This window comes from Manis pentadactyla, chromosome 17, assembly GCF_030020395.1.
Source record: "Manis pentadactyla isolate mManPen7 chromosome 17, mManPen7.hap1, whole genome shotgun sequence".
Classification (NCBI taxonomy): Eukaryota; Metazoa; Chordata; class Mammalia; order Pholidota; family Manidae; genus Manis; species Manis pentadactyla.
This window is the reverse complement of record NC_080035.1, coordinates 12,041,175-12,113,263: the sequence shown is the minus strand read 5'-3', so window position 1 is coordinate 12,113,263 and position 72,089 is coordinate 12,041,175. Positions and strand designations below refer to the sequence as shown.

Here is a 72,089-nt window from a genome sequence, read left to right as displayed (position 1 = left end):
TCAGCAGGGTTGCAGGTATAACTAAAGCAAAGGGAGCCCATATTCTGATGCTTTGGCACATGATTCAAGCAAGGGTAGGCCTACTAATGTGTCATGTTTAGGAACTGCAAACTCCTGGAGTTTTGTGATACGTGCCAGAATAGATGGACATTGTAGGAGTTTAATATGGTCTTATTACATACCAGTGCATTTGTGAATGCCCCAGTCTCATAGGACTTTGCCTTTTCAACCATATTTATTTGTCATTAATTATTTGAGGTCTGAGTCCTTTAAGGTCATTTCCAGAATTGTACCAACAGGTAATTTGAAGACCAGTGCGAGCTGCAGCAATAGCACAAGAAGACATTGTTTTGCTTTATTTCAGTTTCACCAAATTCCTCCTTGAGACTGGTTCTGGGTAGGCAGGCAGCTATCCTTCATAACAGTGGGGTTCTCCTACGTGGACGCCATAGCTGTCAGGAGGTTCAGGTGAGCAGGGCCATCCTGGGAGAGTGGCTTCATCTGTGGGGTGGCTGTGGGTAGAGCCCTGGACCCCGTGGCTCCCACCCCTCTGGGATCTGCCTACACCATGGACCTGGTGGAGTCGGGGGTGCAGGGGCAATGGGGGTACCAGGGGAAGAAGAAACACTTCTGGAGCTTCGGGCAGACACTGGCAGACCAGCCCCTTACAGTGGCCGCAACTGTTACCATGGAAACCTGTGAGGGTACTGAAGCCTGCTAGATGCAAACCTGGCAATGTTCTTGCATTTTGACCTCCCATGAACACTTGACGTAACTGACTGAACTCATTCTTGAGACTTTTCTTTGCTCAGCTTCTGTGATGTGAACCTTCTTGTTTCTGCTCCTTTTACCCTGAGTGACCTTTGTCAGTCTCCTTGAAGACTTTTTCTTCACTCCCTTCATTCACTCAATAATTATGGTCATAAAAGCTTTGGCCTTACAACCCCTATCTTCTTTCTTCTCTCTTTTCTGAGACATTCCTCCATATTCTTGGTTGGAGCTCCAAGTTGTCTAGAGAAGGTACAGCAGGGATTCGGCAAAGGCAGGAGGAACGCTGGTGTTTGCTGATTTGCTGAGGGCTCACCGTGCACCTTGCAGGCCCTGGTGCCTCAGGCCACCCCCCTCATGGCCCAGCGCCAGAGGGGTGTCATGATCCTTTGTCCTTTTGTACATTCGTTCCTTTTATCTGAAATTATTTTTTTTTCCTCCTTCCTCTCATCTTCCAAATTTCCACTCCTTTCCAAACCCAGCTCAATTACCTTTTTTTGCAGCATCTCTCTTAATTTCCCAAGCCCCGCTAACCTCTTTGTCTGAATTCTATGACACTAACACCATCCTTCTATTAGGTCATGTACCACATCATATTATACAGCACAGTTTACAAATGGGCAAGTTGTGCTTGGGGTGCTAGAGGACAAGATGGGGTCTTATCTTTCTCAGAATTCTAATACATGATACCTAATGCACAGCAGGTGCTGAAGAAGTGTTCATTTGTGATATGACAGCTAGCCTGAGTTAGCTGTGTGCATTCTCTCAGGCATCCTCACAACGACTCTATGAGTAGGTCCCTATCCCCACATCACAGATGAGTGAGAGTTAGAGATGTTCAGTAAACTGCTAAGAACCACACAGGCAGAATCAGGACATGACCCAGTGCAGACTGAAGCCAGAGTCCCCCTCTGTTGCTCCGGCACCTCTGGCTGTGGTGTTCCTGCAGCTGCCGCCTGAGAATGAGCAGAGGAGGGCAGTTAGCAAGGGCCCTGGCACATGCCCAGGCTGAATATAGCATAAATGAATTGATAAATAAATGGACAAAGGAGAAAATGAGTAAATCCACATCTGTGTCTTTTATAGAGTCCAGCACAATACCTGCCCATGCAACCTGCCCCTCTGCTCTGCCCTTCCATTCCTGTAAATGCTCCTCCAGCTCCTGCCTCGCTGTGCCCTGCTGACTGCCTACACCGCCTTCTGGGGAGTCCCTCGGTCCCCGGCCCCCTCCCTCGGCTCCCCACTTCCAGCCATTCTAAACACAACTTCCGAAAATTAATTCTCAAGCCCTGTTGTTGAATTCACACTCAAGCCCTGAGTTCAGCCTCCAACTCATTGTTCAGGAAGATCTAAGTACTGGAGGCCAAGAAGGTGTTGCCCTTTCTTAGAGAATCATGTCCCTACCCGTATCTGCTATTTTAAGCTAAGCGATCTTGTTTACTGTCCCCTGTCCACAGTTGACCTGTTCTGCCTCCATAGCTTTTCCCAGCCATTCTTCGGTGTTTTGAACACCTGTTATCTATCAGGAACCGAGCTGGGTTCTGGGAATACAGAGACTGAAGTTTCAATCTCTGAAGCTCGTAGATGAGTGGGGAGATGGCTGAGAGAGCAATTCCAAGGCCCTCTAATCGCGCCGGGTAGTTGGGAGGAAAGCCCAGGTTGCTATGGAAGCACAGAGGATGCCTTCCTCTCCGGCCTCTAGCAATGTCTCGCTTCTCCCTGGCTGCGCTCACTTCTCCCAGCGCCATTCTAGGCCGCCCCTTCATTTGCTCCCCTCCGGCCCTCCTTCTCATGTATGTGATCAAATTGTTCCACATTTTTCTGCATTTTTTGATCTATTCATCTGCAAAAAAATATTTCTTTGAACGTTGCCTCTTCAATTGGTGAACTGTAATGGGGCAAGAGAGGATAAAAGGAGGCACCCTTAAAGGGAGGGTGGTGTGCATCCCTCAGGAGAGTGACTCCCAAGAAGAAAGCCTTGCTAGTGAATGTCGGGCTGGCTTTCGTTGGTCGGACCCTAACTCTTCCTTTGCGGGTAGAGAGGTGTGCCCTGAGGATAAAGAGCCTTATGTAACTCAGACCTGCTCTACCAAACTTCTGTAGTCTGACAAGTGTGGTGAGCCCCTAAAGAGCAGCTCACAGGAGACAGGACGCTTCTCCACACAGCTGGGCTGACTGTGGGGCATGCAAGACGTGGCCTCAGGCTCTCTGAGATGCTAGAAGGGGCCAGGCCTGTGAAAGAAGGACCGAGGTCCCATGGAGGATGCAGCTGAGCAAACAAAATTTGACCCTAAGGGTTGACAGTTTCATTTGTGTCCAAGGCTAACAAAGCCTGGGGGACGTTCACACATAGCCCGGTCATAGCTCTGTAATGATTTACTAACCAACTAAGGGAAAACAGGCTCCATGAGAGGCAATCCAGGAAAAACACAGCAGCCAGCAGGGCTCACCCTGGCCTTGCCTGTGAAGCTTCCCTATATCCCTCCAGAAAAACCCTGCCATTCCAGCACCTGGAACTAAGACACTTGGTTGGCATGGAAACACGTCAACAACATCTATGGTTCAGCCTTCTTGCTCTCTGACTCCAAGCCCCGTGCACTCCAGCCTTCCACATTTCTCCATTTCAGTCACTTGTCCTTTGAGCCAGCGGGTCAGTGGGCCAAGGACATCCCTGCTTTCCTCACAGCCCCGAGGAGTGGGTGCCAGGGGCTGGGCTGCAGACGTTCTCCTTGCCTCGTGCTGTCATTCTCACGGTCCACCAACATTGGGCAGAGTCTCATACTGGCTGAAACATCCTTGCCACAAGGGATTTCACTTTACGTCAGCAGTTTCACAGACTGAGGGGGTGGTGGAGAGAAGGGAAACATGAAAAGAAGAGGCCACAAATCACTAAACTCAACACAGCTTTGGGGCAGAGATGTAGAGATTTGGTGAAGATCCAGAAGTTGAAACACTGGGCTGTGCTTACTAAGTTTGCCTATGCATTGAGCTGAGCAAACAGATGCCCCATCTCCTAGACAACCAAAATACAAGCACGTTTCACCTGCATTATCTACTCTCTTTGCTGAAGCCAATACATAATTAGCGAAGGAAAAAACATAAGTGCCAGGCAAAAAAAGTCCACATCTCTGAAACAGCATTTATCCCTCATTCTTCTCTGGCCAGGAGTTTACCTGTGCAGCTTTGCTAACATCTCATTCATGGAATTTATCAGTCATGCCTTTTCCTTGCTGGTGGAAAGATAATATAGCTTTGCCTACCGGTCAGTCAATACTATTCAGGAAACTGATAAGAAAATTTGCTTGGCAGATTTTTCTAAAGAGTTCTATTTATAGAGACACACTTACATGGCTGTAGACACTAACCATAAATAGCCTTCTTCATGTGACAGGGTTGGTCATGCTGTCACCATCTTGGACAAGAAGGAGAGGCCTTTTCTCCATTCCTAATGGGCCCCACACTCATGTGTGCTCTCTTGACATACAAAACAAGCCGCATCAGTTAAGGGTGTTTGAAACAACCTAAACCTAGGGGTTTGCCTAGTAAGTGGGACCATGTCAAGGACATGGGAGGCAGCAGCCTCTAACTACTTAGGGATCCCAAGGCACAATTTCCTGAGATAAGCAGCAACCAAGATAAAGAAGCCACTCCTGGGAAAACGGAATCTCAGCCTTCCAGCCCGTAGTACCCCTCTCCCGTGACTGTCCTCACTGCCACAGCCCCAGGGCCAGTAGGGCGGACGGCCAGTGTAGGAGGACAATGCCCTGACTTCTTCTCGCCTGGACACAAAGGGCCTGTGCGGTTGTGTTTAGAGTGGGGTCATTTCCTGAGCACAGCGCGCACTCACACGCCTGGGCCTGGGGGACGCAGCTGGAGCCTTTTAGGGTGGGAGAGGAAAGGCTGGAAACCAACAGGGGAGAGAATGAGAACAAACGTGATGAGAGGACTCAGGTGAAAGGCTTTGCCCCTTCTCTCTCTATGCCAGCTCCTTTCAAGATAAGCTTGGAAACTGTGTTAGCAGGGGGGCTTGTGAACACATAGGGCACACAGGGTATGTGTGCCACCTCATGTAGATCTGTATGGGTGTGCTGGTGCCTCTGGGCATGCGTGTGCGAACACGTGTGGTGCTCAGACAGTACTGGCACTACACACATTAGCCTAACCACAGAACAATTGCCAAACCCGACTCTAATGGTAAAAGCCATTATTCCAAGAGGTGACAAGCACCCTCTTCTCCTTCCAGTTCACCTTCTGGGAACCACTTAGCATCATTGGGGGAAAAGAGAAGCATAAAGTAATGATATTGAATGGAACAAAGGAGAATGTCTGCCCATTGTCATAGCCACCATCCTGACAGAGAGGTCACTTAGTGTGGAGAAAACAGTGCCCAGTAGGAGCAAGCTGGGACTGGACCCCAGGCAGCCTCCCCAGAAAATGTCCTGCTGGCTTGTGCCAAGAAACAGGAATGGGAGGTGGAAGGGCTGGCTGTGTGGACTGCCTCCAGCCCTGCCAGTCATGGCTTTTGCAGTGTAGGTGGATTCACTGGCAGGGATACATTTCTTGGAACCAGCAGTAGATGTATGGTCTTTGAATGCACAGTAATAGCTGGTCTGCACAGAGGTTTTGTGCAGTTACCAGAATCCTGTACTACAGATTTGCATAACAAACATTTTATACCTACTTAATGAGAATAGCTGATGTTTATTATAAGTCAAGTACTCTTCTCAGCTCTTTATTAATTTAATCTGCACAAGAGCTTTGTGAAGTAGGTACTTTTGTTACCATTTCCACTTTACAGAAGAGGAAATTAAGGCACAGTGAGCTTAAGTAACTTCCCCAAAGTCACTTGCTCTATGCCAGAGCCAGGATTTGAACAGGAAGTTGTATTCCAAATCTAACCCTTTTAGTCATTAATATATCTGCTTCCTTTATTTTCTTTTGTGCAAAATACTATACTGTACTAAGCATTTGAAAGGGCTAACACAAATGCATGATCCCTACTTACAGGAGTTTATGGTCTGGGGGAGAGATGGGTAACACTGCCTTCTGACTTAAGCAAACTTGGCCATTCAGAAAACATCAGGTTCTTTTGGTAACTATTGGTAGCCTCTTGAGGTTAAAGGTACACGGGGATCTATAAGTCCCCTCTCCTACAATCTTAAAAATTGTTGGACTAAACCCCTCTAGGTATACAGACATAAATTGGTAAGGAAGCACAAAAACAGCCGTTCAGCTCATTCAGCAATTTGGGGACAACACTCTCTGGCCCAGCAGCCCAGACAGCATCGTGCATGAAAGGCTGACACTGGACAGACATTAGGAGAGCACCAGGCAGTTCTGGGCTGGGTTAGGCAACAGGGTCCTCAGTAAAGGAAAGGACAGGGGCCAAAGAGGCTGGTGGCAGGCATAGATCTGCCACCTTCTTATGTCTTTCTTATTCAGGAAAGTAGTGGAACCTGCACAATATTCCCAATAGTCTCAACATTATTCATCTTCCCAGAGAAAGAACTTCACTGAAGACATGGGGAGCACTAGATACCTGTCTGCAGATGCTGACTCACAGTCAGACTGCTGAGCCCATCTGGAGTGGTGCTTCCTGAGCCAGTGCCCATGCCGCCTCTTTCACGGATTCCATCAGATGGCCTCATATATGCAAAACCAGCTTCCACCAACTCATTTTGGTCTAGTGTATCTTTCCAAAATGGCACTTTGTTTTCCACAAATAAAATAACTGAGAGAACATCCCATAATACAATAAATATTGTAAGAACCAAGATGTAAGGCAAATCTTTCTATCTACATCAGAGGGTAATTTGGACAGAAATAAGCCTTATTTTCATGTATTATATAAAAGCACCTAGCTTGTTTATGACCTATAGCAGATGCTCAGTAATTTTGCTTCCTTCCTTACCTCACTGTCTCACTTAACTCTCATTACAAAACACAATGAAAGGAGGCTCAAGATGGTGGCATGAGTAGGGCTGCAGAAATCTCCTCCCAAAACCATACATATTTTTGAAAATATAGCAAATACAACTATTCCTAAAAGAGTGACCAGAAGATACAGTACACCAGCCAGGCTACATCTACATCTGCAAGAACTCAGCATCTCACGAAAAGGGTAAAATACAAAGCCATGACCCGGTGGGAACCAAGCACTCCCCCCGACCCCAGCTGACCAGTAAGAGGAAAAGAATCAGAGTGGGCAGGGAGTGGAAGCACAGGACTGCTAAATAACCAGCCCTAGCAATCTGCACCGGGAGCACAGACACACACTGCATGGTGTGCTGAATATTATAGAAATGGAAAAGAAAAATACGAGATGGAGACTGCGAGCAGGTCCCCAGAGCTGGATCCCATGGGACAAAAGAAAAGAGGGCACTTTATGAAAGTCTTAAAGGGACAGGGACTTAACAGCTGGATGGAATTGTCCTAGCACACTCAGCACCACAGGCTGGGAATCCTAAGGAACTTTAGGTGCCCCAACACCCTGGGAGGCAACCCAGCCCCAAAGCCCTTCACTGGCAATAAGCAGCCCGCCATTCATTCCTCCCTTCCCCACAGGTGCTACAAGCAAATCAGCTGGCTTGCCACAGTGGTGGAGCAGCCTGAGAGTGGCCTCGCCCACAGCAATTGCCCAGAGTCTCCTCCCAGGGCGCAGCTAACCGGGACAGACCCAGAGGCTGCCACTGGCACATAGCTACCCGGCACAGACAGAGGAAGCCAGAGCAAGGTCCAGAAGGCATGAAGGGGCATTGTTCTCCAAAGAGAACACGCCCTACATGTCTGCCACTCCCTGCAGGGCTCTGGGCTATCCCAAGGGCTGCCCTACCTACAGCAGCTCAGGAGATTATCCCAGACCCAGGCAGTGGAGAAGGGCAAGGTGACCAGCAAGCAAGAAGGGACTTGGTTCTCCCAGCTGACACATGTGCCACCTGCCTATGACCACCTCTATCATCATGAAAAGGCAGAAGAATCTGGTCCAGTCAAGAATCACTCAGACAACCTCAGAGAGAGGGCTGGGGGAGATAGATATAACCAATCTTCCTGAAAAAGAATTCAAAGTAAAGGTCATAACCATGCTGATGGACCTGCAGAGAAATATGCAAGAGCTAAAGGGTCAAGTTAGGAGGGAGAATACAGAAATAAAACAATCTCTGGAAGGGCTAAAGAGCAGACTGGATGAGGTGCAAGAGGCTGTTGATGGAATAGAAATCAGAACAGGAACACAGAGAAAATGAGGCAGAGAGAGATAAAAGGATCTCCAGGAATGAAAGAATATTAAGAGAACTGTGTGATCAATCCAAATGCAACAATATTCTCATTATAGGGATACCAGAAGAAGAAGAGAGAGAGAAAGGGATAGAAAGTGTCTTTGAAGAAATAGTTACTGAAAACTTCCCCAAGCTGGGGGAGGAAATAGTCTCTCAAACCATAGAAGTCCACAGATCTCCCAACACAAGGGACCCAAGGAGGACAACACCAAGACATATAATAATTAAAATGGCAAAGATCAAAGACAAGGAGAAAACATTAAACGCAGCCAGAGAGAGAAAAAAGATCACCTACAAAGGCAAACCCATCAGGCTATCATCAGACTTCTCAACAGAAACCTTACAGGCCAGAAGAGAATGACATAATATATTTAATGCAATGAAACAGAAGGGCCTTGAACCAAGAAAAGTGTATCCAGCACAATTATCATTTAAATTTGAAGGAGGGATTAAACAATTCCCAGACAAGCAAAAGTTGAGGTCATTTGCCTCACAAAAACCACCTCTACAGGATATTTTAAAGGGACTGCTCTAGATGGAAGCACTCCTAAGGCTAAATAGATGTCACCACAGAAAATAAAATCACACCAAAGAGAGCAGACCAAACAAATACTAATGGCAAAAAATAAAATCAACTATTCAACTCAAAGGAAACACAAAAGAGTACAGAATAAAACACCTAACATATAAAGAATGGAGGAGGAAGAATAAGAAGGGAGAGAAATAAAGAATCATCAGACTGTGCTTATAATAGCTTAATAAGAGAGTTAAGTTAGATGGTTAGATAGTAAAGAAGCTACCCTTGAACCTTTGGTATCCAGAAATACAAAGCCTGCAATGGCAATAAGTACATGTCTTTCAATAATCACCGTAAATGTAAATGGACTGAATGTGCCAATCAAAAGACACAGAGTAACAGAATGGATAAAAAAGCAAGACCCATCTATACGCTGCTTACAAGAGACTCACCTCAAACCCAAAGACATGCACAGACTAAAAGTGAAGGGATGGAAAAACATATTTCATGCAAACAATAGGGAGGAAAAAGTTGGAGTTGCAGTACTTCTATCAGACAAAAGAGACTTCAAAACAAAAAAATAACAAGAGATAAAGAAGGACAGCACATAATGATAAAGGGGTCAGTCCAACAAGAGAATATAACCATTATAAATATATATGCACCCAACACAGGAGCACTGACATATGTGAAACAAATACTAACAGAAATAAAGGATGAAATAGAATGCAATGCATTCATTCTGGGAGACTTTAACACACCACTCACTCCAAAAGACAGATCCACCAAACAGAAAATAAGTAAGTACACAGAGGCTCTGAACAACACACTAGAACAGATGGACCTAACAGACATCTACAGAACTCTACACCCAAAAGTAACAGGATACACATTTTCTCAAGGGCACGTGGAACATTTTCCAGAATAGACCACATACTAGGCCACAAAAAGAGCCTCAATAAATTCAAAAAGATTGAAATTCTACCAACCAATTTCTCAGATCACAAAGGTATTAAACAAGAAATAAATTGTATAAAGAAAACAAAAAGACTCACAAACACATAGAGGCTTAACAACATGCTCCTAAATAATCAATGGATCATCGACCAAATTAAAACAGAGTTCAAGCAATACATGGAGACAAATGAAAACAACACCAAAACCCCCCACTTCTGTGGGACACAGCAAAGGCAGTTCTAAGAGGACAGTATATAGCAATCCAGGCCTATTTAAAGGAGGAAGAATAATCCCAAATGAATAGTCTAAGTCACAATTATTGAAACTGGAAAAAGAAGAACAAATGAGGCCTAAAGTCTGCAGAAGGAAGGACATAATAAAGATCAGAGAAGAAATAAATAAAATTGAGAAGAATAAAACAGTAGAAAAAAATCAATGAAACCAGGAGCTGGTTCATTGAGAAAATAAACAAAAATAGATAAACCTCTAGCCAGACTTATTAAGAGAAAAAGAGAGTCTACACACATAAACAGAATCAGAAACGAGAAAGGAAAAATCATGACGGACTCCACAGAAATACAAAGAATTATTAGAGAATACTGTGAGAATCTATATGTTAACAAGCTGGAAAACCTAGAAGAAATGGACAACTTCCTAGAAAAATACAACCTTCCAAGACTGACCAAGGAAGAAACAGAAATTCTAAACAGACCAATTACCAGCAAAGAAATTGAATCAGTAATCAAAAAGCTACCCAAGAACAAAACCCCCGGACAAGATGGTTTCACTGCTGAATTTTATCAGACATGTAGAGAAAACATAATACCCATTCTCCTTAAAGTTTTTCAAAAAATAGAAGAGGAGGCAATACTTCCAAACTCATTCTATGAAGCCAGCATCACTCTCTAATACCAAAACCAGGCAAAGACCCCACAAAGAAAGAAAATTACAAACCAATATCCCTGATGAACATAGATGCAAAGATACTCAACAAAATATTAGCAAACCGAATTCAAAAATAGATCAAGAGGATCATACACCATGACCAAGTGGGATTCATCCCAGGGATGCAAGGATGGTACAACATTCGAAAATCCATCAACATCATCCACCACATCAACAAAAAGAAGGACAAAAACCACATGATCATCTCCATAGATGCTGAAAAAGTATTCAACAAAACTCAACATCCATTCATGATAAAAACTCCCAACAAAATGGGTATAGAGGGCAAGTACCTCCACATAATAAAAGCCATCTATGATAAACCCACAGCCAACATTATATTGAACAGCGAGAAGCTGAAAGCTTTTCACCTAAGATCGGGAACAAGACAGGGATGTCTGCTCTCCTCATTGTTATTCAACATAGTACTGGAGGTCCTAGCCACGGCAATTAGACAAAACAAAGAAATACAAGGCTTCCAGATTGGTAAAGAAGGAGTCAAACTGTCACTATTTGCAGATGACATGATATTGTACATAAAAAACCCTAAAGAATCCACTCCAAACCTACTAGAACTAATATCTGAATTCAGCAAAGTTGAAGGATACAAAATTAATACACAGAAATCTGTGCTTTCCTACACACTAACGATGAACTAGCAGAGAGAAAAATCAGGAAAACAATTCCATTCACAACTGCATCAAAAAGAATAAAATACCTAGGAATAAACCTACCAAGGAAGTGAAAGATGTATACCTTGAAAATTACAAGACACTCTTACGGGAAATTAAAGAGGATGCTAACAAATGGAAACTCATCCCATGCTCTTGGCTAGAAAGAATTAACATTGTCAAAATGGCCATACTGCCTAAAGCAATCTACAGAATCAATACAATCCCTATCAAAATACAAACAGTGAACTGGAACAAATAGTTCTAAACTTCATATGGAACCACAAAAGACCCTGAATAGCCAAAGCAATCCTGAGAAGGAAGAATAAAGCAGGAGGTATCTCACTTCCCAACTTCAAGCTCTACTACAAAGCCACAGCAATCAAGACAATTTGGTACTGGCACAAGAAAAGACCTGCAGACCAGTGGAACAGAATAGACAATCCAGATATTAACCCAAACATATATGGTCAATTAATATACGATAAAGGAGCCATGGACGTACAATGGAGAAATGACAGCATCTTCAACATCTGGTGTTGTCAAAACTGGACAGCTACATATAAGAGAATGAAACTGGATCATTATCTAACTCCATACACAAAAGTAAATTTGAAATGGATCAAAGACCTGAATGTAAGTTATGAAACCATAAAACTCTTAGAAAAAAAACCTAAGCCAAAATCTCTTGGACATAAACATGAGCAACATCTTTATGAACATATCTCCCTGGGCAAGGGAAACAAAAGCAAAAATGAACAAGTGGGACTATATCAAGCTGAAAAGCTTCTGTACTGCAAAGGACACCATCAATAGAACAAAAAGATATCCTACAGTATGGGAGAATATATTCATAAATGAAAGAGCCGATAAAGGGTTGACATCCAAAATATATAAAGAGCTCACATACCTCAACAAACAAAAAGCAAGTAATCCAATTAAAAAATGGGCTTAGGATCTAAACAGACACTTCTCCAAAGAAGAAATTCAGGTAGCCAACAGACACATGAAAAGATGCTCCACATTGCTAATCATCAGAGAAATACAAATTAAAACCACAGCGAGATATCACCTCACATAAGTAAGGATGGCTACCATCCAAAAGACAAACAGCAACAAATGTTGGCGAGGCTGTGGAGAAAGGGGAACCCTCCTACACTGCTGGTGGGAATGTAAATTAGTTCAACCATTGTAGAAAGCAGCTCGGAGGTTCCTCAAAAAACTCAAAATAGAAATACCATTTGAACCAAGAATTCCACTCCTAGGAATTTACCCTAAGAATGCAGTGGCCCAGTTTGAAAAAGACAGATGCACCCCTATGTTTATCACAGCACTATTTACAATAGCCAAGAAATGGAAGCAACCTGAGTGTCCATCAGTAGATGAATAGACAAAGAAGATGTGGTACATATACACAATGGAATATTATTCAGCCATAAGAAGAAAACAAATCCTACCATTTGCAACAACATGGATGGAGCTAGAGGGTATTATGCTCAGTGAAATAAGCCAGGCGGAGAAAGACAAGTACCAAACGATTTCACTCATATGTGGAGTATAAGAACAAAGAAAAAAACTGAGGGAACAAAGCAGCAGCAGAGTCACAGAACCCAAGAATGGACTAACAGGTACCAAAGGGAAAGGGACTGGGGAGGATGGGTGGGAAGGGAGGGATAAGGGGAAGAAAAGGGGCACTACTACCAGCAGACATAATGTACGGGGGGGGGGCACAGGGAGGGCTGTACAACACAGAGAAAACAAGTAGTGATTCTATAGCATCTTACTACGCTGATGAACAGTGACTGTAGTGGGGTATGTAGGGGGGACTTGATGATGGGGGGAGTCTAGTAAACGTAATGTTCCTCATTTAAACACTAAGAAGAAGTTATTATAATTTTTACTTTATAGATGTGTAAGCAAAAGTTTAGAGTCTAAGTAACCTGTCCAGTTCACATGACTACAGGTGACTGCCCTCGGTGCAAACTGGAATGCCCCTGCCTTTGTGCTACCAACACTGCCTCTCTCATACACATAACTGAGTTTTGCAGAATATTGCCTTTACATAATACTTTCACAGACCTCATTGCCTTGGGTCCTCAAAACACTGTTGTGCCACGAGGATTGTTATTTTCTTCATTTCTGAATGGAAGAAACAGCTAGAGGAATGACAGCAATTTGCCCAGGTTTTCTAGGGTGGTGAATGGGCCCACCAGAATTTGAGCCTAGGTTTTATGATGTCCAAACCTTTGCTCTAGACAGTACACAGTGGGACATCTCAGCACAGACCCCAAGGTGGCCCAAAGGGCTGAAATGTGAACTGTGTGCCAGAGCCCCATTCATGAACAACGAGGATCCGGTTAGCTCTTTGGTGTTGCCAAGCTGCCCTTAAATCCCATCCCGTCTCAGCAGCATGGAGCGGGTAATGCGAGGGGTAATGAACAATTTCTTGACTTGTCTCATATGTTCTAATTTTGAATGCAGCCACTGCTTTCAACACTGCATTCACAATAACAAGGTGACCATATTTTTCAGCCTGACTAGGCCCTGCCTTAACCATATTCTGTGGTGCTAGAAGTAATTGCCAAATCCTGTGGAGGTCACTTCCTTAAGTGACATGCCACATTTTTCTTGCATCACTTAAGCTCCTTGAGGCTAACTTTACCTTCTAGGTACAGTTTTCTCAGGATCCTTTTCAAATAGATTTGCTGTATTTTAATATATAGTATATATGACTTCTGAAAATAATTTAGAAAACACAGGATAATATACATAAGAAAATAAGCATTAACAAGTAATTCATTTTCCAAAATGTGCTAATATTAATATCTTGTTATATTTATACATACAGATGGTACATAACATTCCATCAGATGTGCATGTAGATATGTACCATTATTTATGTATTAATGAACATTTGCTATTTGGATTGTTTTCAGTGTATATGCAACATTTCCTTGTATACCTGTCCAATTTTCTAGAAATGGAATTGCTGTTCATGAGAATATACTTTTTTAAAGGTTGTTAATACATACTGGTAAGTTTCCTTCCAGAAAACTTGAATCATTTTATACTCTCACCAGCAGAGAACATCAGATGTACCTTTCTCCCTCCCTTGCCAACAGTGAGAATGAGCAAACCTATTCTTTAATAAGTTGATAGGAGAAAACAATAACTTGTCTTTCATTTTTCTCTCACTACTTGTGAAGGTGAACATGTTTTTATCAGTTTATTAGTAAGACAGTCGTATAGTTTATTGTCCAATCTGGAATGTTTTAAGAGTGAAAATGGCTGCTAACCCATAAAGAAAGCAAGTGAAACTCATGGCCACACTACTTTCTGGCCATTGGTATTTTTTTAATTTGGAAATTACTTGTTTGTAGTTTTTATTTTTCTGTTGAGTTGTCTGTTATTAATGATTACATTAAGATTATGTTACAATAATAATAACCTTTTGTATTTTATGTTAAAATAACATTTTTCCAGTAGGCTGTGTATTTTTATGTTCAAATATATAGTAATTAAATATGGAAATACAAAAATAGGATTTTTTTTAGTTTGTTTCAGGGATTTTAATTAAATTGGGGGTGCAATTATAGACTCACCTGTAATTCTAAGAAATAATAGAGATCTCCTTTACCTTTACCCTTTACTCAGTTTCCTCCAGTGGTCACGTTTTATAAAATTATAAGACAATATCACAGCCAGACTATTAGCATGGATATAGTCAAGATACAGACATTCCATCATCACAAGGATCCCTGTGTTGTCCTTTTATAGCCACACCCACCCCTCTGCCCCATCCCTTAACCCCTGGCAACCACACCTGTATACTCCACTCCTATAAATTTGTCATCTCAAGGATATTATATAAAGTGAATCATAGAGTATATAACCTCTTGGGATTGGCTTATGTCATTCAGCATCATTCTCTGGGAATTCATCCAAGTTGCTGTATGTACCAGTAACGTGTTCTGGCTTATTGCTGAGTGCTGTCCCATGACACAGATGCATTACCGTTTAACCGTTCATGTACTGAGGGGCATCTAGGTTGTTCCCAGTTTTTGATTAATACAAATAAAGCTGCTATAAACATTCATGTACAGGTTTTTTTTGCATAAAGATAACTCTTCATTTGTCTCAGATAAATGCCTAGGGGTGCAATTGCTGCATCATATGGTAGTTGTGTGGTTAGTCGTTTTACAAATTGCCAAACTCTTTCCCAAATGGCTGTACCATTTTACATTCCCCCCAGCAACGCATGAGTCTTCCAGTTTTTCTGCATCCTCACCATCATTTGGTGGTGTTACTATTTTTTATTTTAGCCATTCTGATAGGTGGTTAGTAATATTTCATTGTGCTTATAATTTTCATTTTTCTTAAGGCTAATGATGTTGAACATTTTTATGTTCCTATTGCTATTTGTATATTCTCTTTGGTGGAATACATTTTAATATCTTTGGCCCATTTTCTAACTGGATTGTTTGCTTTTTTCACTATTCAGTTTAAAGCATTCTTTGTATATACTAAATACTAGTAGTTTGTCAGATATGTGGTTTATAAATATTGTCTCCCAATGTATAGCTTGCCTTTTCTTTCCCCTAACAGGGTTTTTCGCAGAGCAAATTGTAGAAATTTCTAATCTATCAATTTTTCCTTTTATAGATTGTACTTTTGGTGTCAAGTCTAATAACTTTCTGCTCTGAATACTGAAGATGTTCTCCTAGAGTTGTATGTTTTATGTTTAAGTTCATGATTCATTTTGACTTGTGGGACCCAAGTTGAGTTTCATGTATTTGCCTATGGATGTCCGATTGGTCTGGAACCATTTCTTCCTTTTTCTTTTTTCCTTTTTTTTTTTTTACCTTTTGCCAAAAAATAGTAGGGCATATTTGCTTGAGTTCATTTCTAGGTTCTCATATTTGTGTAAGTCCATTTCTAGGTTCTCTGATGTGTTGCTTTGATCCATGAGTCTATCCCTCCAACAATATCACAGCATCTTGGTGTACATAATATGCCTTGAAATTTGATTGGTCCTCCAAAAGGTATGTCCATGTCATGATCTCTAGAGTGAGTCAGTGGGACCCTGTTTGGAAAAAGGGCCTTTGCAGATGTAATAAAGTTAAGGATCCGAGGATGAGTCATCCTGGATTATGTAGGTGGGACCTAAATTCAATGGCAAGTGTACTCATAAGAGACTCACAGAGGAGATTGGTAGAAAAAAAGAGTACAGTCTAACCTCAGAGGCAGAGATTGAAGTGGCCACAAGTCAAAAAATGCCAGTTGCCATGGGGGACACTGGAAAAGGCAAAGAACAGATTACCCCCTAATGCCTCCAGAGGGAGAGTGGCCCCCAGCACCTGCGTTCCAGGCTTCTGTCCTTCAGAAATGTGAGAGAACACGTTTCTGTCTCTTTAAGCCACCCAGTTGGTGGTAATATGTTGCAGCAGCCACAGGAAACCAATAGAAAGAAAACTGCATATCAAAATATGAGACTCTGTGTTTTATTTAAATCTTCTATTTTTCAGTGGCTTTTTCTGAAACAGCTCTGGAAGGAGACAGGTGGGGGACAACTTTTTACTGCCAGGTGGAAGTAGAAATCGGGTTCTCCCCTTGGCTCCTGTTGCTGCTGGGAGAGAATGGAGGTTCCTGCCTCCCAGGTAATGCCCCCTGACTTCCGGGTGGGAATGGGGGGACATGTACGCAGGCCCGTGAAGGTGCAAGGCCTGGCCCCCGACTCGAGCCTCTCTGAACCGAGCCCCGGCAGGGCCCACCTGGACGCAGCCTCACAAGGGCACAAGTATAGGCATCCGCTTGCTCTTCTTTTCTGGGGTGTTCGGCTGAAATAGCAGTTATTGTCTAAAAGTTTTCTGTCTTTCTAGACTGCTGCTCTCCTGTTTGGCTAGAGAAAGCAGGCTGTTCTTAGCACTTTCTTTTTTCTACTCCTGTTGGCCTTTCGGGGTTGCTGGCTTCTTCCGCTTCAAGTCTGGACTATATGAGGTGACAAGAAAATCAGGAACTCACGTCCATGTCACTTCTCGGGTCCTGAGCTGCCTAGCTGGTCTGCCTGCTTCTCTCCATCCTTCAGAACCATCTAATGTTTGTTTTAGATATCATGTCCAGGGAGTTTAGTGGTCTTTAGTGAGGAAATAGGGAAAAATACATCTACTCCGTCTTCCTGGAAGCAAAAGTTTGTTTTATTTTTTAAAAATAACTGACAGGACCTGAACAAAACATGCAAGCATCTCACCCCTCCTGCCTTACCCCCACACTGCTCTCCGTTCTCTGTAGTAGTGACGTGACTCAAAACAGAAGGCTCCGGTGTGAGTGGGGAGACGGTACCGGATATTCACAGGAGGTGAGTGGCAGGTGGCCTGGGTGGAGATGGGCAGGCAGGAGGTCCGCAGGGTATTCAGGGAGCAGTTCATCTCTGGTAAGGTGTTTAAATCTTAGTAATGGCACTTTTTAGTCTCAGGGTCTTAAGAAACACCTTCTTGATGAGTCCCTCAGCCTGCAGGGACTTTTTGAAGCTCGATTTCCACATCTGAAAAATGGGGACAACAATAATAATAAATGATGTGTCCTTCGTGGGGTTCTCGTGAAGAAGGAGATGAGGTATGAGAAAGCACCTAATATGTGCACTATCACATAGTTGGCGCTCAGTAAGTATTCAGTCTGGATCTGTTAGGCAGCATGTATGAAAGAATAAACAAGTACAAGTACACTGAATGTAAATTATTTATATACAGGCTGAGAAATAGGTGTGGAATTATTTGGATGCAAGGTAATTTATAGAGCAGCAGATAAAGCTATCCAGGGAAATTCTTGGAAACATCCATGTGGCTGCCCCTAAAAGGTTCTCTTACAGTTTTCTGAAGAAGCAAATGGGTAATGATTTGCCAGCCAGAAAACTTACTTGCCTTTAATGTATAATTTATATTGGCAAATGCAATCTGAATTCAAGTCATTGATTTAGAAATGTACTTGCACCACACACACTGGAGCCAGTGCCTATCTTTCACAGAGTGTGCATGTGTGACTACGGGCACCCAGCTGTTCCATGCTACTGTAATTTTGGGAGGGTCAGGATCACTTCTTTGGTGACTCACTGTTTCCCTGCAGCACTGGAGAACTGCACTGGCCAGAGCTGAGCTTAATCTGTGCTTTTCACTGACGGAGAAAGCATGGGAATCCTCATGTATTACTGTCTGTAGTATCTGCAACTCGATTTGCAATCACTTAGAATCATTATTAACCGCTAGCTAACTGCAACCATTATTTTTCTTAATGGCATAAACGCCTCTTAGCTTTCTGTTTCACTCACTGAGAAACCACTGAGGCTTACTTTCATCCTCCCAGTTCTCTGAAAGAATCCAGAAAAACAGAAGAAAAGAAAGCCGTGTGTGTGGGTATCAGCCCAGGGCCTCAAAATATCAGCTGGCTTGTGTCAAACCTGAGAACTCAGTTTCTGCTGTGAATGACAAATCACCCTGGTATTATGCCCCTTGGACTGACGCATATTCAGTTTCAATCTGGTGGTGGGGAAAGGGGAACATCCTAGTCTGAAATCCTACCCATGAAAACACTGAAGAGAATTTCCTCCAAAACAAAATAAAACACGTATTGTTCAGGCAAGTGTTACGTCCAGATGACATGTCTATCTGGGGCCACACTGCTTAATGCCTTCATTGCCTAGACTGGAGGACAAGATCAGCTCTCCCATCCCACAGGTGCAGAAGAAAGCTCCCCTTGGCAGGCTGAGATGCCATTTTCGGCTTTGGAAGAGAAACAAATCATGTTATTGTCAAGGCTGTTTTTGAGAACATCCTGCTCTCATCCCTACAGGCATGGCTATAGTCAAAAGAATCAAACAAAGCTGTTTGCCATGAATTTCATCACTGATTTGCCCAGCTGGGACCTACCCCACCCTTACTCCAATTCTACTCCCAATGCAAATGCCCCCAAATTTGTCACAGAAACAAGTTGATATTCCTGCTACTTTCATATCTGCAAATAATTCAGATATTTCCTTTTCTTTCATTTTCTTTTTTTTAAGAAAAAATATTCTGATTACTGGAAGATCCTGGGTAGACAGCTCCAGCATGGAAAGCCTCTGAGGAAAAGGGGGAAGTGGAATGATCCATTTGCAGGACTGGAGGGTACACATGGCCACTGAGCAAATACCTAATTGTCTTCCAGGGCACAGAGGCCCAGAGACAGGGGCTTGGCTCTGACACCTGTCACCATTGCTGAGTGGACCCAAGGGAGTTTGTCTACTTAATAAAGGCATTAGGGTCCCACCTCTTAATCTCTTGCCTTAGGTCCCTTAGGCATTACTCTCTCAACTGCTTCCCTCGGAGACAAAACAGGGATGTAGTGGTCATCCTGAGCAACTGGGAGAATATAAAGAATAATATATTTCCCCAATGTTATTTAAGAGTCCATTGGACAAGGGAAATACACAGGCAGCTTTCGTTTTGAGCGTGTATGTGTGTGAGAGAGAGAAAGAGAGAGAGTTGGGGGGAAGACTTTTTTTTCTTTTCTGGAATTTGTTATTAAAATTGTCTTTGAAAAGTACTATTGGTAGAACATTCTTTCCAGAAACTTCCAAAATAAAACACAAGAGTCCATACAGGAAAAGAAAGACTGTTTAAAAAGCCATACCTTTGGAGACAGAAGTAATGAGATTTGAACTGGAGTCTCTGATTTGAGGCACTTCATGTATCTGTGCCTCTCTTTCCACCTCACCTCTGGGAAATGGGGACACTGTAATAAAGCCTACCCGACAGTGTGGTTGTGAGGGTAAAATAAACAATATATAAAGTACCCAGTGCAGAACCTGACACATAATAGATGCTGAACAGTAGCTGCTAACATTTATTAGTTCCTACATACCAGTTACTGTCATCTCTGCTTAACCTAAAAGATGTCATTTAATCTTCACCACTACCCTGAGAGGTAGATTCTAAAATTGTCGCCATTATTTAGAAAAGCAAGGCTCTGCCATTCAAGTGACAGAGGCAGCACTGAAGCGCAGGGCGAGCTCTTACCCGCCGTGCCCTATACGGAGGCTGCAAGCTGAGCCCCACAAGCCAGATCTGGCCTACGGGTGTGTGTTTGGTTTGGCTTAAGTACTTATAAAAAATACTTAGCTTAGTTGTCAACACTTAAAAATTGGGAAAGATTTCACAATTCTGGAGTCCTGCCTTCTCTTTAAGAATTGGCAGCTCTGGCCACTCGTTCCCTGGGTTCCTACGTATCCGTGTACAGCAGAGGCGGCCCAGTGGCTGTCACTGGCGAAAGGTTCCCACCACTCCTCATTCCGGACCCCTGAAGCATTGCGTCCTCTCTCCCACATCCTTTCCCATCCATCTCCCTCACTGAAGTCCTGAAGTTATTAGGCAACGGCCTGATACCTGTGTGCGGTTCCTTTGTGGAATAAAATGCCTGTATTCACATTCTCGGTTGAATTCTAATCATTCCTGCCTGATAACAGCTCCCAGTACAGAGTCAAGGACGCACTGATTCCTCAATTCCTCACAGGCTCCCTGATGCCTCTCCACTCCGAAGTCCAGAAGACTTGGAAGCATCCCTGACTGTGAACACGCATCATCTCTTAGATTTGACTTTCTCCTCCCTTCTCTCTCCCATGAAATCACTAGCCCGGGATCTTATCTCCACCCTCTTGGACTCTTGCAATAGCCTCTTACCTCCTCCCCTGGACATATCCCTATCTACTCAACCCATTTCACACAGTGATTTTGTGTCCATTTGTAGCAAATCTTTCTTTCATGGTCAAGGTTGTATGTGAGACCTGTGCTCAGAAGGGCTCATGCTTGGTCTAATGCTCTGCTAATGTCACCTTGAAATGATTTTTGAACCAGAAGCCCATATTTTTATTTTAGATTGGGGCCCACCAATTATATAACTGGCCCTATTCATGTTTTATTTCAAGAAGCTTTAGTGACTCCTAACCTTAGCAGTATTTCCCAGCCTTCTTTGATCATGGCTCTCAAAGGACATAATATATGTATGCTGTAGGTGACTTCTTTGAAACCCCAACCCACCCATCCATTCTGGGGAGAACAGAAGTCATGTCAAATACAGACCCTTTTGCAGCACACAAAGATGCTGAGTATACCTGCTAGGGAAGTTCTGGCCTGCAGGAAAAGATCCTATTATTTTACATTAGTGCTCACCCAGCGTTATGTTAGGAACCCCATCCTGTAGCCAGGTTGAGCTCTTGAGTCCAAATACTACTCACTTTCTCATCTCTAGACCATCTTTAATGCAGTTCCTGTTGCTGTGAATAAGTTCTCCCTTCTCAACGTTACCCCCAGATCCTGCCCACTTTATTAGACCAGCTCAAGCCCATCTCCTCCACAAAGTTTATCCTGTGTATACCAGCCAACAGTGCCTCTTTGTACATCAGATGATTACTGATGGCTAAATCCATACCAGGTACTGAGCCAGTGTTGGAGATTCACACTCCTGCCTTCATGAAGCTTGCTTCAAGCTAAGAAGGCAGACAGGTAAAGAGGCTGCTTGGAAGCACTGTGATAAAAGTATCATGGAAGAAGGGAGGATGCATCGTTTCCTGTGGCTGCTGTAACAAATTACTGCAAACGTGATGGCTTTTAACAGCAGAAATTTATTGTCTTACAGTTTAGGACAATAGAAGTCTGAAATCGAGGTATCAACAGGCCCACCCTTCCTCTGGAGGCTCCAGGGGAGAATCCTTCCTGGCTCCTTCTGACTCTGATGGCTCCAACCTCCCTTGTCTTGGGGCTGCTGTTCTCCATTCTTCACACATCCTTTACCTCTTTTCTCTGTGTCTCTTACAAAGACACTTGTCATTTCATTTAGGACCCACCTGGATAACCCATGATGAACTCTTCTCAAAATCTAATTATATCTATAAAGACCCTTTTTCCAACATTCACAGGTTCTGGAATTAGGATGTGGACATATGTTTTGGGGGGAGGGAGGTGGCATCGTTCAACCCACCTCAGAGGGTATAGGACAGGAGCTGCTAACACTGCACTAAGGAATTGGAGAAAGTCTCCTTGAAAAAAATAACATTTAAACTGAATAACTGAGAAATAGAAGGGGGAAAAGGGAGATGGTGGTGGTGAACTTGTTTCTGGATATAGTACATGCAAAGATCCCAATACAGAGTTAAGCATGCTGGGTTCCTGAAAGAAATGAAGCTAAGTATGTTTGCAGAATAACGTATCAGGGAAAAGGGGTAAGAGAAACAACTGGAGAAGTTAACAGAGCCAAATAAAGATGGGCCTTGTAACTGTGGAAAATCATCTGGACCAATGTCATGGAGAGGCACTGAAGAGTTTTTAAGCAATGGAAGGACAGTATCAGATTTTGAAAGACTGCAGTGACTGTCATATGGAGCACGGCTTGGAGGGCCAGCTTGGACCAAGGAGACTGGTTAGGAAATAACTACATAATTCAGGCAATGCATGATTAACTAGGAGAGTGCAGAAGGGAAGAGAGAGAAGTCAATAAATTCAAGAGATTATTTGGGAGGCAGAATGAACAGAACTTGGTGACTGATGGGACATCAGTGTGGAAGTCAAGGCTGGTGCTCAAACTTCTGCTCTGGACACTGTTGCCATTGCTGAAGTACAGAGCTAAGGAGGAGGTGCGGCGTGGGTGGGCACCATAAGGATGAGCTTGAAGTGTCTGTGGAACAGCTCACTGGAGATTATTAGCAGGCATTTCGATTTAGTCAGAAGCACGGGGAGAGGTCTGGGGCTGGAAATGCAGACGTGGAAAGTGTCAGCATGCAGAGGGTTCACCATATCAGGGAGAGAAGGGTCATGCCCAGGGAAACATATAGAGAATGGGGCCCAGGACGGACCCCTCGAGAGCACCAGCACTTACCCATGTGCTGAGGACAAGGGCTGCTGCCCACGGCGGGCAACTCAGAGGGTGGCAACTGCCAACACTCGGCTGCGTGTGCTTTGACCATACAATCTGAAATGCTTTGTCAATGGTCCTATTCTGTGTCCCTCGTGTTATATTTTACTGAACAATCCAAGCACAACAGCGGTCTCTTTATGCTGTCTTGGTCACTAACTGTTTCACATACACAGGAACCAAGGCAAGGGTCCAGAACAGGAGGCCCACGTAGGAATGAGCACTGGCGGCTGGCTGCGTTCTGTCTTTCTGAGCCTGAGTCAGAAAACAGGAGGAGGGAACACGTCCCATCTCTTCTGATCCTTCACCAAAATCCACCATCCAACATCACCATCAATGGAAATTAAAAACTGCATTTTTCTTAGATTATAGTTAAGTTTTTCTGAATTAAGAAGAATCGTTTTTCAGCAGCTCAAAATATTTCCTTTTCTCCTCCCCTCTGCCAGGGTCCTTTCCAGCTAGTTGAATCCTACGTAACAGAACTGCCCAGTAGAACTTTCTGCAATGATCGAAACATTCCCTATCTGTGTTGTATGATATGGTGGCCACTTGCTGAAGGTGCCTATTGAGCACTGGAATGTAGCTAATGCAACTCAGAAACCGAACTAACTTCATTTAATTTTAATCCATTTTAATTTAAATACCCACATGTGGCTACTGGCTACCATATTGGAGGAAATAGCCATATAACCCTAAGTAAGCTCAAAATTCACTTTCTCAAGAAACATTCTCTGAATCTTCCTCCCCAAGCCAGCCCTATCTCCCCACTATAATCTGTCTAGAAACATGTACTTTCATAAAGTTAACGAGGATTATAATTTTGAATAATTATGTGTGTGTTTACTATTTTAATAACCTGTCTATCCTGATAAACAAGCTTTAGGAGGGCAGAGAGTATGTCTAGCTCCTTTACTGCTGTTTCTAGCACCTAGCAAAATGTATGGTACTTACTACGTGCTTGATAAATAGTTGTTGAAAGAATGAAATAAATAATGGAATAATTCACTAAACCATATTATGGAATTAGGTACCACGTATCTGTTTATTAAATAGTTGGCTACAGATTGTAACCATATATGGATAATTCTGGGAAGCTAATAGCTCTAATCAGCAGTAACTGGGGCCACCAAGGGAGGGACACATTTGACACACTCAGTTTCGTGTATGTGAAACTTGAGGTGTGGGATCTTGTGCTTTATAGTCCTTTGATTTCATTGCCCACTGAAATTCTAAAGCTTCCTCCAATTCAGATGACATACCACACATCCTCTGTGTTACACTTTACAGTTAATAAGAAATCATTCCTACTTCTCATTAACATTTCTTATTCTCCCCTGAATGTTGCAGCACTGCTCAGCCTCTCGAAGTCGCTCTAATCCCGAGTCTGCCCCAGTGTACTGGTATCCGCTCCCAACTTTGCATTCCCTCAGTGTTTATTTGACATGTTCTCAAACTCCTAATCCATCTAATTTTTACACAGTGACTGTGTCAAGGACTGTGGCACACCACTGAAGACCCCCCTTCTGATGCCAAATGCATGAGTCAGCACTCTCTGGATATAGCCTTTCAATAGTTAAGGGGTCCCTGACTGGGATGGAACTTGAGCCAGGTCAGAAGCTCTGGCCTCAGTGGAGCCTTTCAGGGCCCCAAGCAAGCTCCTGAATCATCTCTAGCTCTGCCTCTCTCTTAGCAGTGTTGCTTCCACCTTCTCCTAACAAATAAGCGGAATTTGGATGGTTCTGTGGGCCCAGATGTATCCAGGTTTTACACACTGGGCAGGCTCAGGGCCAGGGCCCTTTGCCAGCGTTTCACTGCAAATCCACGAAGGGCAGTGTTCTAAAGGCACGCAATGTCAGGGCCAGGGTAAACAGTCAGAGCCAGCAGTCAGCCCGGCCGGGCAGAGAGCCGGTGTGGAGAAGCCCGATGAAGCTGAGACAGGGGAAGCCAAAGAGAAGGGAAGGTAAAGGGATGGGGGGGGTGGAGGGGAAGCTCCAGAAATTCCTGATTCCTGCCGCCACTCTGGCGGACTTCTGGAACCTTTGAAGGGGACTCTTCAGAATATGCTGTCAGAAGAGTGTAGGGGAGGCGGCCCCAGTGGGTGGATTCGATTCAGAACAAGCAAACAAGTGCTGACCTGTACTTCAGCACCATCTTACTAAACACATAAAGTTGAAGGGAATGGGTGTTAGCACACATCACAGGGGCCCAAGCGACGGACAGACTCTCCCCTGCACAGGCCAAGGCCTTGCCAGGCAGCTCTCTGGGGCGGCCACGGCCGGCTCCCCAGCACAGCCAGGCGAAGCAGCACCACTTGGCGGCTGCTGCCCTCCCGGCCACCTCCTGGATCCTCTCCTGGCTTCCAGAAACGCCCAGCACTGTGTCCACTGCCAGGAGCCAGACCTCTGCCCCTCCACTGAACAGAAAACTCACTCAGACAGGACGTGCCTCGTCTTCCCTGCCTGTGACATCACTGCTACCCTCATGCAGTTTCTTCCTAATCCTAAAGGCTACTACCAGATGGGAAATGGGGAACTTTATGCGGGAAATCCATAAGCAGTCTGATTTACTGGGAAGTAGACTCACCAACAGGAGCATGTGGGCATCGCTTAAGGGTCTTGGTAGCAGAGCAACTGCCACCATGGATGTAGCCAGTGGATTGCAACTGGCTGGAGCCAAGAGGCAAGGGAGCATTTGAAGTCACTGCAAAAAAACCCTGCTGTAAGAATGCCCATGGCCTGCACTGTCCTGTGGTTATACATGATTCAGGGAGCCATTCAGACAGTAATTGGAGCCAAGCCAAGTCACAGCCTGTGCTGGCCCCTCAAAGCCCTCTGACTAGGTTTACCCTGCCCAGTTTCACCTCAAAGAAAAACATTGATTTAACAGATATCAAACCTCAAGCCCCTGAGATTTCAGCAATCTGGTTCTGAGGCCTCCGGGAAGCTTCTGCAGTGCCAAGCTCCCAGAAGGCCCCGGATGCTGGGTTTTAGTAATAGGCTCTTTTACCAGTGAACAATCGCATGCCAGGTGCTGTCACGTAAACTGGTTCACTTAATCCTGTCTCCAGAATCTCTCCCCCTCCTCTCGCCCTCACAGGTGCCCGTTCTCATTCAAGTCCTCAGGATTTCTGCCTTAACTTCTGGAAGAGTCTCTGACCTAATTGCCCTGCCTCGTCTGCACAGAAGCCTGAATGACCTTGCAAATGTGTAAGTCTGCTCAAGTCTCTCCCCTTCTTAAAGACTTTCTGTGTTGCCGTGTCCTTGGGGTTATGTCCGCTCTCAGGCTCAGCACGCGACGTCCCTCCAGTGCGACCCCAGCCAGCCTCCTGCCCGGGGCCTCCCCACCTACACCCACGCAGAGCGGGCACACTGCCTCACACCCCCTCGTGCCTTCCCACAGGAGCTCCCCCTCCCTGTGGCTGCCAGGCAGCCCTGATTCATCCTTTGGACCTCCAGCGCCCCCCTTCCCGCCCCTAAGTCTTCCTGATGCAGGTGGTCTCCCCCGCCCACGGTGGTGGAGTGACTGCACGGCCTGTGCCGCCTCCTCCTCTGACACTCTCCACGCTCCTCTGTAAGCATGTGTTCCTTCATTTTTAATGGATGGCTATCTCCCCCAAGGGGGTGAGAAATAGTTCTGGGAGGCAGTGGTTGGAAAGAATCTTACTCTTTCTATATAAAGCACAGATATGCAGAAAATTCATATACATGTATATCGGTGGTACTAAAATTCCATGGAGTGGGGAGGGAAATTAGGAAAAAATGTCTTAGAAATCTCCTCTGAGGCCAATAATGAAAAATAGGTTGAGAAATACTGCCGTGATACGTTCATATACCTTTCTCACGAGCTGGACTGTGAACCTTTTATGAGTCCCCAGAAGTGATGGACAGGCCGGCACATGGAGTGTTTTGAATGGATGTTGAATACTGAACCCTGAAGGCATGTGTGCATGCACGACTCCTCCCCCAAATCCTGCGGGGTCCCGTGGGGGAAGATAAGGAAACCGGTGCAAGGGCCCTGCACCCCCACCACTCCCAGAGCTCCGGGGTAGTAACTGCTGAAGTAGAAACGTTCTAAATTCAGGATCGCTAGAGCCCGAATCCGGTGTTCCTTTACCTTTAGTTTAATTGATAGAATTTACACAAAAACAGGAGAATGTGTTTTCCAATCTGCCTCCAACATTCAAGAACGTTCTTGTGAGTGCCCAGCGGCCTCGGAAAGTCAAGCCTGGGGTCGTGTGGACATGAGCAAAGATGCCTCAGCGCCCAGCTGGGTTCGGTGGGAACGGCGGACTTGTGCCCAACAAGCCAGGAGGAGGGTCCAAGGCACGGCCGGGGGGCTGAAGCTACCCACTGAGCGTGTGACCCCGAGCCTTCCCTTTAATCCAATGAAATGACGTTTTTAAAAATATCAAGGCTTGAACATCTCCTATGTACTGATCTGAGCAGCACAAGGCTACTTCGCCCTCGGGAGATGGGGGTGGTGGAATAAGAAGAGAATACACACAATTACAATGCAATATTCAACAAGACCACGGTCCTGAGAGAAATAGGCAATCATAAGCCGGGAAATGAGCCACAATGGGGAGATAGGTAGGACAGGAGCATTATTAATAAAGTGTTCCTTGTTGAAAGCAAAACAAAGTGATATTGTAAGATGGTTTTATGAGTAAATTTGTTGGAGCAGGAGGAGCTAAATAGCTCGACCCAGCGTTTTATATTTTTCAAGGCCAAGATGAGGTTTGAAATCAGATTTATGGGCCTGTGTGTACAACCATCCTTTCCTCATTGTCCTGAACTTATGAACAATGGGCAAAAATCTTTGCTGAATGACAATTCATCCTCCAAGGACAAAACCTTTTGCTTTTAAACATAAATCCTTCTTACATGCGGAAAATATCACTAATCATAAGTGTACAGTTCAATGAATTTGAACAAAATGAACAAACTTTTAGAACAACCATCCAGGTCAAGAAAAGAACATTATTACATCCTGAAAGCCCTCTTGGTTACCACATTTAAGTTTTGGCTCTTTCTGAGCTTTAAAGAAATGGAATTGTACAATAATACTCTTTGTGTCTGACTTCTTTTGCTCAATAATATATCTGTGAAATATATCAGATGTCCTTTTTAGTAAACTACCTCTTCAAATATTCTGCACATTTTTCTGTTGAGATGTCTCTTTTTCTTATTAATTTGTAGATCTTTATATAGTTTAGATACAAGTCCTTTGTCAGATTGGTAATTTGCTTATTTTTTTTCCAGTCCATGGCTTCATTTTTCGCTTTCAATGGTATTTCTGAACAAACAGGAGTTCTCATTTTTGATGTCCTCAAATTTATCAATTTTATGTTTAATACATCATAAAATTAATAAATGCTATTATGAAATCTTTGCCTTTCCCATGCTCATGAAAATATTCTGCATTATAATATTGAGTCTTCCAATCCATGAGCATGAGCTATACTTCATTTATTTAGATCTTCCTTATCTCAGCAATGGTCTGTGTATGTAGTCTAAAGACTTTGCTCATCTTTGCTTAGATTTACATTCAAGTCTGAGCAAATTCCAGGTACGTATCTTTCAAATGGCAAGTGATATAAAAGAGAAAGTCTGAAATATGTGCCCTGAATTCAAAATGTTTTGGTGCAATTGTGAGACACAATTTCAGGAGAAAAAAAAAAGGAATATTAGTGAAGTAGTAATTGTGTGACATAGGCAATGAAAAATGAGCGAGACAAGCAAGCAAAGTGGGCTGAAATTGTTGGCAGGGATGCCTTAGACAGGATATAAGAAGATGTCAGATGGGCTTGAGGGATGAATGGCACTTGTAGAGTTCACTAGGAGGCAGCATTCCAAGAGGGAAACTGGGAAGAGCCAAGGTCCTGAGGTTAGAATGAGCACAGGATGTTAAGGGGCTAAAAGGACCCTGCTTGATGAAGGTGTCTGCGCTCTGATTCATGAGCAGTGGGAGATAAAATGAAGTCCTGAACTGAGAGGCCCTATGAACGAAAGAAGGAAGATCTCCAAGTCCATTTTGGTGATGAAGTTTGGCATCCTGGCCCCTGGAAGGTAACTCAGCAAGTATTTACCCTTGCCTGACACTAATTGGCAACCAGGTGGCTATCTTTAATTAAGAACTTCCTGATAGGCACTTCTACACTGTCACACTTGAACCTATCCAAGAAGGCCTCTAATCAAGAAATGAACTACCTCTTACAGAATGTATAATCCAGAGACACTTCCATAGTAACCCAGAGCTCACAACCCAGCTCAAGGGCTTACATCCAGCACCTACCACCAAGTGCTTCTGAGAGGGCTACAGCTATGAAACCAGGGAGTGATAACTACTCAGTGCGCAACTCTGTGGCAACAGCTAGGCTTCCTCAAAGAAATCGGGCTGAAAATGAGTGCTCAAGTCTGAGATCACTGGTTAAGGTTTTGATGCCCTATTTCCATCCTAACTGAGGCAAAGTTAAAGCCAGCAGGCCTAGGGAAGTTCCAGAACACATGGAGCCGGGTCCTCAGGCCTCTTGGGAGCTACTGGAATGAGTGAGGCATGGAGTAGCCAGCACTGAGTTCAAATGATAAGATTCCTAACAGAACATGAGTATGCGTTTTGCCAAGATTTATTCTAATTTTGGAACTCAGTTGGAAACTTCTGAACGTCATGTTCCATTTGGCTCTGGCAAAATACAGCTCTGCATCGCTTTGTGTTTATTTTATCCTTCAAGATCAGAGCATAATTTATTTGTAACTAGATTTTTGTGCTTAGCACAAACCTCCATTTAGATAGAAAAACAAGCTGATGCATTTTTTTCTTATACATCCCCAGAGGGAAAAAAGCTGTACACAATGGAGAAAGGTTCTGCTAGAAAAACATGCATACCCAATATAGAAAATTTACACAAAAAGAAGCACCAGAGAAATATTTTTAGCCTGAAATATGATGTGTTCTCAAAGTTGGCATAAAACAGGAGAGAGTAAGTCCAGAAAATCCTCAGGACTCTCATATGTTTAGGCAGGACAGCATCTTCTCTAGTATCTCCTCCTTGTGAATTTTCTTACCATATTTAAACAAATACTTTGAGAAGAAATATTATAACATCCTTTGGAACTATGTCCTCCAACACACCAACACTATGTCCTCAAACATGAGGATGTCTCCTTATCAGTATGCACACCCCATCTTGATCTCATTTTTCTCTTACTCTCAAATGAACTTCTTGGTTTTTGTTTGTATAAAACCAAACTCTCCTATTGCTGAAGTGCAGTGATGCCTACAATAAAACAAAAACTGAGAAGAGTTAAGGATAAGGTTATATTAATCAGGATTTTTTCAGAAGCTCAACATAAAATAAGACCAAAAAAAAGGTGATTTTTTTTTTTTTGGTCTGGGGTAACTGATGAGTCACCTTCCATATCCAGCTGGAAAGATCTCAGAGAATGACTCTGATTGGCCCAGCTAAATCATGTGCCCAAGTCTGGACCTGTCCCTGAGGGTGGACCTGGGTCACTTGCCCAACTGTCATATGGAGAGTGGATTTATTTCCATAAGGAAAAGGATTATAGATGGTCACTTAAGGAAACATTATAGACTGGCAAATTTGAAAGAAGCACAAGGAAGTGCTTTCACTGTGTCTCAGATCTAGTACATAAGGATGTTGGAGAAAGCGTATTAAAGAAAGACAATGGTGTCAACAAAAGAGGATGCTGTCACTATCAGTGGTGCCTTACTATCCATGACCTGCTCTAGAATGCATAACTACTTTCACTGTGCACATCTTACAGGCATCAAGAAGTCAGCACAGCACAGTAAGAGCATAAACTTTGGATTCTAACTGACTCAAATTCATATCCTTGCAGTGCCAGTTGTTAGCTTTGGTATTTGGGCAAATTATTAACCCTCTTTAGGCAACATTAGCATAATTAAAAAATTGATCTCTTGGGTTATTGCAAAGATTAAATGAAATAATGCATGTAAAATGCCTCGTACAATGTCCAGCACTTAGATAAAATGTTTGCTCCAGCTATTATAATTTTCATTACGTGAATCTTATTATTATTATTAACAAAGTGCCCAGGAATTTGAAGGCTAGAGAATTCTAGGATAGGTGAGAGTGATGATGTTCTATTCTATCAACTTTCTGGAATAAGAAACATCTCACTATACAGCCTCTCCATTGATATTCAACCCCATCCTTTGCCTTAGCTCTGTTTAAAATCTCCCTCTTCCACCTTTCATAATTTCTCTTTTTATCCACTGAGGCATGAAACATTATGTACCTGAATTAAAAAAATCATGATAGCGGAGCCCTTGATACTTGTTTTAACCTTTCCAAAAGAGACTTCATTGGTAATTGAAGTCCAGGAAATTGAAGCCTTAGGAAGTATCTCTTCTGTAAGCAACAAAGGATAACTCCTCAGAGAGATATCAAAACAGTTGACCAATTTCTGGAACCAATCAGCAAAGTAATGTCTAATCCCACTGACTGTTGCAAAGGAAGAAACTGTGAGATCTTCTAGGAAAAATTGGATTCTTTAAGACTGCACTTCTACCTTCTCAGTAACTATATTATATCTCACTTTACATAAACTTTCCATGGACGGCTCCAGAAAGGAGATGCCTTCACAGAGACTGGTTCCTTCATTTCCACTGCAGCTATCGGGTATCCTTGCACCCTGTAAATTCAGGACTTAGACTTTTTTTTAATCAAGAAAAGGAGTTTGAGACAAGAAAATAAACTTCCATTTGAGTTTGACTTCCATGCTCTACTGAATGTCTATGTAGCAATTAGGATTTAAAGTCTTATTTTTTAAGAGGAAAATGTTTCGTTTTTTCTTTTTACTTATGAAAGATAGAATAACATCTTAGAGAACCAGTCCTTGGAAAGTGCCACAAATTATGTCATTCTCTCTCCCACCACAATTACCTGTGGAAGCAACATACTTTCCTCTCACCATTTTTAGAGATTATATGGTCTGTCAGAAGCAACTGTGGAGGCCAGACCTGAGTTTTCTTTGGATATGAAATGAAGCATTAGGTTTCCTTTCGATTAGAAAAGCAACATTTCTATGCAAAAGAACAGGTTTTTATGCATAGTGCTCAAGGTAATTGCCATGAGAAAGAGCTCTGTTAAAACTTCCGGCTTTCAACACAAAAAAATATCATCATTTTCTCATTTTTTTACAGACTTTTTATAGACATAATGATGACACAGCGTCCTATCTATGTCAGAGTTATTTGCTCATAGTAATAATATTATTCTGTGAAACTCTAATTGGTGCCCTTGGTCACAAAGTATTTCCTCATGTGAGTTGCAGTATTTGGTTTCATTTTTTTTTAATTGAAGTCTAGTTAACACCTTAGGTAGTAACAACATTTTTTATCTTGTGATAAGAACTCTTAAGGTCGACACTTGTAGCAACTTTCAAATATGCAATAGGTATTACTAACCATAGTCACCATCATTACATCATCCCATGACCTATTTATTTTGTAACAGGAAGTCTGTACCTTTTCACCTCTTTGTCTCCCACCCTCTGCCTCTGGCAACCACCAACCTGTTCTCTGTATCTTTGTGTTTGCTTTTGGGGGTTTTTCCAGTATTGTTGTTATTTTTGCTTTTGGTTTTTAGATCCACATGTGAGATCATCTGATATTTGTCTTTCTCTGATTTAATTTCACTTAGCATAATGCCCTTGAGATCCATCCATGTTGTTGATGACAAGATTTTGTTCTTTTTTGTGGCTGAATAATATTCCATTTTATATATTAACCTCATTTTCTTTAGCCATTCATCCATCAATGGACACATAGGTTCTATTCCATATTTTGGCTGTTGTAAATCATGCTGCATACAACATGGGTGTACATATGTTTTTTCAAGTTAATACTGTTGTTTTCTTCTGATAAATATCCAAAAGTGGAACTGCTTGATCTGTGGTAGTTCTATTTTTAATTTTTTAAGGAAGCTCCCTACTCTTTTCCATGGTGGCTGCACCAATTTACATTCCCAACAAATGTGCACTGTGTACAAGGGTTCCCTTTTCTCTGTATCCCCACCAACACTTCTTATTTCTTGTCTTTCTGATAACAGCCATTCTAACAGGTATGAGGTGGTATCTCATTGTGATTTTGATTTGCATTCCCCTGATGACTAGTGATGCTGAGCATCTTTTCATGTGCTTATTGGTCATCTGTTTGTCTTCTTTGGAAAACTGTCTGTTCAGACCTTCTGCCCATTTTTTAACCAGATCGTTTGTTTTCTGTTATTAAGTTGTATGAGTTCTTTATATATTTTGGGTATTAACTCCTTGTCAGACATATGATTTACTAATATTTTCTCCTATTTAGTAGGTTGCCTTTTCATTTTGTAGATAGTTTCCTTTGCTGTGAGGCTTTCTAGTTTGATGTAGCCCTTCTTGTTGATTTTTGCTTTTGTTGCTTTTGCTTTGTATCAGATTGACGGTGCCTGCCGTCGAAGTCGAATAGTCTGAAGGGGAGGCGTGGAGCTGAATATATGTACAACTCACTCTGAGAGGATGCCCCATGTTTGGGCATCTGATGTAGTGTGCCAATCATCTTCTTTGGGTGAAATGAGAGAACAAAAAACACAGACAACACAGATAGACAGACAATTGCTGCAGCCCCGATGAGGTGCAGCACCTTTACTTTTATACTGCCTTTCTCGGACCTCAGCCAAGTGCTATACTCATCTTTCCCTTCTCTGGGGGGCAGGCCAGAGCACCTTGTTGATTTTCTTAGAAGCTGCCGGTAAGCAGGGGTGGTGTTTTCACACATCCTCAAGGTCTCCCTATTTTCAGAGTGAGGAGTCTTGGCTCGTCTTCGAGGACAAGATAGGTTTTTGTGGGCAGATAACTTCCAAGGACTGCACCAGTTCTCAAGCTTGTGCTTTCCCGTGCTGCATTCAGACATGGGGGAAGGTGCTTTCCCATTCTGCCTACAAACATGTGAGAAGACAAAGGCTGTCCCCAACATCAGATTAAAAAAATTAGCCCCAAGACTGATGTGGAAGAGCTTATCCCCATGTTTTCTTCTAATTAGCCTCTTTTCTACTTCTCTTATCCTACGACTGCCTGTTCACTCACAATAACCAAAGTACTCTTTTTAAACTGTAAAAAATATTATTTCTGCATATTTGGAGCCAGCTCACTATAGAGGGTACCTTGGCACATGCCCCAGAGAGGACCACGTGAGACCCAGGCTCCTCACCATCGTCTGCAAAGCCCATCACCATCTGGCCTGTGTCCCTCTGACCTCATCTCCTGCAGTTCCCCACCCCTTCAGTTCACTGCAGACACACTGGGGTGCTCTCCATAATGTGCCAGCTCCTCATTGTCTCAGGGCTTCCATGTTTGGGGTTACTCTGTCTTTGGAATACACTTGCCCAGATGCCTGTACACCTTGCACACCTTCCTCCTCACCATGCCAGTCCCAGGTGTCATCTCCTCAAAGGTGAACATACTCCAGAAATCTCTGTTACTGCCTGCCTTTACCTCTCCCACACCCTGGGCTCACTTTCTCCAGGGTAGCATTCATTTGTTTACACGCTGTCTGGGCCCCACTGGAACAGAAGCTCCATGAGGGCAAGGGCTTCATCACTGCCAGTCTTACCCACTGCTGTATCCTCAGTTCTAGGAAAGTACTTGGCATGTAGGACCTATCAATACATAGTCAGTACACAGCCATCAAACCAATGAGCCAACAGGAGAGTATTGGAGCCCTAAAAGATTAGGAAATGGAGCATATGAGGTCTTGCTTCAGCCCAGCAATGGATCTCATTACTTCACAAATGAGTCTCAAAGATCACACTCCCCCCCACCTCTGTAAACATATTTGCTTACCAAAAAGAGCTAACCGCCGATGCCTCTTAGAAACACAAACAGGAATATCCTCAGATTTAGCAAAGGACTTTCTCCAGTGCCAGTAGATTGCTGCCTTTGGTGGATCACTTCAGAAACCTTTATGTCCCTACCCCACAGATGACCTCTGACCTGCTCTTCTCCTGGGCTACACACAGAATTGCCATTGCTGGGGAATAGTTGGAGGCCTAAGGAGGAAAACTCTTTTTTTGTTTTTTTATTCTTCCTTCTCTACACTTTACCTAACCTCTACTATTTTTTTCTCTAGCATATATTCAGACTGTCCTCCCACCTTCTCTAGCAACCAAAAATAGTTCATGCCTTTGAAAAATGCCATGGTCTGAAAACCAGATCCTCCGCCTGAAGCATCCCCAGAAAGTGCCCATAGCCGGCCACCTGGCTGCTTCCCTGGGCCCGCGTCGGGCTGAGACACAGCTCCATGTGCACACAGGGTGACAGCAGCCTCACCTTTGATGTCCTCTTTCTCCACTCTTCATTGCCATTTACAGATTAATTTCCCCATTCCTTCAATTAACAGCCATTTATTGAGCACCGAACTGGGCTTTAAAATGAATAAAAGCAGAAACACATTTAGTGTGAAGTTAATGAAGTTTAAGCTACAGGGCCCACGGTCACGTGAGTTTTGCAAAATTTGCAAGAGTTAAATGTTTTAACTGAACTCACCAGTTAAGGGTAGTTCAGACTATGTATCTGCTCTGACTTCCCCTTTACCACACTCCCCCTTGTGTAGGGTGGCCTTGTGGAGGCCAGAGCATTTTTTGAAACCACTGAGACAAAGGTGAGTTGGAGATACTTTGGTTTGGATTTAACAAGATATATTTATATGGTTCACAGTCACCTCTATATATAATAGTTAAGTGATGGCTATTCATCTCTGTGTCCAGTTGCTTTTAGAAATACTTCCTAGAACCCACTGTGCCAGTTCATCCAGCATAGTTATACGAAGGCATTCAGCCAGAGGTCCTGCCATGATGTAAATGTGCTGGGCTGCATCTGGCCCTATATGTATATGGGAAATGGAGGGTCACCAGGGTTTGAGATTGAGGCAGAAGCTGGCCTGTGGGAATTCTTCCAGTCATTGTAAGCAGACATTTCAATTCTCATGAACATCTAGTCAAAAAGGATGTCCTCTCTGCTCTGCAGGGGCACGAACCTACAGTAACAGTATCATAAAGAGCAAGTACGTCCCTATGTGAGTCAATTATTTATGCATCCCAACTGTTTAATTAAAAAATTTTTTAACTGTTTTGATTAACCATGTAAGAAGAAACACTGCATTATTCCTCTTGTTTTTTCTATAAAATTATTGTTATATGAAGAGGTGATCAAGGAGAATATAGCCAAAAAATGTGGGGGGAGCACAGTATTATAGAGGTATGACAGGCAGTTAGGTAATAAAAACAATATGGATTTTTGTGCTATTTGTCAGGATTTAAAATTTTTTAATTTATTTTGATTTCTGTCTTTATGCCAAATAAATATTTAATTTTCTTAAACAAGGCCCCCTACAGTTATTAAGCTTCAGGCCCCCAAACTGGTTGTCTTCTGGATACAGGTACAGATGGTGTGTTTCTGGTTATTAAGGAGCTTCTGATAGACATTAAATGAGTTCCACATCGAAGAAGGGTAGGAAAAGGGTAAAGAAATGATCGCAATATATACTCCCTCCAGGTACCAATCCATCATTACCCTCATCTCTCCTAAAAATAACCTCCAACAAAGTGGATTCTTAACAATTATGCTTTTGAGGGAAATGAAGAGGCTAAATTGGGATGGTGAGTTATAGGCTGAAGTCAGCACCTCTTCTGCTTCCCCTTTGCCATCAAGATAAAAAGGAAAGCCAGCCAGTGCTCCGGGGCGTGTGACTCTGGACTGAGGGGTCTTTTCAGGAAGAGAGCTGACAGGTCCTGAAAGGGAACTGGCTGATCTTTCTGATTAAGTCTCCCAAAAGGATGAAGGCAGCAGTTTGGGGGCAGGAAGATCCAGCGCACAGTCACAGCGCGGCCTGGAACACAGCGTGTTCTCTCTAGAAACACTCACCCTTTCTTCCTTACCTGCTCAGACCACAGTGATTACTCAGCAGATGTCCTGTCATTCAGTGAACTTTTGCCTTGGGTGAGAGACCACTTACCCCAGAAGTTGAACTACAAATTAAGGACCATGCTGTTCAATCCTACAGAATTGTCTGCAAAACACCCATCAAAGACAGCCAGCCACTCACCAGTGTGCCCTCGACTGTGGCTGCCAAGCCATAAAACAAAGCAAAGCCCATCATGGTTTTCCCACAAAAATTAACCAGAAATGTAAAGGGCTTAGAACCCGAACAGTATATGAAGCAGCCAACAATTAATCTTTTACTACAGAGTGGGTGACCTCTTCCCTGCAGGTAACAGGTATAATTAAACAGCTTCTTGCAGAGCAGGTGTTGAAACTGAAATTCTCTAAGGCTGACTCACGGCTTTAGCACCTGGTTCCCGGCTCCTCCTGCCCTGGTGGGGGGAGCAGGTTGCCGCTCGTAACAAACTGGGAAATCCCCGCCTCAGGCCTGCCTTGGAATAAACCCTTTGTCATTAAAGTTTGTTTTTGTGCTGGGCGAGGGGAAGCCTGCAAGCAGGTACTGGAACAGGGTGGAAGGAAAGCCTAGGGATCAAATAACACCCTAGACCCACGGCCAAGGCCAAGGGGAGGGACAGAGGCCTAATCACAGAAAGTGGCTGCTGCCACACTCCAAAACTGTCATTATTGCCCCGCTGGAGCCTCTGAAATCTTGTTTATTTCCTGTTTCAAGATTCTGGAGGTGTACCACCCAGGACAATTATTAAGAGCAATAATGTCACAGTGAGTTGGGCTAGCCTTTTGTCTTGTTTTATTTGGGCTGTACCATCTCCAGTATTATAAAGCCCATAGCAAGTTCAGCTGTGCAAATGCCTTTTTATCCGTAGATACTTTACTATCCGTGCCTCGTGGACCCCCAGCCCCCACATCTCCCCCTTCCTGGGCTTCCCCTGTGACACATAAGACTTAAAGATAATCAAGTTATTGATGATCCTTAATTCAAATTCAATGTCTCAAATCCCTTTGAATACGATGGAAGAGGAGAGGGAAGTGAAATTAGGTGGTCTAAATAATTTGCAGGGATTTAAGAGGGAAATTACCGCACAGTACTTGGTTTTGAATGTCTGTAGACCTGGGGACCAAATTCTCCCCTTGGCTGCACACATGTGTCTCCTGTGGCTCTACCAACACCACCCTCGCAGGATGCAGGAAAGTGTACAAGGGTCCCAGGAGGCCATGGCCCTAAGAGCTGGAGGAGGGTGGGGTGTCAGTGTAAGTGGTAATGAGCATGTGGATTTTCAAGATAAGAAAGAAGACTTTGTGGTGGCAGGGGAGGAAGCAAAAGGAAGGAGGGGAAGAACTACAGATTCTGAGAACACTTTCAGGGAAATCAGACCTGGGGGACTTCGGCCTGGGCCTCAGACCCATGTGTCTTGCCTGGCCTCTCCCTTTGCCAGAGATAAGCTTTAGAATGGGAGCATTTTTGAAGCCACAAGGAAGAACCCGATTTTACTTGGGTCAGGCCTTGCTAAAATTCATTTTGAGTGGTTCGAAGACTGTAGCAGGAGAAAACTGAAATTCTAGCATCTTCTGCCACATGCACATACACAAAGAAACTGCTTTAAGACCATATGGGGCAAACTAAACTGATATAAAACACGTAAAACAGTACCTGACACATAGTAGATGCTAGAGAAGTGCCATCAGATTCCCTGCTTTAAGTACAATTATTATTATTACTATTATTTTATTATTTTATCTTGACTTTGCTTTCAAAGAGCTGATTTGGAACATAAAAAAGAAGGTAAGGAAACCACAGCCATATTCTTGCTTTTCTCACTTACTAAACATGAACAGGCAAAACAACGAGCCAAAGGAGACCCTGTGCCTAAGGGTAGACCCCCTGGGCAGCTGCACACAGACAGGCAGTGGGAGGCATGCTGCAGACAGGAATAAGCCTGGTGGGCAGCGTGCAGGTGAAGGTTGCTCTGGTTGCCTAATTCCACACTGTTGGGGAAAGAGGCAGAGAGAGCTGACATCTCATCTGAACCCTCACCCGTGCACTACCTAGCTGTGAAAATGACTGAGTACCTCGGAGCCACCATTTCTTCTTTTACAAATAGATATAATTAGACCACCTCCCAGGGAGGAGGAGAAGACTGACCACTGACCACATGCTGACCAGCTGGCTTCTGCCTCTCGCAATATCAGAAGGGTTCTATTAACTAGAGTTTATAATAGACTGAAAGAGATCGAGAAAGACAAAATCCACACCACGGAATGACATCTAATCAATCTACTCACAGTGAACTTGAACACAAATGAACCCATGTAATCAGTTACAATTAACATCCATGACTAACTAGAGAGTAGAGGATTCTGGGGTCTTTTCAATTGTTTCTCAGTGACGAATTTCAGGACAGCTTTATACAGGTGGGCCCAGCCTAAAAGAATGCCTGCCCTGGTCCTTTTAGGACCCTCTTCCACCTTTATTACTCTGCCAGTTGGGGTCTCAGGTCCTCTCTCATGAGACCCACCCATACCCAGCCCACGCCATTCTGCCTGGGACCAGCCCTTCCATCTAGAACAAGTTTTAAATTACAGCCAATTCCTGATGCTTTTAGTTCAGAGTTTTAGAATCATCACCTTTATCTTTATAACCATTGCTGGTCCCAAATCCATTTTCTCTCTGTAAAATGAGAATAATTTCATAGGGTTGTTAAAAAATAATATTTTTATTCAGTTAGCACAACACTTGCCACCCATGTAGTAAAAGTATTTTTGAGGCTAACTATACTTATCATCACCACCAACACCAACAGCACCAAGGGCATCTTTGTAATACAATTGGGCTACTCTTTAAATTAGTTCCCATAAGATGCCCTTCAGAATTACCTCCAGCAGTTTCTTTCAACATCAGATAATGGCTTTATGAATCACCCTGGCTTTTGGCAGGGAGAAGAAGACTTTCAAGTGGAGGGTTTCAAGCGAAACAAAGGAAAACAAAACAAAAAATTAATTCCTTGATGATGCAAAAGTCATTTACTTTATGACTACTTCCTCAGTCCCACTTGAAACCTATCCAAGTGTGGTCGTGTTGCTTAATTGTTTAATGCCCCTCAGATAGGATCATTTAGTGCCAACTTACCTCCAAGGGACCAGCCTGGCATATTTATCCCAAATTCGTGATGGAACCAACATAATATCATTTTAACTTGTTAACGTTCCAACATAATCTTACTTTAACATGTTAACAGTCTACTCTTCAGAGCTACTTAAATGCTAAATTTACGCAGCACTTAGAGACACAGATTTAGTTCACCCTTGGAAATAGAAACTGGTAGAAATCTTCAGGCCCTCTGTGGACTGGGCATGCCCAGAGTTGGTTTGTAAGTTACTGCTGGGATCATGGTGTTCAGGATCAAATCCCAGGCCAGAAGGCAACAACTTAAAGAAAGGGACAAGCCACTCAACTGTGATGTAATTGGCTTGGTATGAGGTGGCAGGGGGTGATACCAGGCATGGGAGACACCCTGTGCCCAGCACCCAGTAGCACCCCAGCCACCAGGAAGAAGTGCCTAAGCACAAGAAGGAGCATTTTCCAGATTCAGCTTTAGTCGGATGAGCATCTCCCCTGAGGTTAGGCAATTAGCTTTGTTTTGATTCTATGCTGAGAAACCTTCTGATTCTTACTTCAGTCCCCCAAGTCACTTACCACAGGGGTGCCTGGATCATGGAAATAAATATTTCACTTACTGGAATGGGAGTGCCTGTCATGGTATAGGAATAAATTTGTTTTGATGCATAGAGATCAGTTACCTCTGAGTTTAGTATGATGCCATCTCTCTAGGTCTAGTAAACTCCAAGTAGACTTGAAAAATAGGGGTTCTGTATCACAAATGAGAGACCCCACTTTCAATTGATGTTTTTTAAAATTCTGTTTGGTTCATTTTCATCATCTGTGAAGCTGGGGAAATAATAGTGCCTGCTTTGTATGGTCATCATGAGGATTGATTTATGATTTAGTAGAGGTAAATTATTTATATGCATGTATGTATATGAAACAATTTACTGTATGAAGGTACTTAGAATGTGCCTGTTATTCATAATGAGCCCACTGCACACTAACCACTGAGAGTATTCTGCTAGAAGGAGCCAGGTGACTTTTCTCTGTCACACACTTTCTTACACGGACTTCAGAGAACTTAACCTCTTCCAGCCGCTCTACTCTGAAAACTAAAGACTTCAAATAAAAGCTACACCCAATGCCCTTTCATAGGCGTGTGACCTGCACAACACAGCACCTGCACATGATTTAATGCTCTGTTGTTGCCATCTTGAAGTTCTTACCAATTTTTCAAAAAGGGGCCCAATATTTTAATTTTGCACCAGGCTCCACAGTTATGTAGCCAGTTCTAGCTTCATGTGACCAAGGATTAGCCAAGTGGCCTTGGGTAAACCACTCTTCTCCAGGTGGCTTTATCCTAGTTCTATTGGTGTTACAGAAACAGCCACAGACCCAGCCTTGCCAATGAGCAGAGTGAAGTCTTCTTGATTGTGTAGCAATGTGTCCAGGCGATATGCTCTCTCTCAAGGGTCTCAGTAGACTCAATGAAAACTAAAAGAAATTCTGTATGTGCTTCCCATCCCTACCATGCCCCCAACGAAAGTGACAAATGCATTGGTAATTCATTGTGGAATGATGTGAGTTGTTCAGAAATACAGAGAAATCAGCTTGGCTTCCAGCACAGGGAGTGCCCCCCAGAGCCACTGCTGGGAGACTGAGAGACAGTCATTTCGGCCGGGCTTCCACGGAGCCACTGCAGTGGCAGGGCATGGGAATGACTGCATCCGACAAGCACCTGAAGCCAGCAGCCGCACAGAGGACATCTGTGTCAAGCCCAGGACCAAATGCTTTGGCCCAGTGGTGTCCCACAGTGAACTGGAAGCCTGTCTGAGTGTCCCTACAAGATATTCCCAAAACTGCCCACTTGGGTGGATTTCCACTAAACTCAGTGACGGGCTTAGAGCAAGTGCTTTGAGGTTGCTTTGCAAGCTGCTCTTCCTTTGAGTTTCCAAAATGGAGTGGCCCAAGACAAAATGAATTCTACAGATACTTGGTTGCATTGCTCTTGTATGTGTGTACTTAGTTCACACAGTGAGCCTGACTTTGATACTGGAAGACAGGACCTGGTAGTCATGAAATCACTTCTTCATTCCCAGGTTAGCACCTACCAGTCTTGATCTGTGTCTTGCAGTGACCATGTAATTCGCCAAGGGTTACCAGCAGCAAATATGTGTGGATGAGCTTTCTGAATCACTGCAGGAAATTCCCTTGTAGAGAAACCCATCTAAATGCCCCCTTTCTCAGTAATTCAGTTTCTTTGAACACTATGTTTCATTTGTTATGATTTTAGAATCTAGACACGTAGCACAAGATATCTCCAAGCTGGGAATTTGCCATCCTGTTGCAGGAGGGCAGCAGCAGCCCCAGAGGAAAAAGTTTCAAGGCTGCAGAGAAAACAAGAGCTGGAAACATGTTTGTTTATTGCCAACTCTCCCCACAGCCACTTACATAAGAGCTCGTGCTGAGACAGGCTGTCCTGCCCAGACTCAGGATCAAGAGGTATATTCCTTGGGATGATGACAGAAACAATGTGGGAACCGCTGAGCTATAGCCTGTGACGCGGTCCAGGAAGGAAAACCAAGTGGTGTGTGGCGATTAGTCATTTCACAATGGTGCAAGGGTTTCCTGGGGTGTTTTCAGGCTTGTGGGTGGTGGCACAGTCTGCAGGAGGGGAAAGGCTCTGGGAGCAAGATATGACTAAAGAATGGCTCCTCGTTTTCCCATTTTGAAGATAAAACAATGCACACAACAGTGCGTGAGCTGAAAGGCAGAGTCAAAAGTTCAGTTATCTTCTGACTTCGCAGATCCATTCTTCTTTCTAAAAGCTATATAAATAAATACTATATCTAAATCTGGGAGTATTTAAAAAGTTTAGATAAAATTATGTACATTTTGTTCAACTCTTTGCTGAAAAAGAAATAAATATAAAGCCCTCTCTTCACAAAACAAACATGAAAAACTAACTCTGCCAGGAAAAAAAAAATGCAAAAGCCTTTTACAACTTGCCTTCCCCCATGATGTTACTGAAAAGCAGATGTGGCAGGCAAAGACGCAGACCTGGAATCAAGCTTGTGAAGCAGTCCTAAGGCAGTCTAAACTATTCCCCGCAGCCTCCCTCCAAAGAAGATGCCACAGCGTCTTCGTGTGGACTGTTCCAGGCTTTCAATGAGTATCAAAAAACAGTTTCTGTATGTTTTAATGTAACTTCTAGTTTAAACATGTGTCCATTATCCTTGTTCTTTCCTTAACAGCCTTCAGGAGCGATTACCCACTCATTTTGCTGTTTGCCATTCATACATGGGTGTGCGTTTTTCTTACACAAGACACACCTAACTCTTAGCGTCACAAATACAGTTTCCACTTGCTGCTCTGGAGTGGCAAGTTGAAACCAGTACAACTGCTCACACTTAGGAGATGCCCGGCCAGCCCTGTGTGGATGGAGTCATGTCTCTCTCCTTACTTCTCCTTGTGCTTTTCTCACTCCCCTCCCCTGTCCCTATTCTTCTTTCTTTCTTTCTTTCTTTCTTTCCCCTCTACTGCCAAAGCCTCAGGCTTCCCAGTGAGTCTACCAAGTATGCTCTAAATCTCTGATTTACACCAAACAAGAGGCACATGTCCATAAAATAGAAGAGCTCACACTTTGGGACCCCAAGGCTGACCTGAATCTCTGTGAGTTTGGGGCCATGGTTTAGTTTTGCCAAGTTAAGATCCAAAAGGAGCAAAGGCAGTGCGACCGGATGCATTGCCCATGGACCCCGTCTCACTGGGCCACTCGCGCAAGGATCTCTGTTTCTCACCTGCATGCTTTCCCATCGTTTCTCCTGATTCTTCACTGAACCATCATAGACAGGTGAGACGCTGAAACTACAGTCTCTGATCTTTAGTTCACTTTGCAGAGACTCTAGGAAACAGGAAAACTGAGAAAGGCCCTAAATTATTCAGAACTCATGAGTTACAAATGGAGGAAACATATCTTGAATTAGCTTAAGCCTAAAAAGGAAATTTATTTGTTCATGTAAGCAAATTAGAAGAAAGGAAAAAGGATGGTTGGTTTGAGGGATACCTTCAGGACTTTCTCACTCTTCTTTTTGTTCTTGCCTGATGTCATTTTCCCAAACCAGCTCCTCCATGAGGTGGGGACATGGCCATGGGTAAAGCTCACATCCTCATAGTACAGACCTGAGCAGATAGGAGTTTCCTTCCCTTCCCTCTATTGATCAGAAAAAAAAAACCCTTAAGGTATGACGCAGATTAGCCCGTTCACTACGGCTAAGCATGTCTGGTAGGCTCTTCTGGGTCGCGGGTTCCGGGTGGCAGGGGGACAGAGTCTGTTGCCAGAGGAAATGGGGCGGGGTGGTAGGCAGGTCAAAAAACAGCCAGAACAGGAAAGGAGAGCTCTGTGAAGCCACCAAGTATATTGGCAGGTGATTTGTCCCTCGGATCTTCTTCCCTATTCTTCCCAGTCCCATAAGTGAGGGTTAAATGCTACATGTGGGCTAAGGAGTATCAGACCCTCCACACGAAGATATAGCAACAGTCAACATCTGTTGACAGATGTTGACACCTGTTGACAGAAAACACCTGGTTTTCCTATAAACACCAAGAATTAATTAGAGTTGGAATTTGGGATTCACAGAACACCGTAGATGCACAGAATTGGAGAAGATCTGAGACAATCTAGATGATTTCCTATCTCTGACCAGAGCTTCCCAAAGAAGGGTAATGATGGGTAGTCAACAGTCTTGTAGAGGATCTTGCATTAGGTGTGAGGCCAGACAAGGAAACTCCTAAGGTCCTTTAGACTCTGGTAGGCCATAGACTGTGAACCCAACCCAACCTGAAACTGATTCATTGCTTCCTTAAATTGTCCAGGACATTCTTCCACTACCCCAGTTTTATGAACTGATTTTAATGACCAACAGGCCAGTGAAGTAGGGAATTCCATCTAGATGTCTCATCAACTCCCCTGTCTGACAAATTAAGCCCATATTCTTTAAGCCTGGGAATTCTCAGGCCCTTAGAAAATTCTTCCCTTGGTTCTCATTCCATATTAGCCAGCATTTGTTACCCTACTTTTCTATAAATTTTGGCACTTTTATTCCTTTCCTTTGTGTCTTGACCATATTAACCAGATCATGCCTGAGAAAAGAAGCTGGAGATTAAATAGAGATCTAGAATATTTTCAAAGTCATTTTTTCTAGTCACAGAGAATTAAGAGAAGTCAAGAAAGCAAGAGGAAGAGTTGATATTTGTTCTCATTCTCCTACTCCCTTCCTATAAGAGGTAGAATAATGACTCCCTCCAAAGATGTTCACATCCTGATCCCTAGAACCTGTGCATATGTTATGTTACATGGCAAAGAGGAACTGAAGCTGCTATTAAGCTGACCTTAAGAGAGGAAAATTATCCAGGTGTAACTCCAGGGGGAAAATATTTTCTCAGCCCGGGGCAAATTGCCTTTAAAACCGAAATTATTCAAAGGGAGAAATAAAGTGGGAGAAACCCGTTTATTTTTTACAAGCAGTCATCCACTTCTGCTCACCTGTGTTTCTCATGACCCAGCTGCAAAATGGGACCCCACCCAACCTCTCCATTCCAGATAAGCCCTGGGTCCCCCTTGAAATCACCTGTTGATATGGAGATGGAGTACTTCTCTCCTTGGAAACAACTATTGATAAAAAGATGCACTAAGGCCAGGTGAAAGATCTGGAAATACTGCAGTTTTACCCACACCTAGGAGCTCAGTGTAATCACAGGGGTCCTTAAAAGTAGAAGGAGGAGGCAAATGAGGAGGTGGAGTGGTGCAATGTGAGAAGACCTCCACACACCATTGCTGGCTTGGAAGATGGAGGAAGGGAGACATGAACCAAGAAATACAGGCAGCTCCTGCAAACTGTAAAGGCAAGGCAACAGATTCTCCCCTGGAGCCCCCAGAAGAGAATGTAGCCCTGCAAACACTTGGATGTTAGCCCTCTTACACCCATGTCAGACTTCTTACCTGCAGAGCTGTAAGATAATAAATCTGTGTTGTCTAAGCCACTAAATTTATGGTTATTTGTTACAGCGACAGTTAGGAAACAAATACATTTCCTAATTCTTTCATGTGTGTCCTACATGTTGGGTTCTTTGGGATTCCAGTTGCTGGACTACAGAGAGACAAGACAGTTCAGTGGACAAGGATTTGACTGGGTGATGACTTCACACTGGGGCTTTGGGTAAATTAGTTTCTCTGGTCTCAGCTTCCACATCTGTGAAGTGATAGAGTTTTATTAAATGACCCCCAAAGCCTTTCTCCCTGTAAGTTCAGAGATTTGATACCCTCAACCTTTTATTAACTATGTAAAATGCTCTGGAAGTACGTGCCAAGACCCAAGCTGCCCTCTTCCCTACATCACCACCCTCAGCAGAGCTTTGCATAGGGAGAGAAGGTCCATGTGGTCACAGCTCTCTCAGTGAGTGAAAGTAGAAATGGTCACAGCAGGCCCAGCAGCTGCCTGATTTATAATCTGCACACAGGCAGAGAATATTTAGCGCCAAGTAAGCACTCAGCCGAGGGCTGAGGTACTGTACAATTCTGCAACCCCAAGTGGCCACAGAGTCCTCCTAAACGGCAGGAGACTGTTAGGGTCAAGGGATATGGGTTTTGAATATGATATTCTATGCATCATTAATGGTGAGAGGCAAGGCCCAGAGTGGGTTAGGCATAGTGAATAGACTAGGCTGATAGAAAAGTGGGTTTTGTAATGGACATGCTCAGAAAGGCATTTTAAGACCAGGTAACAGGGGCCTAGAAAAATTCCAGGGCAAGGACACAAAGACTGAGCGACTTCTTGAGGCCCTGCTACATTTTGCACCATGATGTATGCACAAAGCTTAGTAGAGTGCCAGGCACATAATGGGTAAATATTTTTTGAGTGAATGAATGATGCATCAATGTATTTTGGGCAGGACATTGCCATAATCAAATTTGAATTTAAGGAAGATAAGTGGGACCTTGGTATGCAAAAGGGATTGGAGGAGGCAGAAATGGGGTGTCTGGATACCAGAGAAGTAAAACTGACTGAGACAGTTTGGGTCAGGCTGGGCTGTTGGGTAGTATGAACTGAAAGGAAGCAACCCAGGTCCCATTAAGAGTCTCCCTAAACCATTCCAGTTGGGAGTATGTCATTTTCATTCATGCAAATCTCCAAGGAAGGAGCTCCACCACCTCATGACTGAGAACAGGGCGATGGCCCAGAAAGGGCGGCACACACTGAACAAAATCCTCAGGCCAGCAAGCATCGCTGACCCACATGATATTTTCAGTGGAAATGACCACTAATCTCTGCACAGTTTTTCCCTCTGTAACCAAAGCTGGCTTTTCATTCACGCTTGCCTTCCCTGCACTCAACAACTCTAATTCCCCTTATGGCTTCTGGAGGTCCATTCACCAAGTCCTCTAATTATTTATATTTTTCTCCTCTGATTCCTCCCAGTTTCCCTCCCCTTTAGTCATTTACCTGAATCGGAAGGCCAGTTTTGCCCTAGTCACACTCGTCTTACAGACCTGCTTTGTCTCTAGGCAGTTGGCAAGGGGCACAGCTCTGCTCCAGAAGGGAGACCTGAACTCACAGGAGCATTGTAGTTATGTTCCGAGTCCAGCCAGCCAAGGACTCGGGCCGTCCTTGCCTAGAGGAAGCCCCGCAGAAATCAGCGAGAAGCCTGCCTCTGGACGCTGTCTGGCCTCGGCTCCCAGGGGAACTCAGCATCCTCGTCCCCTTCAACCCCCTCTCTAAGCTTCCCTATCTTCCTATCAGCCAAAGTCCCTGCTGGCAGGGACAGAAGAGTAATTGATGGCCTTAAGGGACCTCAAAGTGCTATTGAGCAAAACCGCAACTCAACAGCCTCGCAGGTGCTTCCTGCAGCAGGGAGGGAAAGAAGTGCCTTTAGAAAGCCCTAAATAACTTTAGGCAGGGATGTCAACTTGACAAATGACTCTCAAGAAATAGCCCCGTTGTTCTCTGGCGTGTGATTCCTCCCAGGCGGTGCTGGGGTTGGGAACGAGGACCAGCCGCGCGGCCCAGCGCTGTCACTTGGGGCCGCTCTTCGGCTGGCCTCTCGGGAGAGATAAGAAGGCACTTGTGCTGGTTCTCTCGGCCTCCGTCACTTTGACCTTGTTTTCTGGTGGTTTTATTTAGTGAATCCTAGATTTGTGCTGATTTGGTTTGAGCTGCATTCAGTGGAGGGTGAACAGTGTGGGGAGATTCTCTCTAAACATCCGGCGGCCTCTCTCCCTTTGACGTAAGCTCCCAGCGCTTCTCACAGTCAGAGCAACAAGGACTGCGGGCTCCTCAGGAACAGAGACCCCCTTTTGTCTCCCTATTCTCAGTTCAAAGAACTGGCTTACATGCTCGCCACATGTTGAATGGCTAAGTGAGAAGATCGCAGGCACAAGAGTCACAGTAGCTAGTTTCTGGTCTTGACTCCAAGAATAAGTCTCTGGGACCTCGGCCCAGTGCTCAGGGTCTCTGGGTCTCCTTATCCTCCTGTGTAAAATGAGAAAGCAAGCTCTCAGGTCCCCTCAGATTCTGACCATGAGATTTAAAGAGCTCTGCAAAGGCTGATTGGGATTTGCTCTCCCCTCAGCAAAACAGAGGCAAAGCAAATATGAGTTCACCAGCAATTGTTTTGCACATCCAGGAACAGGAGTAAACAGCAGCATCTTGAAAAGGTTCCCTTTACCAGGTAAAAGGTGCATAAGAATTTCACTGAGTAGGTAGGCCAGGAGGCCTTCCCAGTGACACTGGATGCAGGTAGTGTGACTAGCAAGTTGGCCAGCATGCAGCCCTGGGCCCCTGTCTGGTACAAGCACAGCCTGATCAGTCCCCAGGTTTATTGGACACTCTTCCCCAAAGGCTCCCAGCCACAGGACTATGGCATGGACATCAATTCTTTGGCTCTATGGTGTTTCTTCTGTGAAATGGCACAGCAAATCCATTGTCTGGCAGGCTCTCCCAGCAGGAGAGGAAATTTTGTGTAAGTCCCAAAATGGAGTCTACACAGCACAGTGGTTTGTAATGAGATCCTGGCCATGTACCAAGGAGACGGGCGGGTATGTCCCAACATGCCACCCGCTGCTCAGGGCGGTCATCATCTGATTGATTTCCCAAGACAGTGGATGTGCTCTGGGTTTTAATGCCCTTGGTTTTTGTCAATGGCAGTTTTGTTAGAGTTAACAGAAAGCAAGACAAATTCATTAGAAATTAAGAACTGGTGAATACCTGAATATGTTCCCTCCTCTGAAAATGATTACAACCTCGAGACTGAAGAATTCAGTGAAATTGTTTTGTTTTTTAAGGAGAGACATTTTAGCAGCTGGAATTAATGGTCACAAAAGTTTCCAGAAATTTTAACAACCCCATTTCCCTTCTGGGAATCATTTCAGGTTCTTTCTATTTTTTTGTGTGTGTTAAGGTATTATTGATATACACTCTTATGAAGGTTTCACATGAAAAACAATGTGGTTACTACATTCACCCATATCATCAACTCCCCCGCATACCCCACTGAAGTGACTGTCCATCAGTAGAGTAAGATGCTACAGAGTCACTACTTGCCTTCTCTGTGCTACACTGTCTTCCCCATGACCCCCCCACACCATGTGTACTAATCATAATACCCCTCAATCCCCTTCTTCCTCCCTCCCACCCTCCCCCACCCCTCCCCTTTGGTAACCACTAGTCCTTTCCTGGGGTCTGTGAGTCTGCTGCTGTTTTGTTCCTTCAGTTTTCCTTTGTTCTTATACTCCACAGATGAGGGAAATCATTTGGTACTTGTCCTTCCCTGCCTGGCTTATTTCACTGAGCATAATACCCTCTAGCTCCATCCATGTTGTTGCAAATGGTAGGATCTGTTTTCTTCTTATGGCATTTCAGGTTCTTATTACATACAGATCAGATCACCAGTGCCCCTGAACACTAAGCCTCTTAGTCCCAAGGACTTAGTTAGGATTCTGACTTGCCCTTCATTTTTCCCTTCATTTGTGTAAAGTGTTCAGTTACTCTCACACCTTGGTTTGGCTTGGCTTGGCTTAGGCAGTGCTGTGATCTGACTGTGTCCCCAAAATTCATGTGTAAAAACACTAACCCTCCACAGATGATGGTAGTAGAAGGTGGGGCCTTTGGGAGGTGCTTAGGTTGTGAAGGTTGAGCCCTCATGAATGGGATTAGTGTTCTTACAAAAGAGGATCCACAGAGCTCCTCAGCACCTACCACCATGTAAGGTATAAGGAGGAGTCTGCAAGAGGCCTTCACTGGGGCCTGGCCATGCTGACACCCTGATCTCAAATGCCCAGGCTCCAGAACTGTGAGCAATACATGCTCTTTATGGGCCACCCAGTCTGTGGCAATTTGTCACAGCAGCCTGGATAGACTGAGATAGCAGTCTGAAAGGAAGGGGCTTTGTTTTAGCTGTGGATCTTTGCCAGAGTCTGGTATCCTCTGCGGAAGGACAGACCTTCCCACTGCAAAGCTGAGAGAAATAGAAGGAAAAGGGGATGTTCTCACCCCAAGATACCAACACCTGCAAACACCTGCATACACACACACAGACATGTACACATGCACACGTGTGTATCTTTATCACTTGTTAGCTTATGAGTCTGCTTAAGTTCATCGACTTTTCTGAGCCTTGGTTTTCTTGTTTATGAAATGAGGAAAATAGAAGGACCAAATCATAGTGTTGTTTCAAAGATTAATGGAATAATTATATGTAAATCATTTAGCACAATGCCTGGAATATATTAAGTGCTCAATGGAAGATAGATAATTCTAATAATAAAAATAATAAAATTCTTCTCTTTACTGACAAGGAAACTTGAGTCCTCCAGCACTCTATAGAAAGAGTTGATTCCGTGAAGTCTTGAAAAGATGGCAGCATGATAGGTGAGACAGAGGCTTCCTCCTAAAACTGCATATAATATGAAAATATAGTTAGTACAACTAATCCTGAAAAGCAGCAGGAAAGAGGAATGCACCAGACTGCACACACCTGGAGAAAAGAGAAGACCTCACTGAACAGGGTAATGTACCAAAGCCATGGCCCAACAGGACCCAAGCCCTTCCCCCACCCCAGCTCACAGGCAGGAGGAAGAGAAACAGAGCAGGGATGTAGTGGAGGCCTGGGATTGCTGAATACCTGACTCCAGAAATCTGCTCTGGGAGCACAAACCTATATTTCATGGTGCTTGCATGATACTCTCATGATTAGGGGATTGGAAAGCTAAGACAGGCAGAATTCGTGGAGAGACTGAGATTCCAGCCACTTCTGGAAAGCAGGGATCCATATCTGGCTGCTCTGGGACAAAAGAAAGGCAGGCAGTCTGAGAGACTTCCTAACAAGGAAGCCCTCAGCAAGAGGGCTGTTAAAGGGGCAAGGATTGCTCAGAGCTTACTGCTCAGGAGAAAGACAAAATAGTCTTTGTGCACTCTGCCCAGCAGGTTGGGAGCTTTCATGATCTTCAAGTGCTCCAGCTCCCTGGCAGGCTGCACAGCTCCAAGGACCCCCTCCATGATATGCAGCCTACTGCGCCTTTCTCCCAGCCAGCCCCACCTGGCTCACAAACCAGCAAACCCTACTCTGGTGTTAGGCCAGCCAGAGGGAAAAATCTGTCTACAGCAACTACAAATGAAAAAATAGAGGCTTATACCTGTGCGCTCGGCCCACTGGTTCAGGCAGTGGAGACAGGCATAGTGGCCAGGAAGCAGGAAACAGCTCTTTCCTCCAGCCAGGCACCAATACCATTCCCCTGTGACCCTGTACATAGCTTCAGGGACTGAGCAGCTCCAGAAAGTAGAGTTTCTGGACACTAGAGGGCGCCATATACAAATATGAAATGCCAAAGGAACCTGGTACAAAGTAAAATTATTAATACAACTCCTGAGAAAGATGACACTGACCTCATGAAACTTCCTGAAAAGGAGTTCAAAATAAAAATCATTAACATGCTCATGGAGGTACAGAAAGATATTCAAGAACCCAGGAATGAATTCCAGTCAGAGATCCAATTGTTGAAGGGCACAATGGAGGGTATTAAAAGCAGATTAGATACAATGGAGGAGATGATAAATGAAATAGAAACTAGAGAAGAGGAATACAAAGAAGCTGAGGTACAGAGAGATAAAAGGATCTCTAAGAATAAAAGAATATTGAGGGAACTGTGTGACCAATCCAAATGGAACAATATTCACATTATAAGGATACCAGAAGAAGAAGAGACAGAAAAAGGGATAGAAAGTGCCTTTGAGGAGGTAATTGCTGAAAACTTCCCCAATCTGGGGAAGGAGATAGTCTCTCAGGCCATGGAGATCCACAGATCTCCCAACACAAGAGAACCAGGGAAGACAACACCAAGACTTATAGTAATTAAAATGGCAAAGATCAAGGATAAGGACAGACTGTTAAAAGCAGCCAGAGAGAGAAATAAGATCACATACAAAGGAAAGCCCATCAGGCTAACATCAGACTTCTCAGCAGAAGCCTTACAGGCCAGAAGGGGGTGGCATGATGTATCTAATGCCATGAAGCAGAAGGGCCTGGAACCAAGATTACTTTATCCGGCAGGATTATCATTTAAATTTGAGGGAGGGGTTAAACAATATCCAGATAAGCAAAAGCTGATAGAATTTACCTCTCACAAACCATCTCTACAGTCTATTTTGGAGGGACTGCTATAGATGGAGGTGTTCCTAAGGTTGAATAGCTGTCACTAGAGGTAATAAAACCACAGCAAAAAAAGTAGAACAGCTAATTACTAACCAAATGCAAAATTAAATTAACTATCCCCAAAGTCCATCAAGGGATAGACAAAGAGTACAGAATATGATACCTAATATATAAAGAATGGAGGAGGAAGAAAAAGGAGGGGAAAAAGAAAAGAACCTTTAGATTGTGTTTGTAATAGCATATTAAGTGAGTTGAGTTAGACTCTTAGATAGTAAGGAAGTTAACCTTGAAACTTTGGTAATCACAAATCTAAAGCCTGCAATGGCAATAAGTACATACCTATCAATAATCACCCTAAATGTAAATGGACTGTAAAGTCACTGAATGGATAAAAAAACAAGACCCATCTATATGCTACCTACAAGAGACTCACTTTAAACCCAAATACATAAACAGTCTAAAAGTGAAGGGATGGAAAAAGATATTTCATGCAACTAATAGGGAGAAAAAAGCAGGAGTTGCAGTACTTGTATCAGACAAAATAGGCTTCAAAAAAAGAAAGTCACAAGAGACAAAGAACGACATCACATAATGATAAAAGGGTCAATCCAACAAGAAGATATAACCATTATTATAAATATTTATGTGCCCAACACAGGAGCACCTACATATGTGAAACAAATACTAACAGAATTTAAAGGGGAAATAGAATGCAATGCATTCATTCTAGGAGACTTCAACACTCCACTCACTCTGAAGGACAGATCAACCAGACAGAAAATAAGTAAGGAGACAGAGGCACTGAAGAGCACATTAGAATAGATGGACCTAACAGACATCTACAGAATTCTACACCCAAAAGCAGCAGAATACACATTCTTCTCAAGTACACATGGAACATTTTCAAGAATAGATCACATACTAGGCCACAAAAAGAGCCTTGGTAAATTCAGAAAGATTGAAATTGTACCAACTAGTTTCTCAGACCACAAAGTATGAAACTAGAAATAAATTATGCAAACAAAATGAAAAATTCCACAAACACATGGAGGCTTCATAACATGCCTCTAAACAATCTATGGATCAATGACCAAATAAAAACAGAGATCAAGCAATATATGGAGTCAAATGACAACAATAATTCAACACCGCCAAATCTGTGGGACACAGCAAAGGCCATGCTAAGAGGAAAGTATATTGTAATACAGGCCTACCTCAGGAAAGAAGAACAATCCCATATGAACAGTCTAAACTCACAATTAATGAAACTATAAAAAGAAGAACAAAGGAGGCCCAAAGTCAGCAGAAGGAGGGACATAATAAAGATTAGAGCAGAAATAAATAAAATCTAGAAGAATAAAACAATAGAAAGAATCAATGAAAGCAAGAGCTGGTTCTTTGAGAAAATAAACAAAATAGATAAACCCCTAGCCAGAGGTATCAAGAAAAAAAGAGAGCTACACACATAAACAGAATCAGAAATGATAAAGGAAAAGTCACTACAGACACCACAGAAATACAAAGAATTATTAGAGAATACTATGAAAAATTATATGCTAACAAACTGGATAACCTAGAAGAAATGGACAACTTTCTAGAAAAATACAACCTTCCAAGGCTGACCAAAGAAGAAACAGAAAATCTGAACAGACCAATTACCAGCAATGAAATTAAACTGGTAATCAAAAAACTACCTAAGAACAAAAGGTCTGTACCAGATGGCTTAACCACTGAATTGTATCAAACATTTAGTGAAGACCTAATACCCATCCTCCTTAAAGTTTTTCAAAGAGTAGAAGAAGAGGGAATACTTCCAAACTCATTCTATGATGCCAGCATCACTCTAATACCAAAACCAGGCAAGGGGTTAACATCCAAAATATATAAAGAACTTACACGCTGCAACACCCAAAAAGCAAATAACCTGATTAACAAATGGGCAGAGTATATGAAGAGACAGTTCTCCAAAGAAGAAATTCAGATGGACAACAGACACATTAAAAGATGCTCCACATCACTAATCATCTGGGAAATGCAAATTAAAACCACAATGAGATATCACCTCACATCAGTAAGGATGGCCAGCATCGAAAAGTCTAAGAACCACAAATGCTGGTGAGGATGCGGAGAAAGGGGAACACTCCTACACTGCTGGTGGGAATGTAAGCTAGTTCAACCATTGTGGAAAGCAATATGGAGGTTCCTAAAAACTAAAAATAAAAATACCATTTTACCCGGGAATCCCACTCCTTGGAATTTATCCAAAGAATACAACTTCTCAGATTCAAAAAGACATATGCACCCCTATGTTTATCGCAGCACTTTTTACAAAAACCATGAAATGGAAGCAACCTAAGTGTCCATCAGTAGATGAATGGCTAAAGAAGATGTGGTACATATACACAATGGAATACTATTCAGCCATAAGAAAGAAACAAATCCTACCATTTGCAACAACATGGATGGAGCTGGAGAACATTATCCTCAGTGAAATAAGCCAGGCGGAGAAAGACAAGTGCCAAATTATTTCCCACATTTGTGGAGTATAACAATGAAGCAAAACTGAAGGAACAAAATAGCAGCAGACTCAGAGACTCCAAGAAGGGACTAGTGGTTACTACTGAATATTGATCTGGCTTGGGATATCGTGTTGATGATAATAAATATTTGCACACAGACAAGTACAGCAGAAATAGTATGGCTTTCAGAGTCAGAAAAGCTTGAACTTAAACGTCAGCAGTGTTAGCTTGAACAAATTACTTCTGCAATCTGAACATCAACTTTGTCCTCCATAAAATGTAAATCATAGCAACCAGCAGTGTGGCTATAAAAACGATATCTGTAAGCTTCCAGCAAATTGCCTAGTTCACAGACTATGCTTAAGAAAGGATGCTAATGATGACACAGAAATGATAACAATGATGAGGAGGAGGAAGATGATGAAATTCAGAAAACACATTCTCAAGGTAGCCAAACATTCTGCCCTTCTCCCAGATAAGTTAGTACTTATGAAAATTTGAGGTGCTAAGGTTTTACTGTTTTATCAGGTCAGCTTTCTGGGGGACCAATTTATAGAAATTATATTTGCTGTATTCATTCAATCATAACTTTAAGTGGTCCAAACTGAACATTCCCATGTAAATCAGGGTATTTCTTTCCTGTCAGCTTAAAATGCACACACTTAACCCAGCAATTCATTTCTCATTTTGGTTTGGGATGGAGCCAGTTGATAAAAGGATTCGGAGTGTGTTTATTGCCTTTGTTCTTAAGGATGTTCTGGGGACTCCTGGAAGCTCTTGGGTTTTTAGCGAGCAGCGAAGCCCTCCAGAGTTGCAAAGCCCAGACAAATCCCAGGCTCTGACCATGGCCTATGGCTGGAAGCCTCTCCTCTCTCACCCCAAAGTCCTGCCCAGAACTCTGAGCAAATGCAGGGCAGAAGATGAGCACTGGGCCCTCCAGAGCTTGTTCTTCTGGTGGCGTTTTGGAGTGGGCTGTGCTGCCTCATGCCAGGCCCCACACAGGACCTTTCCCCTTGACTCTGTGAAAGATTCCAGAGTCTCTGCTGTCTGGTTCCCAATAGGCAATTGTTTGGGGGAAATGACCTCATGGGTGTGTGTATGTGTGAGTGTGTGCAGGTGCATGTGTTAGTGCATATGTGTGAGTGTGTGTGAGTGCACATGTATGTGTGTGAGTGAATATGTGTGTGTGCATGTGTGTGCATGTGTAAAGCCTGTAATACTTGGTCTTTAATAATGACAGTGCTGGAGGATCTCACTTCCCAACTTCAAGCTCTACTACAAAGCCACAGTAATCAAGACAATTTGGTACTGGCACAAGAACAGGCCCACAGACCAGTGAAACAGAATAGAGTCCAGATAGTAACCCAAGCATATATGGTAAATTAATATATGATAAAGGAGCCATGGACATACAATGGGGAAATGACAGCCTCTTCAATAGTTGGTGTTGGCAAAACTGGACAGCTACATGTAAGAGAATGAAACTGGATTACTGTCTAACTCCATACACAAAAGTAAACTCAAAATGGATCAAAGACCTGAATGTAAGTCATGAAACCATAAAGCTCTTAGAAGAAAATATAGGCAAAACTCTCTTGAATATAAACATGAGCAACTTCTTCATGAACATAACTCCACGGGCAAGGGAAACAAAAGCAAAAATGAACAAGTGGGACTATATCAAACTAAAAAGCTTCTATACAGCAAAGGACACCATCAAGAGAACAAAAAGGCATCCTACAGTATGGGAGAATATATTCACAAATGACATATCCAATAATGGGTTGACATCCAAAATATACGAAGAGCTCATGTGCCTCAACAAACAAAAAGCAAATAACCCATAAAATGGGCAGAGGAACTGAATAGACACTTCTCCAAAGAAGAAATTCAGATGGCCAACAGACACAAGAAAAGATGCTCCACATCACTAATCATCAGAGAAAAGCAAATTAAAACCACAATGAGATATCACCTCATACCAGTTAGGATGGCCACCATCCGAAAGACAGACAACAACAAATGTTGGCGAGGTTGTGGAGAAAGGGGAACCCTCCTACACTGCTCGTGGGAATGTAAATTAGTTCAACCTTTGTGGAAAGCAGTATGGAGGTTCCTCAAAAAACTAAAAATAGAAATACCATTTGACCCAGGAATTCCACTCCTAGGAATTTATCCTAAGAATGCAGCAGCCCAGTTTGAAAAAGATAGATGCACCCCTGTGTTTATCACAGCACTATTTACAATAGCCAAGAAATGGAAGCAACCTAAGTGTCCATCAGTAGATGAATGGATACAGAAGATGTGGTACATATACACAATGGAATATTATTCAGCCATAAGAAGAAAACAAATCCTACCATTCACAACAACATGGATGGAGCTTGAGGGTATTATGCTCAGTGAAATAAGCCAGGTGGAGAAAGACAAGTATCAAATGATTTCACTCATCTGTGGAGTATAAGAACAAAGCAAAAACTGAAGGAACAAAACAGCAGCAGAATCACAGAACCCAAGAATGGACTAACAGCTGCCAAAGGGAAAGGGACTGGGGAGGATGGATGGTAAGGGAGGGAAAAGGGGAAAAAGAGGCATTATGTTTAGCACACATAATGTGGTGGTGAGGGGCACAGGGAAGGCAGTAGTGATTCTATAGCATCTTACTATGCTGATGGACAGTGACTGTAATGGGGTATGTGGGGGAGACTTGATAATAGGGGGAATCTAGTAACCACAACGTTGTTCATGTAAGTTTATATTAATGATACCAAAAAAAAAAAAATGAAAAAACAATAATAATAATGACAGTGCTGCTTTGGCATTTTATTTAAAATAATAATAATAATAAGGGAGAAATGTGGGATTCACATATAAATCAAGTATAAAAATCAAATGAATAATCATATCTGACTTGACTGTTTATAGTTTATGATGCGTGATCAAAACCGAAAGTTCCTGTGATATGACTGCCCTCGCACTGTTCACCATGTAAGAACTTATTCACTATGTAAGAACTTGTTCACCATGTAAGAACTTGTTCGTTATGCTTCAGAAGATTGGAGACTGTTGAGAATTAGGCTTGGGGTTGATTAATGATTGTGCATTGACTCCCCTATACAGAATTTTATTGTTGTTAACAACCATTTGATCAATAAATATGAGAGATGCCCTCTCAAAAAAATAAAATAAAATAATGACAGTGCTGGTTGTAAACACTGCAGATGCCCTGATTCCAGAAGGCCCATGGGTTCCTTTCTGAATGGATTACCTGAACACTTAGGCCCAGTCCAAGACTCCAGGCCTGAACCCACTTAGGAATCTTACTCTAAGCCTGCAGGTGAACAGAATGTTCAGCCCAGCCTGAGCCAGTCCATCCCAGCCTGAGCACCTCCTGCTGTCACTGTCCACTTAAACTCAGGCTGTGTTGAACACGTTTAAAAGGCAGTACAACTGAGTGGTCAAGAGCACCACCTTTAGCCTTCAGCTGAACAGGGTCCAAATCTGGTTTTGCCATTGCGGGGAGCTCTGCACCTTGAGCCCAATATGCAATTTCTCTTTGTCCCTGTTTCCATGAATGTCAAATAAAGATATTAACATCGACTTTGTAGTGCTGTTTTGTGAGGATTCAATGAGATGGTGGGTAGAAGGACCAGACACACGTTGATGGTAAAGAGCAGAACCTGAGTGTAAGATGCTGGGAGGCTCGCTGCTCCTCAGGTGCCCCTCAGCAGCCTAGGTTGTATCCCAGGCCCCCAGCGGCTCCCTCAAGAGGTTAGGCATAATGAGAATGAATTTATATGGGCTTCTGTGGGAGTCATGGTGCCAGTCATACTTTATCGACTTTGAGAGTGGTGGGATTGATCAGGTAATTAATTAATCATAAATCATTATTTTAAGGTCAGGCGTTGTTGAGGTGTACGTCTGCAGAAGTGAAAAGGTCCTGGTCACTGTCCGTAAGTTGTACACATGAGATGGGGGGAGACAGAGTTCAGACCCTGACAACCTTCAGGGTGACGGGGGCTACGACAGAGAAATGCTAAAGTGGCCGAGGCATCAGCAGTTTCCTAAAAGGGGTGAGCACACCGAAGGGGCCTGAGGAGTGGATAGGGGCTTACCAAGAAAAGGAAGCGGGGAAGGAGATTCTGGACAGTGTGACTATGCAAAGGCACAAAAAACAGCAAAGAAAATGCCACGCTTGGAGAATGGTAAATAGTTCTCTGTGGCTAGAACACAATGGGGAGGGATTCGTCTGGAAAGATGGGGCTATAATTAATCTGTTCTTTTGCTATCACATTTTGGCCTAGCCAGTGAAACACCAGCGAGATGATCTGCTTAGCAGATCGCCCACCCTCAATGCCCCCATCAACCCACCCACAGATGCAGGAAAATAGTAATGAGGACAATAGTCAAGTCTTAGTTAGATTTCAACAGTTCTCTCAATTCTTGTTGTGCTATATGAACAAATGCCTTCTTTAAGTTCAGTTTCTTCATATATAAAATAGAACTGGGCTGACTGTTCTTCAAAGAACTTCATGCCAACCTCAGTTTCCCATCACCCACTGATGAAAATTTGGGGGTATTATCATAATAAAGTGGCTGTGCAACTTACCCTTCTAGAAAGATCATACAAAGCAACTTTGTAGAAATCAATTCAACTTTTCACACCTGGTAATGAGCATCTTGAAAACATATCTCCCTCGCTCCTCGTGGCCCCACCTGATTCTTCTCTGTCCACCTCTGCGCACACCTGCAGGATGATGAGCTATCAAACCGAAACTACTGCTTCCACTTCTGATTCCTCTGAGAAGAGATCTCACACTGCAGTGCAGAGGGAGGAAACATTAGCACAGGCAAAAAGTACTTAACTTCCTCCCAGCCAGCCTCCAGTAACCTTTCCTCCCCCACCCCCCTCCCTCCGATAAAAGCAGCTGAAATCTCTCAGAGCTTTAAGTCAATACCTGATATAAGTTATCTTCTGACCCATCAACTTGAACGGACTGATGGGGGCAGGGGGGCACAGGGGCTTCTTTTCCATTCTAGTCCTTACTTATGGCCCAAGATCCTGGAGCTGCTTTCTCCAAGGCAATCTCAGGAATGCAGCCTAGGTAGCCACAAAGTGAGTAGGGAGAGAGGAGAGATCATGTAAGTTGCAGGAAAATATTTAAAATACACACACACACATATACATACATATATATATATTTTATTTATCAGCAAAGTCCTACTGACCCCATGTGAGGTGACCACAGCTTCACACTGAAACCTAGTCCCTCCACCGAGATCATAAGAAAAATTTTCACATGGGAAAGTGAAATATTCAAGAAGAAAATGCCTTTTTAAACTGTAGTTAACCAAAAGTTGTTGTTCTAATGCCAAGTCCACAAACTTTTGCAAAAGTTCTGCTATTTGAGTGGTTGCTTCGTGATTCATTATTGTCCTCCCTGCTTTTAATTAACTAATTTATTAAATACCCACCCTGCTCTGGGAACCCAGCACCACACAAACAATGGCACAGACATGTCTTTAGAAAACAGATTCAGCCTGCCCAAAAGGGGAAAATGCAATTAAAAGAACTCATTCTGACTAAAATGCTGTAGAAACAATGGTGCCACCAGCTTGTTCTCTTCCATTGAATTTTCCTTGGCTTTGATGTCAGTGGACCCAGCCCCAAACTCACTTCTTAGTAAAATACACATAGCTGGAGCTTGGGGAGGTTGGTGGGAAGAAAAGAAAGTCTCTGAGATACAGGTTTGGTCATTTGTGGGGAAACAGGGACAGGACCCACAGGCAGTGATGTGGGCCCCCAGTGGCACAATGGAGCTGCATGCCAGAGGTGACTAAGTGCACATAAACCTCTTCGTTGTATGAAGACAGCTGCAGAGCACCTTGCGAATACTGGGAAACGGAGACTTGACCCAATTTTCCCTAGTTCTTTAAGAGTGGGAAGCCTGCTTCCCTGAGTTACACCAGAGGCTGAGCCATAAAGCGCATCCCCTCCCCTTACTCCCTGAAATTCAAGCCACGATCTGACAAAGACACTGTTGACTGCCCCCCAGAAGCCCCGTCCCATCCTATCCGCTTCTCCCTGGCCACCTCCCACTACAGAGGCCACAGCTCAAAGTTCCCCTACCCTTGCAGCTAGACAGAGCCAGATCTCCCCATTCTGGCCCCAGAATGCAAGTGGAAGACACTGAATGTGGCTTCCAGGAAAAATTTTCCTTTCCCAAGAAAAAGGGACAGCTTTCACCATGAGACCCCACCATCCCACCTTCCTCCTCCATCTAACATGTCACTTGAAGGTGTGCAGCCACCACACAACCACGGCAGAATTCAAACCTGGGTCTCATTCACCCCCAGAACCATGCTCCTTGCCCGCATGTCCTACTGCCTCCTTTTTATCACTTCTTTGGCCCAGAAATTACAACCAGTGGAAAGAAACCAAAAGGCTGGGCCGGCAGGGGCAGCGAAAAGTTCACTGGCCAGCACCTGCAGAGAGGTCTGAGCTCCAGTGCTCGCTCTGACCTGACTGTAGCTTTAGAGCAGTCACTTCACCCCTGAGTCTCTGGGATACTGTGATTTATAATGTAAAATATGTTTCTTGGCTTTTGTCCCATTCCAGGCACAGGACTCCTAAAAGCCCTCAGAGGTTCCCGTTGCCTGATGAGAACCATAAAGTCGTCTTTTGTTATGTTAATGAAGTGGCTTTGGAAAGTTCCTGGGTTACTCAAGGATGGGGCTGGTTGCCAGGGGATCTAACCCTGTGATGAGAGGGCTGGACCTTCCAGTCCCACCCCTGACCTGGGGGAGCGGGGAGGAAGGAGGGGTTGGAGATTGAATTCAATCGCCAATGTCCTGTGACCTAATCATCTGCCTAGGTAATGAAGCCTCTAGAAAACCCAAAGGACAGCCTTCAGAGAGCTTCCTGGTTGGTAAACACATGGAGATTCCGGGCGTGGCTTGCTCAGAGAGGACTTGGAAGCTCAGTGCCCCTTCCCATATACCGTGCCCTATGTTTCTCTTCCATCTGTCTGTTCTTGAATTATATCCTCTTATAATAAAGTGGTAATCTAGTGGATATGTTTTCCTGAGTTCTGAGAGCCACTGCAGCAAATTAAATGAATCAAGGAGGAGATTACTGGAACCCCTAACCTATAGCCAGTTGGTCAGAAGCAGAGATGACAACCTAGACTTGTAATGGGCGGTGAGGTGGGGTGGGGAGTGTTCTTGTAGAACTGATCCCTGAACCTGTGAGACCTAGCACTGTCTCTAGGTAGATAATGTCAGACCTGAGTTGAATTGTAGGACACTGAGCTGGTGTCTGAGAATTGCCTGGTGTGGGGGAAAAAACTCACATATTGGAATTGGGTGCAGAATTAGAGTCTCATTTTCCTCATTGGTAAGAACTAGCCTAGGAAAACCTCAGGTTTCCCTTCCATGTTCAGTGTAGTTATGATTGGAGAATACAGGCATATTCCTGCCCTCCTGAGAAGGCCCCATATTCTCAAAGCCCTGCTGAACCTACTGGCAACTCTGACCCAATGGAGACACCAAGCTTGTGACTGAAAACATCCATGCCTCCATCCTCATCCTCACTTCTGCTGGTCAGCACCTTGCTGATGCATCGTGAGTGCGAGTCCCCACATCATAGGGAGGCTTGGCAAGAACTCCACGCCACTACAGGAAGGGCCAGGAGGCATGGGGGGGATCTGTTCCCAGGGTGAGAAGTCAGAGTGCTTCTCCCACCACAAGTCAGTCAGCTGCTTGGAGACAAGTTTTCCTCTGTAAAACCAGGATAGCACTAAAATCTCCCTTATTCTAGTTCTAGCCAAGTTACTATGAAGTCTGTGAGATAAGGTACCTTGTATGAGATAAGGTACCAGGAAATCACTTTTAAAATGATTAACTTGCCATTATCTAAGGTTCAGCAATGCTCAGAAGAGCCCAAGTAAGCAACTGATTCTGTGGTTGGCATATAAAAAATCCGCACATCATTCATCACGGACAACGTGGAGGCTGGTGTCACGGCAGACCTATGCCATGCAGCCATTGAACTTTCTGGCCCTTCACTGTGGGTGCTCACCCTTTATTCAGACAAAATCCAAAGGCAACAAAACAACAAAGGGGTGGGGGGATGCGCCAAGGACTCCACCCCCTCAGAGCAAAGTTGTCACATGCCTCTGTGTTCCCCACCCCACTGCCCTCCACCAGCCTCATGGATTCCGATGTAATCCCACATTTTTTTAAATATGAAAAGTGTATGTCCTCATCAAGCACCTTTCCAGCATGGTTTGTGACTCATCTGTTTCTTTTAATGGAATGTAGATTGGTACAGGCACCATTGTTTGGGTCTCCAGGGAAGAAATAGCACCATCCAAAAAACAAATTGAAATTACTTAAATTTAGAATGGCCAGCAGAGCAGGAATTCAGTTTTCCATTCTAACTTTCCTCTCACTTGGGTTTCTGGGATCTCAGACCAAAAGGTGCTCTAGCTCCTGACTTTATGCAACACCTGAAGCTTGGATGCTGCAGTCGGACATCAACTGGGATCGTTCAGTGCAGTTGAGTAGGTTTTTCAGAAGCCAGAGGAAAGTAGCTGGCCATTTTCCTCCAAAAAAACACTGTTCTGTCTTATCTCAGTTAGAAAAGCTGCACCCAGGGAGAATATCAGAATGATTTCATAGGGCTGGGTTCCAATATTGATCTTTTCCCTGTCTCAGTGGTCCCCACCTAGAAAATAAGCCATCTGCTCAGGCCCTCTGTTGGAATCAGCAGCCCTCCACTCCCTGCTTCCCTGAGGGTCACCTCCTGCATAGGGAGCTGGGTGCTTGGACTGCGCACCCAGATGGTTAACTAACAGTGCCACCAGGAGGCCCGAGGCCGGGCACAGGCCCACACACGGCTAACAGCAATGAGACGGGACATGTGGCAGGGCGCAGGCCCACGTGCAGTGCTGGGCACAATTCCTCCTCACTGCCTCATGGGATCTTGCTCTCCTGTGTGGCCTTCGCAGACAGGACATAGTCCCTGATCCTTGGAGGAGCCCCCCATTCTTCACAAACACACCACTGAGCCTCTTCATGTAACCATTTGTTTAGTGTCTGTTGCCTAATAAGAAGTGCTGGTCCTCACAGGGCGTGAACCTGTTTCCAGGGGAAACACATTGGGTGTGGAAGGAAGTATCAGACAGTTAGAGCCCCCTCCAGACCAACTGCCTGGATTCAGTCCTAATTCTGCTTCTTACTCTCTCTGGAAACTAGACAAATTTACTTTTCTCTCTCCTTCCCTCGCTGTTAAAGGACTTAGTGGTAGTACAGACCTCACTGAGTTACTGTGAATTAAATTGAGTTAATTTACATGAAGCACTAAGAACTATTGCCAGGCAATATTGTAAGCACTCAATAAATGTCACTATTATTATTTTGTAAATGTGAAGAAAAGAGAAACCTAACACCTATTGAGCACCCCTCTGGGCCAAGCACAGTGTTAAGCACTTTGCATTCATTACTGAATCATCATAGCTACTCAGGGAGATACAGATTACTATGTGCATTGTTACTGAGTGAGGATGTTGGGTAACTTGCCTGTTACTTGCCTGGAACTCAGCTTGGTGTCGCAGGGAAGTCAGATACAGTGAGACAAGAAACCAAAGTCAAGAAAGCCAAGTAAGTTATAATGCACTCTGCACAGAGTCACAGAGCGGGCCTGCCTACGGTGAGACAGGCCCCAATACTCATTCTGAGGCTTCTTTTGTGTGATTTTGGCAGGGCAGAGAGGTCCTTGATTGACTTCTCTTAGGTCTCTAGGCTCATTCCAATTGGTGGAATGAGGACATGGCCTGTGTGATGCCTGTGCTTCTGATGTTTCTTATCTAGGGAGACCCAGTACACTTCCTGAGTCACTCTTGGATCCTGTGGCTTTATCTGGTTATTTGTTAATCATTTCTGGCTCTCTGGCTATATCTGATAAACTTCCTGAGTCATTTTGGGGGGGCCCTCTCTCCTTTTCATCCTGTTCATTTCTGTTTTTCTACCTAACAGATCCCCCTCAAGTAGTTGGGACCCAGATCATTGGGGCAATGACTGCTTTAGCTACTTCCTGCTAGTGAGGGACGGTGTGGTCATTTGGGTCCTTCTGCTTGCTGACTGCTGGGATGGTGGAGACTGGGCCGGTAAGGGTGCCCATCTAGGGGTCCCAGGAAGACAGCAGATTCATCAGTTGGTAAGGGTTTGAATTCTTGTGACAACAGGACTTTGGCCTCAATGGACTTTAGTCTAGAAGAAACAAATTTAATTAGGAGATTTAATAAGCATGGTCCAAGCAGCAGGCCTAGGAGAAGCCTCAGCAGTTGTCCTACCAAGAGAAGCAACCAGGATGCCCAGGTCCAAATCTGGGACCAGTTGCCCCAGGATTCTGATAGTTGTTGTCAGATTCTGGAGGCAGGTCAAAACTTTCAGACAGTGTCTCTAACTAACTAGGCCAGGTTGGTTAGCATAAAAACAACATTTTTCATCAAGACAGTGAGGCATAGGCCTCCCTTTACAGCAGTTAAGAGGTCCAGTCCTCTTCTATTTTGAAGAGTGACTGCTGCTAAGGAGTCTATCTGAAATTGCCCAAAGTTATAATACTTTGAGCAATTTCTTCTAGGCTGTCAGAAAAATCTTTGGACAGTCTTTGATAATAGAACAGTGAGAGAGTTAGTCCAGCTATGCCAGTGCTTAGTCCTGTGGTGATTCCTATGCCTATTAAGAGAGGAATGAGCTATAGAGCTCATTTAGCTCTTATGTCAGAGGACAGAGGAATGGTAAGTGATTGGTTACTGGGGACTATGTTGATGTCTGGGGCCAGGGGGCTAGCGCGCAGGTCCCAGTCCAATTAGCTGGGAAACAGAAATAGGTATTTAATCTGCATAAGAAAAAGACTCCTTGGTTTTTGAGGGTTTCTTCTTGCAAAAGAGCAAAGGCCCAATGGCTCTAAAACAGGAAGACCATCCCTGTGCTGTGAGGTCAAGTATTTTTGACACACAGACCATAGGTTGGTGAGTTGGGCCTAATTTTTTAGTTAGACCTCCAAGGGCCACTCCATGTCTCTCATGGGAGTACAACTGGAATGGCCTGGCTGGGTTTGGGAGTCCTAAGGCAGGGACCTGTATTAACAGGCCCTTAAGCAGATCTACAGCTTTTTGCTGTGACGGTACCCAGTCTAAAAGCTTAGAGTCATCCTTTCCTTTTAGGACTTCATAGAGAGACTGTGCAATGAGTCCATAATTCGGGATCCATAACCTGCAATATCCTGTTAGCCCTAGGGAAGCCCTGAGTTGTTTGTGGGTGGTAGGTTGAGGAAAGGAAATAACGGCCCGAACTCTATCTAAAGAAAGGCCTCTCTTTTCTTTTCTGGGAGTAAGGATTATTCTCAGCTAAGTGACCTTTGATTGTACTAACTGAGCTTTGGCCCTTGAAACTTTATATCCCCATTCAACTAAGAAATTAAGGGTTTAAAGGGTATGATTGATGGAGTCTTGTTTTGTGGGGAAACAGAGTAAAAGACTGTCTACATATTGCATGAGTGTGCCCCCATTGTTCAGGGGCAGGCAGGCTAACTCTTGGGACAAGGCTTGTCCAAACAGATGAGGACTGCCTCTAAACCCCTGGGTTAGGACAGTCCAGGTTAGCTGGCCAGAGGTGTTTTCTGGAGTGGTCCATACAAAAGCAAATAGTGACTGTGACTGTTTTTCTGAGGGGATGCAGAAGAACGCATCTTTGAGATCTAGGGTTGTGAACCACGAGGTGTCAGGTGGAATAGCTCCTAATAGAGTGTATGGGTTAGGGACCCCGGATGGAGAGGCACAACTGCCTCACTGATAATTCTTAGATCCTGGACTAGACAATAAGACTTGTCTTTCTTTTTGATGGTATTGTAAGGTGAATTAGTTGGAACTCGCAGCTCATGTTTAAGGTATTTGGAAATTAGAGGCTGGAGGCCTTTACAAGCCTCAGGCTTTACAGAATATTGTTTTTGGCTGGGAAACCCAGTTGGATATTTGAGCTGGATGACTGCTGGGGTGGCATGCTTAGCCATTCCTGGTATTCCCTCATCCCAATCAGGATTAATAGACTGTTTCCAGTCCTGAAAAGCTGACAATGTAGTTTTGGGAACAAACAGAAGTTGGAGAGGAGTCTGACTAGCTGGAGGAAAGCTAAAAATCATCCTGCTGTGTAATTTTTTATTATGTCTCATCCCAAGAGGGAAATAGGGCATCCTTTTACAACTAAAAATGGATGCAAAAAATAATGGCTATGGAGGAGACATCCTAAGGGTGGAGTGAAGGGCCGAGTAGTAGGGGTCCCTGTCACTCTGAGTACTATACACGTTTGAGAGGATAGGGGCCCAGAGTAGGAACTGAGGGCAGAGTAGGAGGCCCCGGTGTCAATGAAAAAGAAAATTGTCCTACCTACCATGTCCATGGTTACCCTTGGCTCTACTCCATCCATTGATGTCAATGTCATGGATTGGGGCTGACTGGCTAGGGCCTCTTCATTCCTAGGAAAGGAACTCAAGGACCATGGACAGCTCCAACGGCTCAGGGACCCTGCGGCCCCTGGGTCAAAGGGCAGCCCACTGACCCATTTCCTTACATTTGTTAACAGGGAGATTGTGGAGGCTTATCTCTATTAGGACAGCTCTTAACCCAATGCCCAGTCTTACGACAGATGTCACACTTGTTATCTTTCTTAGAATTCTTGTCAGGAGCTGGTGAGCCTCTGGACGTGGACTGAGCCACAAGGGAGGCTAGTCGCTGAGTATGCAGGTCTCCTTCCTCTTTTCCTTTTCCTGAGCCCTCGCCTCTGCTTCCTGATCATGGCCACAGAGCACAGTATCAGCTGTGGTCAGGAGCTCACCTGCACTGCTATTAGGGTTTGTCTGGATCTGTTTTTGTAATTCTCTCCTGATGTCAGATATTGACTATAAGAGGAATTTATCTCTCAGAATTACTTGTCCCTCATATGTGTCTAAATCTAGAGTAGTATATTTAGTGAGGGTATCTCTCAGTCTTTCTAAGAAAGTAACAGGATTTTCCTCTGGTCCCTGACTAATGGCAGCAACTTTTGAATAGCTAATAACTTTTTGCCTGGTGTTCTTTAGCCCTGTCTTTATGCAAAAGAGGAAATGGTTTTTTTTCCCCATATACCATCTTTAACATTATAATCCCAATTAGGGTCTGCAGAGGGGAGAGCTGTTTTCCCAGTGGAAAATTTAGCAAGTGGAGGCTACTGGCAAATTTACGAGCTTCTTTAATAACTCTCTCTTGCTCAGGGTCAGAGAGTGTCTGTCCCAGGATTATCATGACATCTTTCCAGGTGAGGTCATAAGCTAGACTGATGTGCTGGAATTGATCAACATAGTTATCTGGGTTGGAAGTATAGCTGCCAAGGTCAGCTTTAAGCTGTCTTAATTCAGTTAGTGAAAAAGGTTTGTGGACTAGCACTGTGCCAAATTCTCCACCTGTCATTTCCGCTGATGGGAGAATGTTAGCAGGTGCCTTTGGGAGTGAATTTGAGTACCCAGGACTCAGGTCTTGATGGCCCTATGGAATCGCATGTGACACTTTGCCCTTGGGTGGTCCCGGGTACTGGGGTGGAGGTCAAGTGGGCAGTGGAGCAGAGGGAAGGCCAGGAGGACTTTTTAACTCACAGGTCCAGCAGAGATCCTCTCGGCTTTTAAGACAGAAAGCCTGAACATACGGGATCTCTGCCTATTTCCCCAGCTTTGTGCAGAACAGGCCAAGCTGCATGAGGGTGTTAGGGTTAAGAGTTCCATTAAGTGGCCACTACTCCTGCTCTCCTAGCTGATATCGGGGCCAGACTGTGTTGCAAAAGAGTATTAGTCTTTTCTTTTTAAATGTCTCTGCATCTATCTGGGACCAATGAGAAAGGGTACAGCCTAATGGTGTGGTAGCCAGAATGGTCTCTGGGTTGCCCATTTAGGAAACAACGAATGGGTTAGAAAGCCCAGCATCCCAGGGTCTATCCCAGAGGTCCTGGCACAGCCGGCTCTCTAGGACCTTAACGCATCCCGCCTCAGACGTCTCCAAGTGGGACATGGAGGACTAGTCTTGTGGCTTCCTAGCAAAGGGTTAAACGGGGCTTACCGTGATCTGAGGTGATCCCAAGAGCCGGAGACAGTGGAAATCAAGGCTGGCAGAAGGTCTTCGTGGGAGCCAGAAGGTGGCTCAATCAAACAGAAACCAGAAAGGAGACAGTGTCAGGCAGCCAAAAAACTTTTTTGGGAGGCAGCCATGGGTTGGACTTAGGTGTGATTTACTGCATACCTGGTTGCTCAGATATTGCCTTGTGGGTGGCGGGGAGCCTAATGCTTCTGATCCCCGATATGCGACCACCTTATCCTGTCACGGGGGTCTTCTGGCGGTGGCCTACCTTAGTGGCATTTTAGTGTGGCCGACTCCTGCCCACTTTTGGCCAGAATGGCTGCCCAACAGAAAATGAAAGTAAGAGTAACTTACCACTGCTTTATCCGAGGCACAGCACCAAAATATGTTAGGAAGGAAGGACCTCAGCTCGGTGTCGCAGGGAAGTCAGATACAGTGAGACGAGAAACCAAAGTCAAGAAAGCAAAGCAAGTTGTAATGCACTCTGCACACAGAGTCACAGAGCAGGCCTGCCTAAGGTGAGACTGGCCGCAGTGCTCATTCTGAGGCTTCTTTTATGTGGTTTTGGCAGGGCAGAGAGGTCCTTGATTGACAGCTCTCAGCTCTCTAGGTTCATTCTGATTGGTGAAATAAGGACATGGGCTGTGCCTTCTGTTGTTTCTTATCTGGGGGACCCTGGACATTTACTGAGTCACTCTTGGACCCTGTGGCTTCATCTGATTAACTCTCTGAGTCATTTCTGGCTCTCTGGCTCTATCTGATCCATTTCTTGACTCATATTTGGGAGGCCCTCTCTCCTTTTCATGCTGCTCATTTCTGTCTTTCTGCCTAACATTGTCCAAGGCCATGATGCTAGTGAGTGGTACATCTAGGGTAGGATTTGAACTCAATCTATCTGACTGGAAATCCTATGTGGAGTCCTGTGTAGAGGAAGCAATATAGTTTCAGAGAACTGTAGTTGAAGAATTCCAGTGGTGACCAGCAGCAAAGCAAATGACAGACAAAGGTGCTTCTGTGAGGAGCATCTGCTGGGAGTGTACAGAGGGATAGCTCAGTAACTGATGGAGGACAAATACCCTTTTTTCTCAAATATCCTAGAGGAAGTGTGACAGATGCCAGAAGTTGGCCAACCCAGCCACCATTTCCAGTCCTCTTCCCCATTTCTCACAGACTTTCCATTTTACTATAAGTGACAATACTTCCATTCCTAGGAAATGAATCATGACCCTCTCACTCCCTTTTGCTAGATGCTTATGTTCCTGTCCTTCCTTGTGGCTAGCCAGAGATCAGATCACAGGGATATAAAAATTTTCTTAGAAGCTTCAGAAAAATCTTTTGTTTCTTAAAAAAAAAACTAGAGCCTAATAATAAGAACATTTTTTTTTTGCCTTTGCCCCTTCCTTTAAGCTTGGGATGCTTGTGCAACATCTGGAATTGCAGCAGCTATGTTAACACCATGAAGCACGTAAACAAAAACCATTAACACTGAGGATGGCAAAGAAGGATGGAAAACCATGGAAGGATAACTAGATAACCAAATGACTACAAAATCTGAGACCACTTAACTCAAGATTTCTTCTTAAGTAAATAATAAAGGTAATTATGAATGCATTCACTCATAGAAGTTGGTCAAGTATTTTGTTCCTGACTGAAGGAAAGAAACTAAAGCTTAGCCAAGTCAGAATTAAAACTCCTCCATCTGCCTTCTCCATCACCACTACCACCTCCCATATCCCCCTATGATAAGCTGCTTGAAGGCAGGAAGTTTGAGTTGTTTTTTTTGTCCTTCCCCTGACTGATGCTGCTTGCCATTGTGACTTACCACACCATTCTATACTGAATTGTCATGTGCATTGTAGACAGATAGATGAGAACGCACGCACATGCACACATGGGTGTGCACACACATATATACACGCAGAGCCATGTATGTTTATTGATCTGAAGCAGGAATCAGTGGGCTGCATGCTGGACCCCTACTCAAGGTCTAAACTTGCCAGAAAGAAAGAGAGATGAGAATAAATGGAAAGACACTGCATGAAGGAAACTGAGAAGCAAAGGAAGAGTGAGAGAGGGAAAATAAACCAACACAGCAGCAACGCAAGGGCTTGACATCACCGAATTTACTGCACTAATATGCAAGCTGCCTTCTGTAATTAGTTTCTGTAAAAACCATATCTCCTGGCTCAGATTCAATTAAATCACACAGTTTTTATTTGAGAGCTTTCTTATTACACAATGGGAGGGCTGGCAGGGCCCCAAGCTCAGCTAACACACCTGTCCCTTGCCTGGCACCATTTACGTGTCAGTCATATTGTTTTTGGGTGGTTGGGCAGTGAGGGGATGAATGGGTGAGTGTTCGTGGTGACAGAGATACAGCAAGATGCCATGTGAGGCAATGACGGCACTGAATGATGTCATTTTCTTCACGGCTTGAAAGAAAAACACACACCAGAAATAGTTAATCCAGTGTTTGAACCTAACACTGGCTATTTACAAATCCCTTTGCAGAGAGGAGGAAAAACTAGAGTGATTGTTTCTTAAAAGATCAT

General features: G+C 43.8%; 1 long non-coding RNA gene across 1 annotated transcript; it reads left to right on the top strand.

The window, feature by feature from the left end:
- Positions 1-24,957: 24,957 nt before the first annotated feature.
- On the top strand, positions 24,958-71,126 carry LOC130681404 (uncharacterized). The gene is made up of 3 exons (XR_008994533.1): positions 24,958-25,026; positions 26,163-26,272; positions 70,945-71,126. It is a non-coding gene; the product is annotated as an uncharacterized LOC130681404 (long non-coding RNA).
- Positions 71,127-72,089: the final 963 nt, after the last annotated feature.